Genomic DNA, 72,089 nt, shown 5'->3' on the forward strand with positions numbered 1-72,089 from the left:
GTCTTGAAAGTGGTAGGGTTTGGTTCTGGTTTTCTCTGTTTTGTTCTGCTGTTTGTTTGATAACGAGCTGGTATGAAATGCTGAATGTGAAATGCTGAAAAAGTTCATTGGAATTTAGGAGATAAAGTAACAGAGGCCAAGACATTGGAAAAGTCATTGATATAGATTTTTGAAGTCATCAAAAATAACCACATAAAAGATAAATATATAAGCATACTGTGTACTTCAAGTGTTGTGGGGATGAGTGTTTAAAAAGAGAAACAAAGATTGGGGAAGGTTGTGGAACAAATAATTAAAAGAGTGAGGGATGATAGCAAAACAAAACAAAACACCTTGCAGGGAAGCAAGAATTCCACCGACTTCTTGCAGTCAGGATTTTGCAGGTAGTATCTCTACCCCTACTAGGATGGTTTTGAAGAAAAAGGAGTCAGCTGGTTTGTTTATTTTAATAAAGACTGTAATGGCTAAAGTTGTATTTGGAGAATTTCTATTGCCATCTCATTAGACATTTTTCTGAACTGTTTATTTCTAGGTTTCAAAGGTGAGTTTTAATGAATTTTTACGTTGCACATTCAATTTAGACAGGAAAGCCGTATGTTGATAAACTTACTGACACTCAATCTGCTTATCATGGTTTCCCTTCAGACCTCAAATTGCATATAAACAGAAAAAACTAATCAACTGAAGCAGAAACACAGTATCAATTAGGTTGATGCCTGGGAACTGAAAAAAGAGCAAACAAAATTAATTCCAATCAGTTTGGTAATAAAAAATAAAAAATGTGTAATAACTTGAGATGACTATACCAGAAAGTAGCTGTGATTTGGCAAAGAATTTTCATATAAATGCTTAGAATCCTTCAAAATAGTATTCAAACATATATCTATTTCTTTTTTGTGGCTGCAACACATGTTATTTCAAAACAATAAACATTTATTGAGCACTATTCTGTACTTTATGAACTTCACATACTTAAAAAAATTCACTGTGGTACTCATTCACAGCATGATGGACTTTACTGTATTAAAGAACCTACAGGTAAGAGAATCTAGTGATGGAGGTTTCTCCAAATTGCCTTCAAAAGTGAAGAAAGTATATTTAAACACCAAGCAAGGCAAGAGAATACCAACCCTTGACCACCTTGATAGAATGAGTCAAATTAGATTCAGGAGACATTACATACCCCCTGGTAAGGGAGAGAGGAGAAACAGAAGCACAGAATCTAGGTGGGGAAAATAAGGAAATAATGATCATGCTTCCCTTTTCCTTTCCTCAGTCTTGCAACAAGGCCAAGCTGCAGTGTGGGAAAGCCTGGAATGAAATTGGAAATTTTGTTTACAACCTGGAACTCAACATATTAATTACTGAATTGGTACTCTTTTCCAAAATTTATTATTCAAGACTATCCAGAAAATGTGTTGTGATTTTTCTTAAATTGCATCCCACGGATATAGTGGTGCCAACAAAGTGGACTTGCAAAGACATTAATTAAATAAACAATCTAGCTGTTTTCTGATTTTAACCTATGAGCCTCTTTAGTTCAATTTAACAGTTATAGCTACATGATAAGTACAGTTACTTAGCATAGCACTCAAGGCCTATAAAAACTGGGCCCTGCTTGCCTCCCCTGCTTCATGCACTTCCTAAACTTCTCTTCTCTCCTGTATTTTAAATGTATGTACAACTCTTAGATTCCAGTCAATTTTATGAGTCTGTTCTATTTTCAAGGTGGTTGTTCTAATGAAAGTTCCCATGCCAATTGCTAAACTATAACTTTCAAAAAGTTAAAAATATGACTCTCATGTGAATATAAACACCTGAGAAAAGATTTTATTAAACTCACTATTTAATGAGAGAACTAGTAAAATGTCAATACCATCAAAAGGAAATAGGAAGAAAAGATATACAGATATATAGATATACTTACATATCTATATCTATTTACTATCTATCTACCTATCTCATGGGCACTGGGCCTACACACACACACACACATACTCACAATATTTAGTTAGGAAAGCTGAAATAAGCTTGCATATATTCAGACCAGTTAGTATCCCATATCCCTTAGGGTGATGAAATGCAATGTTTAGGTTACTATTTGTACTGGATAGAAATCAATTCTATCTTTACTGAAAAAAATATTTTTATTCCTATGAATATGAATGATTTGTGTGACTCTCAGTTTCCTAAAAGTTAACTCCTACCCCTTCAGATTTGAAAATAACCTAGTCAATAGAAAGTTAACCAAAGGTACACAGTCCTGACCGCTAAATATCACTTAGCACTCCCCTGAAAGGACAACTAATAATATCTTTTGCCCATTTCCATGCCTTGGACAATTTTTCTGAAACCATCGATTTACTGGTAAACACACATTTGTCAAGACTAACCCCAATTGCCATCTCCTGGGTGAAAATGTTTTGAATGCCTCCATGAAAACTCTCTGAGATCCCTCTGTTACATCACCTACATCGTACTTTAGATCGAGAGGGTAGTAGTTCTGTATGTCTTGTCTCTCTGTTCAATGACTAATAGTATTCTCAACATACAGAACCTTATTCAAGCTGCATTGCAATTAGAAGGTTTGAAGCCTGGCTCCATCAATTAGTAGCTGTATAACCTCATGCAAATTATTTACCAGTCGAAGTTTTATTGATCTCATCTTCTGAATGAGAATAATGTCTAGCACAAATTTTACTGTTAGGAGTAAATGAGGAAAAAAGCTTAAAACATTTATTACAATATAGACTCTCAATAAATAATAGTAGAAATGGTAGTAAAGATATCAAGAACATAGAAAATGGTAGAAGGAAGTGAAATTTAGATATACAAGGTTAAACTCATGAGCTCTGAGAATTTCTCAGAATGTATATTTTATGTACCACTTGGTATATTCCACTAGACCATAGGAAGATCCTTAAATCAGACTCAAAAATGTCAGTTTCAAGTCCTACTGAAAGTGGATTGTGAAAAAGTACAAATCATTTACTTTATCAAATTATGTAAATCAGAGTAATTCACAAAGCAATTCAAGTTTCTTAAAAATTTATCTCCAAAAAAATTTTATACATGTTTCTTTCTTTGTTCTTTTAGTTTATAAGCTATATAAAATACATTTCTTGGAATTGTATAATCTTCAGACCCTCCTACCCAGATGTTATTAACATTTTTCCAAAGGAAAAAACTAATAAAAATATAATGGTTATCTTTAGGAAAACATGGCTTAATCAGTGAGAACGTTTTATTTTAATGGTTGTATAAAAACACAGTTCTAGGCAAAAGGAATGATGCAGGAGAAATTAGAGACGTTGTGGTTCCCAGCATAATATTTACACTCATCTAAGTATTCACACAGAGGGGACTATAACACTATAGTCCTATAAGGGGACTTTGAGCCAGAAAACCTGCTCTATTAATTTTCTTCCAAACCATCAGACATCTCATTTTAGAGGGAGAATGAACAACAAATTAATTCCATTTTAAAGACAGACAAAATGGGAGCCTGAAATATGACAACAAATCACTTGAATTCTTCATGGAGGTTTACCCAAAACCTGGCAGAACAATCACCATCAAAACAAGTAAAAAAATAACATCAATACATTCTCAAAAGAGGTATACCACTTCCACACAAAAGTTCAATTCCAGAAGTTTTTTTCTAAGCTGGATTTTTGTAAATTGAGTCATATTTTAAAAACATTGGAAGGACTAATGATTCAAAGGAATCCTTAGTTTAACCTGTTTTTATAATGCAAAAATTCAATGGCTTTTCCCTTTTTTCTATTTTATGAACTTGTATCTCCATAGAACAGAACAAGAAGTTAGCTAATTAGGATATTTGTTGTGAATATTGTACATTCTGATACCAGATTTGGAATGCCAGTGTATGACCATGAATTATGTTATCATGAATAATAAATATGTCTAACATATTGAGTGCTTGCTTTGTGCCAGACAGTGTACCAAGTGCTTTATATAGACTATCTCATTTAATCCTCATAATACACAAGTGAGGTTTTTTTTTTTTAACAGAAGAGGAACAGAGATGAGGTAGTTTGCCCAGATGAAATGATGGAGCCTGGATCAGACACAGTTTGATGCCAAAGCCAAAGTCCTTAACAGCTCCACCATCCAGCTTTCCTGTCTTAAAGAGGTTGAGAGAGTAGTCACTTTAATAAATGAAAAAAATGATTTGTTCATTAAATTTCCAAAGATAAAATGCCTCATTTTCAGTGGCCCAGTATGAATAAGCTTAAGAAAAAAGAACTATTTATTTCTCCTATAATCTTAAGAGGCATTTTAAATGCCCTTTTTTGGGAGTGTGGAAGAAGTAATACTTACTTTATTTTTAGCTTTTCATTAAAGGATTTGGGTTGCTTTGACTCAATTTGTGTAAATGCAAACTGCATTTAGAAAATTGTTATATCTATTAAATTTACCTGCTACTAGTGGATCCAATTTTCAGATATAATGAAATATGCCAAAGAGAATATAATGAAATGAATGTGTACTTTCTTGAATAAGACTAACAAGGCTCATAAAGGGGACAACTTGGTAGAACTGTAGGAAGCCTCATCAGGATGGCCATGGTTTCTAACTCATATATATCTCTCATTAGAAATACTGCATAATTATACATTATCTATTCAAAGAAATACATTAGAAATCCTAAAGGGAACAGACTTCTTTCTTTTCAAATAATGACTAATTAACATAATAATCATCTTAGTATTTCAATTAATAATCAAGAAATTTTGTTGAAACCCGAAGGGGTTACAAAAATGAGGTAGGATACCAAAAGAGGTGTGGGTGGGTAGGTAGCTTTCAGTAATTGTCATCAAATCCCTCCCAGCCATTTAATTTTTCCCTTTCCAAGTTCGTCTATGAAATTGTAAGCTGGAGGCATATGACTGTTTGCATTGCTTTGACAACAGGAATATAATCTAAAAGAAAACATGCAGTGAGAAATTGTCCAAAGGTAGGTTGCAGTTATAGGAAAGATCAGTTTGTTGTCTTAGAGAAAATCAATGAAACTTAATCTTCCAGAATCCAAATTTTAGGTGCCTTTTTAGAGCTTAAAGGTGAAAAGACTCAGTTTAAAAAGACTCACTTTGGGGTCCTAAGCATATAGCTTATAACCTCTGTTATTCTAAACTTTGCAAAAAGAGTGAAAAGAAAAATGAGGCTAATAAGAGGACTCAATAGAATGGAAAAATGGATATTATGAAGAATTTAAAAGCTTGCCAGAGACCTTCAAGATAGTGGAGGAGTAAGACGTGGAGATCACTTTCCTCCCCACAAATACATCAAAAATACACCTACATGTGGAGCAACTCCTACAGAACACCTATTGAATGCTGGCAGAAGACCTCAGACTTCCCCAAAGGCCAGAAAATCCCCACGTACCTGGGTAGGGCAAAAGAAAAAAGAAAAAACAGAGACAAAAGATTAGGGATGGGACCCGCACCTCTGGGATGGAGCTGTGAAGGAGGAAGAGTTTCCACACACTAGGAAGTCCCTTCATGGGTGGAGATGAGGGGTGTGCGGGGTGGGGAAGCTTCAGAGCCACGGAGAAGAGCGCAGCAACAGGGGTGCAGAGGCAAAGCTGAGAGATTCCCACACAGAGGATTGGTGCCCACCAGCACTCACCAACCCGAGAGGCTTGTCTGCTCACCTGCTGGGGCAGGTGGGGTCTGGGAGCTGAGGCTCGGGCTTTGAAGATCAGATCCCAGGGAGAGGACTGGAGTTGGCTGAGTGAAGACAGCCTGAAGGGGGCTAGTGCGCCACAGCTAGCTGGGAGGGAGTCAGGGAAAAAGTCTGGACCTGCCTAAGTGTCAAGAGACCACTGTTTCGGGGAGCGAGAGGAGAGGGAATTCCTGCTCCGTGTGCCCACAGAAGGCACAGCAGCACCTAAGTGAGCTCCAGAGACAGGCGAGAGCTGTGGCTAACAGCTCAGACCCCAGACACGGGCATGAAATGCTAATGCTGCTGCCGCTGCCACCAAGAATCCTGTGTGCAAGTGCAGGTCACTACCCACACCCCCCGGGAGCCTGTGCAGCCCTCCACTGCCAGGGTCCCGAGATCCAGGGACATCTTCCCTGGGGGAACACACGGCACACCTCAGGCTGTAGCAATGACATGCCAGACTCTGCTGCCACAGGTTCACTCCGCATTCCAATTAATACTACCATACTCTTCCATCTCCCCGGCCTGAGTGAGCAAGAGATCCCTAATCAGCCGCTGCTTTAACCCCCTCTTGTCTGGGTGGGGAACACATGCCTGAGGGTAGCCTACACACAGAGGTGGGGCCAAAACCAAAGCTGAACCCCAGGAGCTGTGCAAACAAAGAAGAGAAAGATAAATTTCTCCCAGCAGCCTCAGGAGCAGTGGATTAACTCCCCACAATCAACTTGATGAACGCTGCATATGTGGAATACCTGAATAGACAACAAATGTTCTCAAAATTGAGATGGTGGACTTTGGGAGCAACTGTAGACTTGGGGTTTGCTTTCTGCATCTGATTTGTGTCGGGTTTTTATGTTTATCTTAGTTTAGTTTTTAGTGCTACATAACACACTGAACCAGTCTCACTCACTGAGGGCAACACCAAAAACAGTGGGAATTACAAACCTGCAGCCTGGGAAAAGGAGACCCCAAACACAGTAAGTTAAGCAAAATGAGAAGACAGAGAAATACGGAGGAGATGAAGGAGCAAGGTAAAAATCCACCAGACCAAACAAATGAAGAGGAAATAGGCAGTCTACCTGAAAAAGAATTCAGAGTAATGATAGTAAAAATGATCCAAAATCTTGAAAATAGAATGGAGAAAATACAAGAAACGTTTAAAAAGGACCTAGAAAAACAACAAAGATGGACAACACAATAAATGAAATTAAAATTTCTCTAGAAAGAATCAATAGCAGAATAACTGAGGCAGAAGAACGGATAAGGGACCTGGAAGATAAAATACTGGAAATAACTGCTGCAGAGCAGAATAAAGACAAAAGAATGAAAAGAATTGAGGACAGTCTCAGAGACCTCTGGGACAACTTTAAATGCTACAACATTTGAATAATAGTGGTCTCAGAAGAAGAAGAGAAAAAGAAAATTTCTGAGAAAATATTTGAAGTGATTACAGTTGACAACTTCCCTAACATGAAAAAGGAAATTATCAACCAAGTCCAGGAAGCGCAAAGAGTCCCATACAGGATAAATCCAAGGAGAAACACGCCAAGACACATATTAATCTAACTATCAAAAATTAAATACAAAGAAAAAATATTAAAAGCAGCAAGGGAAAACAATGTACAAGGGAATCCCCATAAGGTTAACAACTGATCTTTCAGTAGAAACTCTGCAAACCAGAAGGGAGTAGCAGGACATATTTAAAGTGATGAAAGGGAAAAACCTACAACCAAGATTACTCTATCCAGCAAGGATCTCATTCAGATTCGATGGAGAAATTAAAACCTTGACAGACAAACAAAAGCTAAGAGAATTCAGCACCACCAAACAAGCTTTACAACAAATGCTAAAGGAACTTCTCTAGGCAGGAAACACAAGAGAAGGAAAAGACCTACAATAACAAACCCAAAACAGTTAAGAAAATGGTAATAGGAACATACATATCGATAATTACCTTAAATATAAATGGATTAAATGCTCCCACCAAAAGACATAGACTGGCTGAATGGATACAAAAACAAGACCCATATATATGTGGTCTACAAGAGACCCACTTCAGACCTAGGGACATATACAGACTGAAAGTGAGGGAATGGAAAAAGATATTCCATGAAAATGGAAATCAAAAGAAAGCTAGAGTAGCAATTCTCATATCAGACAAAATAGACTTTAAAATAAAGACTAGTACAAGAGACAAAGAAGCACACTACATAATAATCAAGGGATCAATCCAAGAAGAAGATATAACAATTGTAAATATTTATGCACCCAACATAGGAGCACCTAAATACATAAGGCAAATGGTAACAGCCATAAAAGTGGAAATCAACAGAAACACAATCATAGTAGGGGACTTTTAACACCCCACTTTCACCTATGGGCAGATCATCCAAAATGAAAAAAAATAAACACAAGCTTTAAATGATACATTAAACAAGATGGACTTAATTGATATTTATGGGAGATTCCATCCAAAAACAACAGAATACACTTTCTTCTCAAGTGTTCATGGAACATTCTCCAGGATAGATCATATCTTGGGTCACAAATCAAGCCTTGGTAAATTTGAGAAAATTGAAATTGTATCAAATATCTTTTGTGACCACAATGCTATGAAACTAGATATCAGTTACAGGAAATAATGTATCAAAAATACAAACACATGGAGTCTAAACAATACACTACTAAATAACCAAGAGATCACTGAAGAAATCAAAGGGGAAATCAAAAACATACCTAGAAACAAATGACAATGAAAACACGATGACCCAAGCTCTCCAGAAAGTAGGCATAGAGGGAACTTACCTCAACATAATAAAGACCATATTATGACAAACCCACAGCCAACATCATTCTCAATGGTGAAAATCTGAAACCATATCCTCTAAGATCAGGAAGAAGACAAGGTTGCCCACTCTCACCACTATTATTCAACATAGTTTTGAAAGTTTTAGCCATGGTGATTAGAGAAGAAAAGGAAATAAAAGGAATCCAAATTGGCAAAGAAGTAAAGCTGTCACTGTTTGCAGATGACATGATACTATACATAGAGAATCCTAAAGATGCTACCAGAAAATTACTAGAGCTAATCAATGAATTTGGTAAATTAGCAGGATATAAAATTAACGCACAGAAATCTCTTGCATTCCTATACATTAACAATGAAAAATCTGAAAGAGAAATTAAGGAAACACTGCCATATACCATTGCAACAAAAAGAATAAAATACCTAGGAATAAATCTACCTAAGGAGACAAAAGACCTGTAGGCAGAAAACTATAACACACTGATGAAATACGATACAAACAGAGGGAGAGATATACCATGTTCTTGGATTGGAAGAATCAAAATTGTGAAAACGACTATACTACCCAAAGCAATCTACAGATTCAATGCAATCCCTTTCAAACTACCAATGGCATTTTTCACAGAACTAGAACAAAAAATTTCACAATTTGTATGGAAACACAAAACACCCCAAATAGCCAAAGCAATCTTGAGAAAGAAAAACGGAGCTGGAAGTTACAGTACTCAAGACAGTATGGTACTGGCATAAAAACATAAACATAGATCAATGGAACAGGGTAGAAAGCCCAGAGACAAACCCACGAACATATGGTGACCTTATCTTTGCTAAGGGAGGCAAGAATATACAATGGAGAAAAGATAGTCTTTTCAATAAGTGATGCTGGGAAAACTGGACAGTTACATGTAAAAGAATGAATTAGAACACTCCCTAACACCATACACAAAAATAAACTCAAAATGAATTAAAGACCTAAATGTAAGCCTGGACACTATAAAACTCTTAGAGGAAAACATTAGCAGAACACTCCATGACATAAATCACAGCAAGATCCTTTTTGACCCACCTCCTAGAGAAAGGGAAATAAAAACAAAAATTAACAAATGGGACCTAATGAAACAAAACTTTTTGCACAGCAAACGAAATCATAAACAAGATGAAAAGACAACCCTCAGAATGGGAGAAAATATTTGCCAACAAAGTAACTGATGATGGATTAATCTCCAAAATATACAAGCAGCTCATGTATCTTAATATCAAAAAAACAAACAACCCAATGCAAAAATGGGTGGAAGACCTAAATAGACATTTCTCCAAAGAAGATATACAGATTGCCAACAAATACATGAAAGGATGCTCAACATCACTAATCATTAGAGAAATGCAAATCAAAACCACAATGAGGTATCACTTCATACAGGTCAGAATGGCCATCATCCAAAAATCTATAAACAATAAATGCTGGAGAGGGTGTAGTGAAAAGGGAACCCTCCTGCACTCTTTGTGGGAATGTAAATTGATAGAGCCACTATGGAGAACAGTATGGAGACTCCTTAAAAAACTAAAAATAGAACTACCGTATAACCCAGCAATCCCACTACTGGGCATATACCCTGAGAAAGCCATAATTCAAAAAGGGTCATGTACCACAATGTTCATTGCAGCACTATTTACAATAGCCAGGACATGGAAGCAACCTAAGTGCCCATCGACAGATGAATGGATAAAGAAGATGTGGCACATATATACAATGGAGTATTACTCATCCATTAAAAGAAACGATATTGAGTTATTTGTAGTGAGGTGGATGGAGATAGAGTCTGTCATACAGAGTGAAGTAAGTCAGAAAGAGAAAAACAAATACCATATGCTAACACATATATATGGAATCTAAAAAAAGAAATTGGTTCTGATGAACCTAGGGACAGGACAAGAATAAAGATGCAGATGTAGAGAATGGACTTGAGGACACGGGGTGGGGTGAAGGGTAAACTGGTATGAAGTGAGAGAGTAGCATTGACATATATACACTACCAAATGTAAAATAGATACCTAGTGGGAAGCAGCCGCATAGCACAGCGAGATCAGTTTGGTGCTTTGTGACCACCTAGAGGGGTGGGATATGAGGGTGGGAGGGAGGCTCAAGAGGGAGGGGATGTGGGGATATATGTATACATATAGCTGATTCACTTTGTTATACCGCAGAAATGAACTCAACATTGTAAAGCAATTATACTCCAAGAAAGATGTTAAAAATAAATAGAAAAATAAAAGCTTGCTAAAATAACAGCAATTAATGGCATTAGTATCTGACAGAGTCTATCATGTGTGATGATCAAAGCATTTTAAACTTTGGAGGATTAACAGTTTAAAATAAGATAGTTTAGCTGTTTTAATTGCCTAGTCAATTACCAATTATTTAAACTGGATAATTTATAAATCAGATTTATATCTAAACCTTTTTTCAGAGTTAAGCCAGGGATCTAGGATTTGCCACTTAAATCAAACAGTTCTATTTGGCTGCTCTTGTAAATGTGGAATCTTCCAAACCACAAGCTGCTTTTGGTGTTTAATAATTCTACAGGTAAAAAACCTGTGGCTATGTAACTATGTGAGAAACCATTGTATTCCTCATTTCTGCAAAATAGATGAAAGCTAAACAATTCCATATCCTTTTTTTGTCATATTAATTTACTCATTGGCAGTAAGTACATTTTCTGCCTTCTTGCTAAGTGTAATTCTCAAGGCTTAGAAACTAACTTCTTTTTTCATGGCACAAAAGGCCATGTCTTTTAGAAACCAATCACTAGGAGCAGATTGGTTGTCGCCTCCCCCCACAAGACTGATGAATCACAGTGAAGACAGCTTCACTGTAATCCATTACCTCCAACATAGCTCATAACATAATAAAAGCAAAAAGGAAAAATTAATGTCCTTTTCATGGATAAAATATTGCTAGGTGCATCATCATTTTTTTTTTCTTACATTACACATTCCAAAGAGAAAAATGAAGTTGGAGTGGCATTGTATTCCAAAGTAATGCTAATGTATCTGCAATCAAGAAAGAAAAAAAGAGCCAAGATTTTTAAATTATAATTACAACCAACGCAGGTTGGGATTCTCACATTGAAATGTGTCTTGTGGAATAATAAAATAAAAAGTATTTCCTTTCATCACCATCAAAGTACTTACAGCTAAGGAATTTGCCATTAGATAAAAATTAGCAGTGAGACTGATTTCACTGTTTACATGATTAAGTGCCCTTGTGTGGTCTAATGTATGTTGGGAGATGCCTTAATCTCTGAAGGTCAGATGTTGAAAATACAAAGTAACAGTGAGGAAGAAGATAAAAGCTTTCTTGTGGCAAAAACATTTCAGAGGAAAAAAATACCTGGTAGTGACTATCATATTTATGGGACTAGAATCTATCCCTTAGTACCTTGTGAAGACTCAGAGACAAAATGCAGTTATTAAAATGAAGAATGTCTTCAAATCTTTACTGAGGATATATTCTCCACATGACATGAAACAATTGTCAGTTGATTCAATAACGTAGAAGTATATGTTATTGATCAGAAAGAGCAAGAAAAATACAACAGTGTATAGGTCTCTTCTTGCTTCTGTAACGAATTACCACAAACCGAGTGGGAAAAAACAATAGAAATGTATTCTATTACAGTACTGAAGGTCCAGAGTCTAAAATCAGTGGGTCATCTGGGCTGTGTTCCTTCTGGAGTGTTCAGAGAGAAATCTTTTTCTTTGCCTATTTTAGTTTCTAGAGGCTGCCTGCATTTCTTGGCCTGTGGCCCCTTCCTCACGTTACTCCAACTTCTTCCTTCTCTCATCACATCTCCTACTTCCCATTGTCTCCTTCTTATAAGGACCATTCTGGTTATATTTAGGACCCACCCAGATAATCCAAGATAATCTTCCCATCTCAGGATCCTTAATCACATCTCCAAATACACGTTTGCTGTACTAAGTAACATATTTGTAGGTTCTAGAGATTAGGCAGTAGATATCTTTTGGGGGACATTATTTAGCCTACCATTAAACCACCAATGATAAATGCTAAGTGGTAAAATTATTTATGATTTATGTTCATTCATTCATTCATAAATTACTCATTCATCATTCTCAGTTCCTTCTACATGGAAAATATTGTGCCAGGTGGTAGAGATACAGAGAAAAAGTACAATTCCTACCCTAAGGAATGTAGTGTCTTATTTGAAGAAAAACAAACAGACAAAAAACTGAAATGTGATGGGTGAATGAGAAAACATGTAACTCAGACTGAGGGAAAGGAATATGTCAAGGAAGTCTTCTAGGAAGTATCAGGACTGACACGTGAAGAAAAAGTTGGAATCAGTCAGCAAAGTGATGGGGCACAGGCTGAGTTCAGGCAAAGACAATGGCATGAGAAAAAAAGTCTTCTTCATATTTTTAGTCACATGTTTTAATATTTCAGAGAAAACTATGAATAAAAGTTATAATAAATGTTAAGCAGCCATTTCCTTTTCCTCTACTGATCTGTAATGTTTAGTCTTACAGAAAAATGTATATCAGTTCCTGTCACCACCCATTGCTGATTAGACCATGACTGGACTTGAGGACAAGCAAACCTTTGCTGGCTAATAACTACTCAGGTTTTCTCTCTCATACGTTGAAACTAAGAGGGACATAGACTGAGGTTAGTTGATGGTAGGCTCTAAAGCTAAAACACTATGATTTAAAGCAGTGGTATACAAGAATCACCTGTAGAACTGTTTACAAATGTAAATTTAGAATATCATGGTATAGTTTTGTACCTTGAATTCCCACATAAAAATGGACAAAGTAACTAAACTGCAAAATCAAAACCACACAGAGAACATTTACAACAAAACTATGTGGTGAGATATCCCTACAAACCCCGATATGTCCACAGGTGGGGACAAATTACCAACAACCACAGGAATTTGTGTATTACTGACATGAGGTCTGACAGAAGCAAAGTGATGTTTGACCTGAAAATGAGAGAACACCAAATGGCCAAAAGATAGTCCCTGGAATATGCAGCAGGCCAATTTGAGAAAAACAGCTAAAACTGAGGGGTTTTCCCCAACATTAGCAGGTGAGTGAATTCAGGGGGTGCCTGGCAAGATCATCAGAGGGGCGGAAGCAGTTTGTCCCATATGAGCTCGAACCTGACCCACTAGAGTTCCCTTCTAGAATAAGAATCCACATTAAGGAGAAGCAAAGAAAGGAAAAACATAAATAAAATAAATATAAACACACAAATAGAAGAAAAAGCTCTGTGAAGTTAGCTAGCTTGCTCTGTGAAGACAAGCTAACTAAACCACGACATTTTCTATAAGTTCAGGAAAAATTACTTAACAACAAAATGAGCAAAATATAAATATCAGACTCAAATTCCATACAAACCTCCACAGTTTACAAAAGAATTACAAGGAGAGTTTGTTAAAAATACAGATATCTGGCTCCTTTCCCAGGAGGTCTCAGCCATCAGTGATTCACCCGTAACATCTCCCCCCCGCCCACAAATATCCAAATTATTTCCTTTTTTATGTAAATATTCAAGTACTCCCTACCTTAATATCAACAATAAGTCTCTAACCACACTCTTTATGTGTACCTTACTGGTTTAATTCTCAAAAGGTAGCATTGTTTTCTACTTTTTTTTCTGTAAATTCATTGCATCCTACTACATTTATATGGACTATATTTATCCTCTTAAAAAAATGGTTTACTCCTCCAAATATGCCTTGGTCTATCTTAATGAAAAAATGTGAAAACAAAGGCATCAAGATTAACTCTAGTCTAGATTACGTTGTGAATGAAATGTATTTTTAAGCATATTGGAAGAAGTTAACAGTGACCCTAAATATATGTATATTAGCGGAGATGGAGTGAAAAATATTAAGTAACAGATGTAAGAAAACACATGACAACACTGATTAACCTGACATATTTTGACTGTAAAGAACATAATAAAACATAAATGGAGTAAAGATAATTTCAGTTCCTAGGGTTTCAAACTTTCTATGACAAATAGCCTGTCACACTTACCTCCTAGGTGATGACTAAAAGCATATCATCACTTGAAAAATATTTTATTAAATTTTTTAGCTTATATTTTGGGATTTTATAGTTCAGCATGGCTTAGGTAGAGTGACATGAATTGTATATAATCTGAACATATTAAAACAAAGCACTGGAGAAATGGCAGGTTAATATGTAACCAAACAAAAAATTTTATCTGTAATAGTGTCAAATACATTTGTTACCTGGGAAATAGGCTAGATGTTAAAACCAAACAATGATATGAAGTGATGTTTCCAATACCTAAATTATGCACTGAGCTTGATGAAACTGAGCATGACAAACATTCAAAAAAGTATTCAAGAACTTGATGCATAAAACTGATTTCTTACTATTGTATTTCTTATTATATTCATTTTCATGAAAACTCCTAGAATTTCTGCAATTGCCACAAACAAAGGAAAATACAGCTTTCAGAAGACTCTACTTCATGTCAGATTTCTTATGTTCAAAATAAAGTTATAAAATAAATATAATAACATGAAATGTATAGAATCTTGTTAGAATAAACCTTATGCTGGTAATTTTCATTCATAGCAAATATGAGCGTCATCAGTCTTCTATGAAGGTCTTATCTACTATATTAATAAGTTTAAATGTACTAAGCATTATATCACAATCAGTACCTTTGACTCACGTCATACATTTAACCTACTGTGCCACTAAAATCCCCTGATTTACACACCCAATATGTAATCTGGAAGTCTAAATAAGAATGAACCCCAACATTGTCCAATGTTATCACATTTATACTTTACAACGTGGTGTAAAGGCGATTAGTCAGGTACTTTGATCAATATTTACAGGCAAATTTGTCCACTTTGGCTAATATCCTGAAAATAGCTGTTGACAATTTGTTTCTTTTTATGTTTATCCTTACTTTTCTATGATTTTAAGTGGAATGTTTAGGTTTTTCATTTCATATTTCTTTCACTCTTAATTTATAAACTCAAGGTAGAAAGTTGTGTTTAGTTTAATATTCCCTGAATTTAAATTGAGCTACAACCAGGTTTAAAAAGTTATTTTATTTTCCTCCAATCTGAGAAATGTTGATACAATCTCTACATTTGGGGTAAAAAAGACTATAAAGATAAAATATAGATCCTGAGTACATTTTTTACCTGTAGCCCATAGGTTTATTTTTTCCCCAGGTTTAAAGTGAATATTTACTCGTCAAGATTCCTAAACAATTTATTAAATATCTTTCCTCCACAAATAGAATTAACACCAGGATTTGTCAGGAAATCTAAATGAATTAAATGCATTACATAGGAACTGAACTAAATACACTGTGTCTGAAATCTGTTCATCATAAAATTTGAGTCTGGTACATAATTCCTTTCTGTCCTCCATTGCTGTACGTCCTTCCTTTAAGACTGGAACTGAGACCATAAATTGGCTAATACAACATAGCAGTCACTGTAATCCTCCAAAAGAAAAATAATTTATTTGATGACATACTTATTTGGATGATTACTTACTGGTAATTAGCATTTCTACATTATTTAAAAGGCAATCATTTTAAGTGGCAATACATATTAGGCTAGTAGAAAAAAGTTGAAGCAAAGCCCTCTATTTTGATCTCACAAAGTCATATCCAATACGACAAGAGAAGACATATCTGATTTGTCCCAATCAGACTTCATGGAATTATTTTTAAAAGTTTTCTGGTAAAGATGAACTTGGCTTATCATAGAAAGAAAGTTCTTTGAAATCTCTGCTAAACTCATTTTCTTTTGGGAAAAGTAAATTTCAAGGCATAATAGTGCAAGGAGTAAATTTTTCATTTATAGATTAATTATAGAACATTTATAGATTACTTGTGCTTAGTCTCTAATTTCTAATTTATTTTAAAGAACAAAAATTATGTTCATAATTTTACTTTGCCTAAATTTAACTGTACACCCTTGAATCACACCAGAATTAGGCAATTTGATTATCTTAATGGTTGTGTCTTAAAACCTGCACACTGGGACCAAAGGTGAGGATCTGCATATGTGAAGCTCCAACAAGTTCTGTGCACAAGGACTCTCCTCTTGGGAGTCCAGGGATCTGAGAAAGCAATTCTCCCTCAGAACAAGTTTTCAAATATTGTCTCAATAAGTAATTAAGAAAAACGGTGCTAAGTGGAGAGTGCATCTTCTTGAATTAATTCTGGGAGGTCTGAGTGTTCCTGGAGCCCTCTTGGGTATATGTCAGTGGTGGCAAATTCCTCAAACGTGAGTATTCCCTAATGTTATGGGAGCGGGGGTCAATCAAAGTTTCATCCTGCTTCACTTCCAGGATATTTCAGTCTGACACCAATGGAAGCATAATCGGAAGAGCCCATGGCTTGAGATCAAGGCATACATACTCTACTTTCCATGTGAGAAAGGCTCGAAGTGGTTTCTTGACTGTGTGGGTTAAAATCAGAGTAAGAGGGAGGAGGATCTGAAGGCTTTGCATCTCCCAGTGTACTTCTACCTCAGCTACAGACGCATGGCATCGGAGGACCAAACATGGGTTCCAAACTTTCAAACGGCATCTGTTTGCTTACCATTGCCTGCTGCAATCTTCTTTCTTGTTCTTTTCTTTTGTTTGTTTTTCATCTGAGTGATTTGTCTTTTTAATTTGTTCACTTCTGCCTGACAAGATTCAACAACTCACTCACTCTTTTCCACAGCTGCACACACAGCCTGCGTGAAGTGCGATATAAACCTGTGAATAGCCCGGATGTCTTTCATTACTCTGTCCTTGTTAAAAAAATAAATAAATAAAGTCATTACCATGCACTTTAATAACTGGCATAACTCTTAATATTTGGCACTGAAGGCACTTCGTACTCATGCTGGCTAATCTTGCCTACGTTGGGAATAGCGAAGGATTTCCTTTGATTCCATCTTCAATTTAGTCTAAAGAGAACTTTTACTAAAGCATGAGTGGAGTTGTTGGCTGTGGAGATGAAACTGCAGAGAAGGAAAAGGAGGTCAGGCTTGGGGAGAAAGCTGGTGAGCTGCTTGTGGAAAACCTCTCTGCGTGTTTCTGCTGTGTGTTTTGCCAGAATCTGTACCCACCGATAACTTTCTCTGATCTATAAGAATACTATGCAAACTGTCTTTACTAACTTTGCTTGCCTAGTTATAAAAACTAAAAAGTGTTGAAGAAGGCTAATGGTTTCAATTACTTGCAAAAATTCTGCGTTGTTGATTTGTGAGTCACCAATGCTAAAGGTTTCACCTTGTCTTACCTGTTCCAGCAAAAATCCTTCCTCAAATTTGTCACTTAAAAAGAGCAGTCCCCAAGTATAATCATGCTTAGGCTGGTGCTTCCATGAAGGGGGTCAATCTGGTTCTGGCAAAGAGGGCAAGGGGAAGCAAGTGAGATTCTGCCTGGCGTACATCTGTGCTTAGGACCCCCAATTTATGATGAAGGCGGACCTCAGAGAAGCGCTAACCCGGGGAACTAGGTGTGGGCCTTGGAGCACTCCCCATAGGTTTTAACATGTAGAGTCTAAAAAATGTATTCTATATTTTTAATATGTTTTATCAATTCAATATAAGATCCTTCAGATTTTTATAGAGATTTTAAAGCATTAAAAATTTATTGTTCTAATTGTTATATAGATGTCATCTTCTATAATCTTATTTTATGCTCTTATTTTACTGTTTCCTTTTTTTTTAAAACATCTTTATTGGAGTATAATTGCTTTATAATGGTGTGTTAGTTTCTGCTTTATAACAAAGTGTATCAGTTATACATATACATATGTCCCCATATCTCTTCCCTCTTGCATCTCCCTCCCTCCTACCCTCCCTATCCCACCCCTCTAGGTGGTCACAAAGCACGTGCTGATCTCCCTGTGCTATGCAGCTGCTTCCCACTAGCTATCTATTTTACGTTTGGTAGTGTATATATGTCCATGCCACTCTCTTTGTCCCAGCTTACCCTTAACCCTCCCCGTATGCTCAAGTCCATTCTCTAGAAGGTCTGTGTCTCTATTCCCGTCTTGCCCCTAGTTTCTTCATGACCATTTTTTTCTAGATTCCATATATATGTGTTAGCATATGGTATTTATTTTTCTTTTTCTGACTTACTTCACTCTATATGACAGTCGCTAGGTACATCCACCTCACTACAAATAACTCAGTTTCGTTTCTTTTTATGGCTGAGTAATATTCCATTGTATATATGTGCCACATCTTCTTTCTCCATTCATCTGTCGATGGACACTTAGGTTGCTTCCATGTCCTGGCTATTGTAAATAGAGCTGCAATGAACATTTTGGTACATGACTCTTTTTGAATTATGGTTTTCTCAGAGTATATGCCCAGTAGTGGGACTGTGGGTTTGTATGGTAGTTCTATTTTTAGTTTTTTAAAGAACTTCCATACTGTTCTCCATAGTGGCTGTATCAATTTACATTCCCACGAACAGTGCAAGAGGGTTCCCTTTTCTCCACACCCTCTCCAGCATTTATTGTTTGTGGATTTTTTGATGATGGCCATTCTGACCGGTGTGAGATGATATCTCATTGTAGTTTTGATTTGCATTTCTCTAATGATTAATGATGTTGAGCATTTTTTTCATGTGTCTGTTGGCAATCTGTATACCTTCTTTGGAGAAATGTCTATTTAGATCTTCTGCCCATTTTTGGATTGGGTTGTTTGTTTATTTGATATTGAGCTGCATGAGCTGCTTGGAAATTTTGGAGATTAATCCTTTGTCAGTTGCTTCATTTGCAAATATTTTCTCCCATTCTGAGGGTTGTCTTTTTGTCTTGTTTATGGTTTCCTTTGCTGTGCAAAAGCTTTTAAGTTTCATTAGGTTCCATTTGTTTATTTGTATTTTTATTTCCCTTTCTCTAGGAGGTGGGTCAAAAAGGATCTTGCTGTGATTTATGTCATAGAGTGTTCTGCCTAAGTTTTCCTCTAAGGGTTTGATAGTGTCTGGCCTTACATTTAGATATCTAATCCATTTTGAGTTTATTTTTGTGTATGGTGTTAGGGAGTGTTCTAATTTCATTCTTTTACATGTAGCTGTCCAGTTTTCCCAGCACCACTTATTGAAGAAGCTGTCTTTCCTCCACTGTATATTCTGGCCTCCTTTATCAAAGATAAGGTGACCATATGTGCGTGGGTTTATCTCTGGGCTTTCTATCCTGATCCATTGATCTATATTTCCGTTTTTATGCCAGTACCATACTGTCTTGATTACTGTTGCTTTGTAGTATAGTCTGAAGTCAGGGAGCTTGATTCCTCCACCTCCGTTTTTCTTTCTCAAGATTGCTTTGTCTATTCGGGATCTTTTGTGTCTCCATACAAATTGTGAAATTTTTTGTTCTAGTTCTGTGAAAAATGCCAGTGGTAGTTTGATAGGGATTGCATTGGATCTGTAGATTGCTTTGGGTAGTAGAGTCATTTTCACAATGTTGATTCTTCCAATACAAAAATATGGTATATCTCTCCATCTGTTTGTATCATCTTTAATTTCTTTCATCAGTGTCTTATAGTTTTCTGCATACAGGTATTTTGTCTCCTTAGGTAGGTTTATTCCTAGGTATTTTATTCTTTTTGTTGCAATGGTAAATGGGAGTGTTTTCTTAATTTCACTTTCAGATTTTTTATCATTAGTGTATAGGAATGCAAGAGATATCTGTGCATTAATTTTGTATCCTGCTACTTACCAAATTCATTGATTAGCTCTAGTAGTTTTCTGGTGGCATCTTTAGGATTCTTTATGTATAGTATCATGTCATCTGCAAATAGTGACAGCTTTACTTCTTCTTTTCCGATTTGGATTCCTTTTATTTCTTTTTCTTCTCTAATTGCTGTGGCTAAAACTTCCAAAACTATGTTGAATAATACTGGTGAGACTGGGCAACCTTGTCTTGTTCCTCATATTAGTGGAAATGGTTTCAGTATTTCATCATGGAGGATGATGTTGGCTGTGGGTTTGTCATATATGGCCTTTATTATGTTGAGGAAATTTCCCTCTATGCCTACTTTCTGGAGGGTTTTTATCATAAATTGGTGTTGAATTTTGTCAAAAGCTTTCTCTGCATCTATTGATATGATCATATGGTTTTTATCCTTCTATTTGTTAATATGGTGTATCACATTGATTGATTTGCATATATTGAAGAATCCTTTCATTCCTGAGATAAACCCCACTTGATCATGGTGTATGATCCTTTTAATGTGCTGTTGGATTCTGTTTGCTAGTATTTTGTTGAGGATTTTTGCATCTATATTCATCAGTGATATTGGCCTGTAGCTTTCTTTCTTTGTGACATCTTTGATTTTGGTATCAGGGTGATGGTAGTCTCATAGAATGAGTTTGGGAGTGTTCCTCCCTCTGCTATATTTTGGAAGAGTTTGAGAAGGATAGGTGTTAGCTCTTCTCTAACGGTTTGATAGAATTCACCTGTGAAGCCATCTGGTCCTGGGCTTTTGTTTGTTAGAAGATATTTAATCACAGTTTCAATTTCATTACTTGTGATTGGTCTGTTCATATTTTCTGTTTCTTCCTGGTTCAGTCTCGGAAGGTTATACCTTTCTAAGAATTTGTCCATTTCTTCCAGGCTGTCCAATTTAATGGCACAGAGTTGCTTGTAGTAGTCTCTTAGGGTGCTTTGTATTTCTGTGGTGTCTGTTGTAACTTCTCCTTTTTCATTTCTAACTTTATTGATTTGAGTCCTCTCCCTCCTTTTCTTGATGAGTCTGGCTAATGGTTTATAAATTTTGTTTATCTTCTCAAAGAACCAGCTTTTAGTTTTATTGATCTTTGCTATTGTTTTCTTTGTTTCTATTTCATTTATTTCTGCTCTGATCTTTATGATTTTTTTCCTTCTGCTAACTTTTGGTTTTGTTTGTTCTTCTTTCTCTAGTTCCTTTAGGTGTAAGGTTAGATTGTTTACTTGAGATTTTTCTTGTTTCTTAAGGTTGGCTTGTATAGTTATAAACTTCCCTCTTAGAACTGCTTTTGCTGTTTCCCATAGGTTTTGGATCATCGTGTTTTCATTGTCATTTGTTTCTAGGTATTTTTTGATTTCCTCTTTGATTTCTTCAGTGATCTTTTGGTTATTTAGTAACGTATTGTTTAGCCTCCATGTGTTTGTGTTTTTTGTATTTTTTCCCCTGTAATTGATTTCTAATTTCATAGTGTTGTGGTCAGAAAAGATGCTTGATATGATTTCAATTTTCTTAAATTTACTGAGGCTTGATTTGTGACCCAAGATGTGATCTATCCTGGAGAATGTTCCATGCGCACTTGAGAAGAAAGTGTAATCTGCTGTTTTTGGATAGAACGTCCTATAAATATCAATTAAATCTATCTGGTCTATTGTGTCATTTAAAGCTTCTGTTTCATTATTTATTTTCATTTTTGATGATTTGTCCATTGGTGTAAGTGAGGTGTTAATGTCCCCCACTATTATTGTGTTACTGTTGATTTCCTCTTTTATAGCTGTTAGCAGTTGCCTTATGTATTGAGGTGCTCCTATGTTGGGTGCATATATATTTATAATTTTTATATCTTCTTCTTGGATTGATCCCTTGATCATTATGTAGTGTCCTTCCTTGTCTCTTGTAACATTCTTTATTTTAAAGTCTACTTTATCTGATATGAGTATAGCTACTCCAGCCTTCTTTTGATTTCCATTTGCATGGAATATGTTTTTCCATCCCCTCACTTTCAGTCTGTATGTGTCTCTAGGTCTGAAGTGGGTCTCTTGTAGTATATATATGGGTCTTGTTTTTGTATCCATTCAGCAAGCCTGTGTCTTTTGGTTGGAGCATTTAATCCATTCACGTTTAAGGTAATTATCGATATGTATGTTCCTATGACCATTTTCTAAATTGTTTTGTGTTTGTTTTTGTAGGTCCTTTTCTTCTCTTGTGTTTCCCACTTAGAGAAGTTCCATTCGTGTTTGTTGTAGAGCTGGTTTGGGGGTGCTGAATTCTCTTAGCTTTTGCTTGTCTGTAAAGCTTTTGATTTCTCCATAGAATCTGAATGAGATCCTTGCCGGGTAGAGTAGTCTTGGTTGTAGGTTCTTCCCTTTCATCACTTTAAGTATATCATGGCAGTCCCTTTTGGCTTGTAGAGTTTCTGCTGAGAAATCAGCTGTTATCCCTATGGGAGTTCCCTTGTATGTTATTTGTCGTTTTTCCCTTGCTGCTTTCAATAATTTTTCTTTGTCTTTAATTTTTGCCAATTGATTACAATGTGTCTTGGCATGTTTCTCCTTGGATTTATCCTGTATGGGACTCTCTGTACTTCTTGGACTTGATTAACTATTTCCTTTCCCACATTAGGGAAGTTTTCAACTATAATCTCTTCAAATATTTTCTCAGTCCTTTTCTTTTTCTCTTCTTCTTCTGGGACCCCTATAATTCGAATGTTGGTGCATTTAATGTTGTCCCAGAGGTCTCTGAGACTGTCCTCAATTCTTTTCATTGTTTTTTCTTTATTCTGCTCCGCAGTAGTTATTTCCACTGTTTTATCCTCCAGGTCACTTATCCGTTTTTCTGCCTCAGTTATTCTGCTATTGATCCCTTCTAGAGAAGTTTTAATTTCATTTATTGTGTTGTTCATCACTGTTTGTTTGCTCTTTAGTTCTTCTAGGTCCTTGTTAAACACTTCTTGTATTTTCTCCATTCTATTTCCAAGATTTTGGATCATCTTTACTATCATTATTCTGAATCCTTTTCCGGTAGACTGCCTATTTCTTCTTCATTTGTTAGGTCTGGTGGGTTTTTGCCTTGCTCCTTCATCTGCTGTGTGTTTCTCTGTCTTCTCATTTTGCTTAACTTACTGTGTTTGGGGTCTCCTTTTCACAGGCTGCAGGTTCATAGTTCCCACTGTTTTTGGTGTCTGTCCCAGTGGCTAAGGTTGGTTCAGTGGATTGTGTAGGCTTCCTGGTGGAGGGGGCTAGTGCCTGTGTTCTGGTGGATGAGGCTGGATCTTGTCTTTCTCGTGGGCAGGTCCACGTCTGGTGGTGTGTTTTGGGGTGTCTGTGGCCTTATTATGATTCTAGGCAGCCTCTCTGCTAATGGATGGACTTGTGTTTATGTCTTGCATGTTGGATGGCACAGGGTATGCAGCACTGTAGCTTGCTGGTCTTTGAGTGGAGCTGGGTCTTGGTGTTGAGATGGAGATCTCTGGATGAGTTTCACCATTTGATATTATGTGGAGCTGGGAGGTATCTTGTGGACCAGTGTTCTGAACTTGGCTATCCCACCTCAGAGGCACAGCCCTGATTCCTGGCTGGAGCACCAAGAGCCTGTCATCTACACGGCTCAGAATAAAAGGCAGAAAAAAAAAGAAAGAAAGAAAGAAGATAAAATAAAATAAAGTAAAATAAAATACCTATTAAAATACAAAATAAAAATAATTATTAAAAAAATGTTTTAAAAAGTAATTAAAAAAAAAAGAAAGAAAGAAAGAAAGAAGAAATCAACCAAACCAAAAAACAAATCCACCAATGATAACAAGTGCTAAAAACTATATAAAAATAATAATAATAAAAAAACGGACAGAACTCTAGGACAAATGGTAAAAGCAAAACTATACAGACAAAATCACACACAGAAGCATACACGTACACACTCACAAAAAGAGAAAAAGGGGAAAATACATATATATCGTTGCTTTCAAAGTCCGCCTCCTCAATTTGGGTTGATTCGTTGTTTATTCAGATATTCCACAGATGCAGGGTACATCAGGTTGATTGTGGAGATTTAATCCGCTGCTCCTGAGGCTGCTGGGAGAGATTTCCCTTTCTCTTCTTTGTTCGCACAGCTCCCAGGGTTCAGCTTTGGATTTGGCCCCGCCTCTGAGTGTAGGTCTCCTGCGGGAGTCTGTTCTTTGCTCAGACAGGACGGGGTAAAAGGAGCCGCTGATTCGGGGGCTCTGGCTCACTCAGGCCGGGGGGAGGGAGGGGTACGGTTGCGGGGCGAGTCTGTGGAAGCAGAGGCCAGCGTGACATTGCAACAGCCTGAGGCGCACCGTGCGTTCTCCCAGGAAAGTTGTCCCTGGATCACGGGACCCTGGCAGTGGCGGGCTGCACAGGCTTCCGGGAGGGCAGGTGTGGATAGTGACCTGTGCTTGCTCACAGGCTTCTTGGTGGCGGCAGCAGCAGCCTTAGCGCCTCATGCCCGTCTCTGGGGTCCGCGCTGATAACCACGGCTCATGCCCGTCTCTGGAGCTCCTTTAAGTGGTGCTCTTAATCCCCTCTCCTCGTGCACCAGGAAACAAAGAGGCAAGAAAAAGTCTCTTCCCTCTTTGGCAGCTCCAGACTTTTTCCCGGACTCCCTCCTGGCTAGCTGTGGTGCGCTAACCCCTTCAGGCTGTGTTCACGCAGCCAACCCCAGTCCTCTCTCTGGGATCCGACCAAAGCCCGAGCCTCAGCTCCCATCCCCTGCCCGCCCCGGCGGGTGAGCAGACAAGCCTCTCGGGCTGGTGAGTGCTGGTCGGCACCGATCCTCTGTGTGGGAATCTCTCCGCTTTGCCCTCCGCACCCCTGTGGCTGTGCTCTCCTCTGTGGCTCTGAAGCTTCCCCCCTCTGCCACCTGCAGTCTCTGCCCACGAAGGACCTTCCTAGTGTGTGGAAACTTTTCCTCCTTCACATCTCCCTCCCAGAGGTGCAGGTCCCGTCCCTATTCTTTTGTCTCTGTTTTTTCTTTTTTCTTTTGCCCTACCCAGGTACATGGGGAGTTTCTTGCCTTTTGGGAGGTCTGAGGTCTTCTGCCAGCATTCAGTAGGTGTTCTGTAGCCATTGTTCCACATGTAGATGTGTTTCTGATGTATTTGTGGTGAGGAAGTTGATCTCCACATCTTACTTTTCCGCCATCTTGAAGCTCCTCTACTGTTTCCTTCTTAATTGCATAATTACTCATTTTGTAATGTATTACAAGTTTTGAAATACTACAGTAGTCTTTTTCCATACTGCCTTCAAAGAAAGAAGAGTTGAACACTTTTATAGCTTCTCTCTTACCTTCTGACTCTTCCCATATATCTGTATTTTATCTTGAAGGTAGAGTCCATTAATTGTCCCCATTTTTTTTTCTTTTGTATCCTACTTTGCTCCAGCAGTTATACCAGTTAAGATTTTTCAGTACTAGCTCTCCTTCAATTTTGGTGTTCTGTATTCTAATTTATTTTTATTAGTCTTTCCCCTGTCTTAATGATGTTGTTTAATTAAACCTAATTGTTTCTTTTCAAAAACAACAGCCACATTTAGTGGATATTCCATTATTGGTACAGAATTGTACCTATACTTTGAGAAATCAATTATTTAACTCTTCGTGTTCATCAGTGATCCCATGAGTCTTTTTGAATGTCTGGGGATATACTAAGATATAACCTGCACAATATATATTTATATAAGACTAAAGGATGATCAATTTAGATAAAATAGGAAGATGTACTAAGTGAACAAAATGCTAGAAAATGCAAAAAGAAAAAAGACATTGTTGTTGAGCTCAAAGTGTGGAATTCCATGTTTAAGATGTTATATTACATATGCCAGTGTTTTATTCAGGGAAAGATATTTGAATAAATTATTGGGTTGGCTAAAAATTTCGTTTGGGTTTCCCTTAAGATGTTATGAAAAATGCCCGAACGAACTTTTTGGCCAACCCAATATTTAATCAGTATTTGTTTGATACGTTATTTCATTGAGTTTTGGCATTGAAAATTAAAGTTAAAATTGTTAATGTCTTTCAGTAGTAGTTTATATTTGTACATTTTACTTGGAACATAGTAGGCCTTTTTAATTTCTCTTAGTTCTCAATCTTGAGAATTTATTTACTTTAGTTCTAGATTTTTAATTTTATTTTATTATGTCCTTGCTTATTTAGTCATCCATCTTTGTTCTGTGCTCTTTTTGGGAGACTCCTATTACTTACATAGTATATTTTCATTCTCATTCTCCTCTTGGAATGAAATTGCTCCAATCTGTCTTCTATTTCACTTATCTGATTTTCTTCAAGGACAATTCAACTACACTATATTAAATGTTTTCAATACTGATTTTACTTTTTACACTTTAGAAATTATTTCAGTCTTTCTGTGTTCATTTTTAAGATCCAGTTTCAGTTTACTAACCATTGGTATGAGTTGTTTTTATAAAACTTTCTAGGAATTCATGTGAAAGTTCCTCTTTAGGAATTCATATTACCTTTAAATTTTGTGATTTCTCCTTTTTCTTTGATGTTACAGAATATTTGGTTTGCTTATTTGTTTTAAACTGAGAACGGATTTTTTTAAATTAATAGTCTCTATTAATTTGCTTGCTTACTTCTGGGAAATAGAACTTGAAACAGACTTAAGAGTCTTAATGTTTGGAATTGGAAAGTGGACCAGCTTAAGAAGTTCCCTTTACTTGCCTTCAAAACTCAAATATTTTCAGAAACACATTCCTGTATTTAAAACAAAATAGAATGCAATTCTTGATTTCATGTTGGCAATTTAATATCCCAAGAGAAGGATAAATGAATGAACAGAAATGTATGTATATGAATGTCTACTGAAAGCTATATGTTAGAATATAGATAACAGCACTCTTTCTAATAGCCCCAAACTAGTAAACCAAACAAGTGAGCAAAAGTAGAATGAATAGATAAATTGTAGTATATCCACAAAATGGAATACTAAACAGCAGTATTAATGAATAAACTACTAACAATGCCAGTACTTACACACCTAATATTGAGCAAAAGAATCCAGACACAAAAACTAAAACTCATCTATGGTGATGAGAGGTGAGCTGGTGTTACCTTTGGTGAGGAGAGTTGTGATTGGGAGGGAGCAGAGGCCCCCACTTGGGAACTTGGTAATGTTTCATTTATTGCTCTTGAAAGGGGTTATATGAACATGTTCAATTTGTGAAAATTTATTGAGAAACATATACATGATCTGTGCACTTCTTTGTGTGTTTGTAATTCTCAACAGTTTATCTTAAAAATGCATGGGATGTAGGGGTAGCCACACTGCATCTGTATCTGCCACACATCTGTAACTAATCATCTTCAGTATCTGTAATGAATATGTTGTCTAATGATAACATATATCATATGTCATTAAACAAGAATAAGCGTTATGCCATAAATGAATGAAGAGAGGGTGAAATAATTCTGATGAGGAATCAGAAATGGCTTCATAAAGGAATTCTCAGTGTAGAGGATTGATCTGGGTGTACAGAGAGACAAAATGAAAGGAAATCAGTTAAGAAGCTATTGCAATACTCTAGGATTGCATCTTAGTGTTTAAGGGCTGAGCATTGTGACTTGGGCAGTTAGGTGACTTCTAAGTATTTGTTAAACATGAACAACATTGGACTGAATGCTATCTTTGACAATAAACTGAATTACCACATGGGGGGAATAAAAGCACAAGCTTTTCTCATCATTTATACTAATTATATTTTGGGGAAATTCTGGACATGAGCATGGGTTTTGGGATTTTGATTCTCATTAAACAAAGATACATTGAACCAAATTTTGTTTATATAGTCATTAGTGTGTTGGAAATATGGAGACTAATAAACATCACAAAAGTGACAAAATAATTGCAAGTTACATGTTGTGAAGATTTCCAATTCACTGAACTCCTTATTGATTTATCTTTGCACTTATTCTTTGATTTAAAAAGTACATAGCAATATTTTAGAAATGCAGATGTAAGACAATATAAGAAGAAGAAAGAATTATATGTACCCAACTCTAAGGTGACCTCCTTACCATGGATTAAATCTATCCACTCATCCACTGAGACATCACTTACTATAGAGGGTCTAATTTCACTTTCAGCAGCATTATTCAAAGAACGAACAGAAAAACTTAGCAAGTCCACTAAATGTGGACTTCATCAATCAGCTAGCAAACACAACCAAGTCTAAAACAAGTCAATGATTATTTCTATTGGGTCAGAAAGCAGAAAGTGAAATATAAGGCAACTCTGGATTTCTCCAAGAATAGCAAGTTGTCTGAGGTCAACAAAACTTTCTGCAAGTGTTCCTTCTCCCTGAAAAAGATATTATCAGTATCACAATTGTAGACAACCCTGTCATTTTACAGGAATTTGGAAAATGATGTCACTTACAACACTAAACTGTGAAATATAAATGAGGGAGGATGTATTAGAATCAAAAGAAGAAAAAATCTTAAAAAAAAAAAAAGCTTCAAATTAATTCTAACCTCATGTAGAGGTGACAAATGAGAAACCATAGAAGGGAGATAGAGAAGGAGACCAGTGGGGCGAGACTGAATGCAGAGAGACAGGACCAGCGTCAGAAAGCCATGCCTCCCGCCCCCGCCCTCCCGCCATTCTTACTCTCTCCTCATACTTCCTAGTTTGGTGCTTTATGCAAATATGTACCTGCTTGGAGATCTCCTGGAAGACAAATGGTGAGGAAAAACCTCTGTTCACTTGCCCACAGTGGGCAACCTGGTTAGATAAACTTATTTTACTTCAGTCTTCAATTGCAAGTAAACAAAATCAAATGAGGAGTATATGAAAAAATAAGATGTATAAATGCGGGAAGGAAAGATCACTACATGCATATTTAGTAAAAAATTTCTAAAGTCTCATCATATGTGCAGACTATAACAAAATTGATCATTTCTAGATATTTCAAGTCAAATCTGTACCAAATCACTGGCATTCCATGAACCAGAACAGACCTCTGATTTGGTGGCATTAATCATCCAACTAGGTCATGCAGAGCAGCTTAAAGACCACGAAGCTTCATTTTGTAGCTCACAGTGTAATTCCCACTGTAGCCTTCCTATCCATACAAAGCAGAGACTTCAGAGCAGAAAGCCTCCAGGTCAATAAGGTAGTTTTTTTTTTCTTTTTTTTTTTTTTTGGATTGGTTCATTCTTAGGTTCCTGTACTCAGCTGGATTTAAAAAAAAAAAGCCTCATGAGGAAAGACAGAGAAATGCCCAAATGCTCAGATTTTTTGTTTTGTTTTGTTTTGGGTTAGAGAATATATCTTGTCTCCACTCTCAGTACCCAGAAAAGGCAAAGGACGTCCTCAGTATATATGCTATGGAAGGAAATGCCTTATTCTATGCACTTGGTATGGGACCTTAGGCCAGTCGTTGCCCCTCCTCTCAACTTTAGTGCATCCCTGGTAAAGTGTGGTTGGTAGTAATACCTCTTCCTGGGATTGTTTCAAAAACATAATTAGATAATGCCTGTGAAAGCACATTGTGAATTCTAAAGTGCTCTGCAAATATAAGGGATAAAAGATTGGAAAGTGCCTCTGGGTGGCTCCTTCTCAAATATACCCAGATATTAACATTTTAGTGAAAAAATAGTGCTAATATTTCTCATTGGCACTTTACTACAGCAGAAGTAAGTAATCTAAGTAGAGGAATATATTTTTCCTTAAGACTCAATAAAGCTATTTTCATTTCAATTGGGAAATTGTGGCACATAAATATTTTTATTTTCCCTGAATTGACCTTGTGGAGAAAAAAAATTAAAATGTTATTCACCACTTGTCTAATGGAAAAATCTGAAAGTCAGAGGAACCGTGTTCTCATCTTGCCATCAAGACCTTGTGTGTGACCTTGGACAAGTTACTGTTCTTCCCATCAATCAGTTCTGTCCAACAAATATTTATACAGTCCGAATGTATGCCAAGTTCTGTGCTAAGCTCGGCCTGAAGAACAAAGAAAACAGCAAAAGGCATAGTCCTTGACATCTAAGAACTTTACAACTTAATAAATTTTTTCACCTTCCAAACAGAAGGGGTACCCATCTCTCAGGTTTGTTATGAGAATAAAATATAGGATGGGAGAGTGCTTGGCAGAATTGGAATGTGTTACATATGCAAAGTGGTATTATTACTAGACATAAAACCATCAGAAGCATGTAAATGGTTAAAGAATACTTAACAGAGAGAAGTGGAGAAGGGATTAATGTTTATAGAACTTCTGCTCCAGACAGAGAGATCTACATATATTATTTCATCCACACAACAAACTGGTTAGACGGATATTAATCGCTGCTTTTGACCAGTGGGGAAATTGAGAATCTTATCAGTTAAAACGACTTAGCTAACAAATCAGAGCCCCTATGCAAACCAAGGTCAGTCTGACTGCAACGACTACAGAAACAGTTGATGTATATTGTGCATTGCTTCAGAAATCCACACATATTTTCACAGGGAAAGGAGTCGCCAAAACTTAACAAGCAGCAATAATCAGCTGTAGAAATAGCTAAGAACATATTTTTTCAACTTATCTTTTTTAACAAAGGCATTTGAAGGAAAGGACAAATTGAACTAATTTAACTAACTTAATTAAGATATCAACATAAAGGAATCAAAAACCGGTATCACTGTTCTCTTAATCCCCGAACACAACTCATGCCTAGTATAATTTTTGTTTAAAAGCAAAACTAATGTTGTTTTGTGGGTCCTTAGGTAGTTAGAATGGAAGGAAAAACTGCACATTTTGGCACTCACATGGTTAAAGGAATCATTTAGAGAGGACTTCATGAAATGATTTCTGTAATGCTTTCTGTGTGGATTAGCATACCAAGCAAAATACAAAAGGTAGCTTAATGCCTAGATATATTGAAATCAAGAGCTTAACTTCTAATATCCTCTCTCCAATCAGGTATGGATTTACAAAACATTTTACTATGGTTGTTATTTTTCCTAGCTAAAACTCACAACTAAATCCACTAGCTTGAAAGACTGTTGAGTTATACTGGTATGATTTTCAAAATTTATTTTCAACCTACATAGAAGAATGAGATAAACTCTTGGGGTATGCAAAAGCTGGAAACTGCTTAGAAGCAGCTACGAAGAGTACATATAAATCAAGCAGCCTGGAATTATAAATATGTAATGACTATTTAGAAAAAATTTTTTTAATGATTGATTCTCTTGCTGACCTAAATGGCTATGAATTAACACATTTCCCTCATAGCAGGAAGAGAGCTACTAATATTTATCTAGTGTCTACTAAATGCTAGACCCTGTGGCACATACTTTTTATACATTATTTCATTTACCTCCCACAAAAACCCTATGAAGCAAGTAATATTGTCTTTATGTTCCAGCCAGATGATGGAAATTCTAGATGATAGGATTGAGATTTAGAATTCAAATAATGGTCCAAAACACAAAACTAATAAATATCAGAGCCAAGATTCATCTCTGAGTCTGTCTATTCCCTTCAATATCCTGCATCCCTCTTCATGTTAGGTACCTTAGAAGGTGCCATCTCTGTACGCCATTTGCAAATATAAAAGGCTTGAAAGGCAATGAAAAGAATTCCCAGTATAGGTTAATTCATTCATTCACTTAACATGTAATTATTAAGTACCTACTCTTTGCCAAGCCCATGATGGGCAACACATTGGTGAAGGAAACATACATGGGCTTTGTTGTCATGGGGTTTACAGTATGAATTATTTTAGGCTTTGAACCAGCGGAGTCTCAAAATAACTCAGAACTGAAAATAAACTAGACTACACATTGTGAACCAGATGTATCTACTCTCTCCCTCACTGTCTGGTGACTCAGGCTAAACAGTAAGCACACTGAGTGCAGTTGTGTCATCAATAAAATTGAGATAACAAAAATTGTACTATTTCCCTCAAGGTGGTATTATGAGGAATAAATAACACAATGCATATGAAATTACCATCAGCATTCAAAGACAGATGCACACATACATAAAAGGATTATTGTTTTGCTTATTAAGGAAAAGATAATACATTTTTAGCTTATGAAAAAAGCAATTATGTGACAGTATAGCAACAGTTTCTACCAGATTGCAAAATTTTGAGGCTCCTGCTCATGTAGACATATAGATAATAAATTGGGAAAGGAATTGCAGAAAAGAATAATTCATTTATTATTTTAATTATTTGATATATAGTATCAAGGCAATCTGGTAAAGCATAAAGCATAACTTTGGAATCTTTATCTTGTGGATTTAGATTTAACTGATCAACCCAAATGCTTGTGCACACACTGAGTGGTGAAAGTGTACCAGGTTAACAGAAAGATTTAACACAAAGAGATGCTCATTGTCCAGTGTGCCAGGCACCGTGATGGGCCCAAGAGATGGGCCATATTCCCAGGGAACTTGTAGTCTACTGGGAGATACAGAAAACAGCCAGATGCTATTCACTGATGCTAAGTGTTAAATCAGGAAGATTCAGGGCATTACAAGAACACAGTCTAAAGTCACTTAAATCCATCCTAGTATCTACGAAACCCCTAAACTGAGGGTTTCGGGATGAAGAGGCAATTCCAGGTAAAGGTTAGTGTTTGGTGGTAGAATATTTCAAGCAGAAAGAAGACCTAATGCAAACACATGGAAACAAGAGCAAGCAGGAAACATTGAAGACAGAAGCCTAGTCTGTGGTGGCTGGAGGAATGGAGCATGCAGAGAGCAAAGCAGGGGAAGTAGTTTGCCGCAAATTATGAGCTTGGAGAAGTTAAGGGAGAGGTACCCTGGGCATAAAGACTTCTGAGGATGTATTGAGAAATGTGGAATTTCTCCTCACAGTAAGGTAACTGATACTAAGAGGCTTTGATTTTGAGTTGGATTTTGGCTTGGGGATAAGCAAGAAGGTCACAATCAGACTTGCTCTTAAGAGATATCCCACTTGTGTCTGGGTGAAGAATGGGTTGGTAAGGTTAAGCCAGGAGGCTGATTAGGAGGATGCTGAAATCGCTAAGCTAGAACTTTTCCTGAGTTACCATGACCCATGACTGAAAATAAATGAGTATCATAAATATAAATCATAAGCAGAGAGAATCGTTTGCCAAAGAAGTGAAACGCTAATTGAAAAGCCAGAAGAGTACTGAGCAAGGTGTGGAAGATCATGGAGGTGATTAAAATTGTTTCCTTTGGCTTAGATTTGTAGGACTTCCAGGATTAACTGGAACAATCTCCCTGCTCTCACCCCCCAAGGCCTCCCAATTATCCTTTTTGTTCTGACTGGGGGATAAGTGTGATTGCTGCCCTTTCTGTAAGTGAAATGCAGGCCTCATCTGTGGGATCCTGAAGGCCAACCTGGTACAGCATTACTTAGTAGGGGCCAGGGGTCTTATCTGACTAAGAATTCATTTGTGGCTTTCAGCCCTGTCTTTGTCATCACATCCAAAGCACTCAGACTATTTCCTCTCTGCACACATTGCTGCTGTAGAGCATGGTACTCTTTGTTTCACATAGGAAGATAGAGTTATTCATTTCAGTGGTATCATAATATTGAACAGCTGGTCATTGTATCTCACTGTCTCACTTCTCACACACTCTGCTTTTTCAGCCACAGTCCCATGACCAAACACTGTGAAAACCAAAGGAAACGTGTTATAAAAGCAACTATGCTGATGAACAAAACATATAGACCCTCTGGGTATAAGTGAAAAATCCAACAATTCATATTTCTGTCCTTTTCACAATTAACTCTTAAAAAATGTTATGCTGATATAAAACCTCATATTTGAACAATCTATCTCTTATTTTTATAGTTATAATAACAATTGATCTAATTTAATTAGTGATTTTAGAAAGATATTATTAGGGAGATCAGTTATATAATCAGAACATGGAAATTAAATAAACTATTCAAAATTCACAGGCAAATTTAATAATTGCTGGTACTTAACAGCAGGTCACTTGACTCCAGGATGAATTGCCAACTCCCAAACCAGGTCTAAAGGCTCTGTGTATCTGAACTGGCCCTTTGATCAAACCATACGGCAGGCTCAAAGACAATCTTTGTTCAAAGTCAAAACCCCATATGCAAGTCTTCCCATTACTATCTTTGTATCATTTGTGGACTTTTGACTGGTATTGGGATGATAATAATAACATAGTAGTAATAACAAAAACAATGATAACTGAGCAGCTGTCGCATAATGGTTAATAATATTAAAACAACAACAACAATAATAGAGCAGCTGTAACAAGGTAATTAAACATGCAGGCTCTGGGCCACATTGTCTAGGTTTAGTGTACTGGCTCCAACACTCTTTGACTAAATGTATGAGCTTAAGCAAGTTATCTATCCTCTCTGTTCCTCTGTCTCTTTATTTTTTAAATAAATATCATTCAGGTATAAGAAAAAAATTGATTATAATAACACCATCTAACAGAGATGTAGTTTAAGGATTAAAAGAAGTAGTACCTATTAGGTGCTTAAAAAATTATCTGGCACATAGTAAACATTCAATAAGTATTGCCTACAATCATTATTTTTTAAATATGTGTATGTATCTATAGTATTATATTGTTAAAATATTATTAGTATTATTGTTGTCATTATTGTTACTACTGTCATTACTACTTTCTGGCTCACAAAAGCCCCATGAGGTAGGTGGTAAACAGTTACTCAGTTAGCTATTAAGGGATTGAGTAAGGGTTTGAACCAGACATGCCCAATATCAAAATCCATAAAGCCTTGCTTAATTTCTTATTGCTCCTGTAAAAAATTACCACAAACTTATTTTTTGTATGGTATTATAGGTCAGAAGTCTAGCATGGCTCTCCCTGGGCTAAAGTTAAAGTTTGGCAAGGCTGTGTTCCTTTCAGTGTCTAGGGGAGAACCCATTTCCTTTCTCATTCAGGTTGTTGGCAGAACTCAGGTCCTTGTGGTTGTCAGACTGAGGTATTCATTTCCTTGCTGGCTGTCAGCTGAGAACTCTTCCCAACTTCTAAAGGTCAACAACTCTCTGCCTCATGGCTTCCTTCCTTCACTGTCAAATTGAGCTACAGAGTGCCAAGTCTCTCTCATACCTTGAATGTCTCCTGCCTATTCTTCCATCACATTTCTCTGACTGACTCTTCTGCCTTCCTCTTCCACTTTTAAGGGCCATCTGATTACACTGGGCCCACACAGATAATTCAAGGTAGTCTCCCTATTTTAAGGGCTGTGACCTTAATTCCATCTTCCAAGTTCTTTTTGCCATCTGAAACATGTGTACCTATTCACATGTTTCAGAGCTGAGGGCAAGGGCATCTTTTGTGGGCCATTGTTCAGCCTATCACATTGTGGCACCTCTGAGTTGTGCTGGAGGCCAGGTGGAGTCAGAGCAGTAAAGCTGCTAGTGACAAAGAAAGAGGAAAATGAGCATTATAAGCAAGAGGATATATTAATCAAATGTTCTAAAAGGCAATTCTAATGGCATACTAAGCATGAGGCCAATGGTGAAAGCAAGAGTGTGGGTACAGTAGATCAGTTTTGTGAGAAACAAAACAAATTATAAATGTATTAAAGTGGTAAATAGGGGAAAGTGAAAAAAATAAAAAAGGGTAAATATTAATTTGACAGTACTAAATAAGTTATTGGTTGAAAAGAATAGAAAGGAATTATAAAGAAAACATTAATAGAGCTGAACAAATAAAATATGTATATAAGAAGAATATTTCAAGGGGTTAATACCACAAATGTATTAATATCTCTTGCCAATCAATAAGATAAAAACTCCAATAGACTTGTGGACAAAGGAAATTCATAAACAGGCAATTCATAATTGAAGAAACATCAATGGTCAATAAATACATGCAAACACTTAATTCCATATATATATTATTCTAATATCAAATTTGAGCAAAGATAAAAATTTGTCTAAATAAGAATGTTTTCCTGTGATACAACTTCTAAATGTTTATTTCAGGGAAATAAGTGGAAATATACACCAAAAATATGTATAAGGATATTCATCACAGCATTATTTACTTATAATAGAAAAAAAAATTAAAAGGGTACATGTGACTAAAATGATCCCTTGTGTTTGCAATGAATGTCTTACAAAATCATTGTTTAATTTTTTGGCCAAACGTATGAACATGATTTGGTGTAGAAAACAAACAAATGAAAAATCTGTTCAAAGTGTTTTGAAAAGAAAATAAAAATGAAGCTATTGAGATTTTCCTAAGAATACAGATTTGAAAAGTAATCTGAGACCCCCAAGCCACAGTGAACCCAATAGGAAGTGGCTTTAAAACCTTTTGGAAGATTTCAAGGCACAAATATAGAACTATTTGGGAAAGAATAAACTAGGATAAAGGCTAAAATACAAATGTGAAGCAAGCATATAAATACATCTGGTTTCATGGAGATTGGGGCAAACATGGAATTTAGAAAGATACTATCGTGAATTGAGTTAGATTTAGTCATAAGTTTACATTTAATGATTCAGAACTAATCATGATTTTTCATTTAATGAGTAAGATTTATGAAATTCTACAAGATTGAAAATATTAGTAATTAATTCAAAAGGCTTGGTAAAGAAATATGATCGCTCACTCAAAGACAATTCAGTATTGGAAATGAGGCATGATTACATCTGGCAGAAATTTATAATACTAACTTGATAGTAACATTTAACTATAGGAAGAGAATGTAAATTTCACTCAGATTTCACACTATGAGTAATGAAAAATCAATTGAGGAATAATTGCAGTCATAAAACATCATTATTCATATACTTCACCTCACAGGGCATCTTTGCACAATACAGAATATGATAATACTTGATCAGAAATGGAGAAATGATCATTCCCATTGGCATCTGGAAAGGTCTAATAGTCAATACCAAAATACACAATATCATAAATGATCAGTTAACAAAGTACAAGAGATATAAATTAAAGAGTATATGTTTCCCTTACTTCAGGATATTTACCTGGAAAGAATGGGGCTATACTTTTCAGAGAGATTAAACATGAAGGTATTTTCCATGTGCAAAAACACAAATACTTTGATCATTACCATCTTCCTCCAAAGAACATTTAATTTTCTCCATTATTCCCCTTTTCAAAATCCATTCTTTAGAAAAACCTTTCAATTCTGTCCAAAAAATTATTTCCAGTAATCTTGCCATTTGAATATTGCTCACATGCTACGCTTTATATGTGGTGTGTGAATCCCTGTATCCTGTGTTAAATTTACATTTTTCAATCCTTGAAGCAAGAGTTCTACTGTCTAATGGAAATAGTACACTACTGAGAGGAAGAGAAATTCATTAGAAAACTTCTGAAATTTCTTGGTGTTTCCTTTTTCCTAGAAGTAGTAGTCGAGTGAGGTCAAGATCCCTACCTGGATCTGCCCTTAGTCAGGTACTATGTGAAGAGGCTTAGGAAAGTCCTGTGAATGGAAAAGACAGGTTATCCCCAAAGTTGAAGAATACAATCTTTTGATATTTGGGATCTTCTGAAGAGACATAATAAGAACATTTGTTAATCAGTATTTAATTATAAGCTGGAGAGTTCATGTGAGTCACCTAACAGGGAACTCTGTTAAGAGACTTGAGACGTTCTCCAATTAAAATCCTACAGTAAAATAGAGCCCTGGGTATAGTGTCATCATGGAATAGATATATTACCAAAAGGCCAAAGGACCAAAATGAAGAAGTGACAATGCAAAAACATATAAAAATACATTTTTTTAAACTCCATTTAAGCCACAGGGATGAGAAGAAGGAAGAGACAGCTGTTTCAATGACTAAAAATGTTAATAGATTTCTATTCACTCTTTAACATCAGCACCTGTGTTTGTCTATTTGCTGTAGTGTAGCCATTCATACTCAGCCTCCAAAGACTTCAGGGCTGGGAGATTTGTCACATTTTCTGCATATTCCAAATGGTTAGGTACGGCTAGGAGGCAGCACTAATAATAAAGTACACTGTCATGAATTCACACTAATAACTAGAAAACCAACACAAATTGCAGAGTTGGAGAGATTAATGGGAATGCAGAGACATACAATAAGCAAATCAGCCCTACTTCATCAAGCAAATATTCTTTGCTGTACAATAACAAAGATAATTGAAGACTATACTGGAAGGGAGCCTAACAGTCTAATAAGTACATGGCTGTGATTTGCTTGCCAATCAGAAACTGAGACATGACTAGTTCTGAAGCAGATGATGCCTGATTTGAGCACTGGCCTTATTGTTTATGATTTCAAATTTGGCTTAGAGGGTTACATTAGAGTTAAAAAATAAATAAATAAAAAAAGATTTCAAGGGAGAGACCGATCAGTCAAAGTGAATTTAACTTAAAGTTTTATCATGTCTTCAATTCACTTTTTTTCATTTCTCTGTAATCAAGATATTACTTTTGTGTATATATATATATATATATATATATATATACATATATATGTATGTATGTATATATATATATATATATATATATATATATATATACACACATATATATATAAAGGAATGCAAATCAAAGCAATCAAACTGCTGTAGTTTCCCACACACGAAATAGGCTGCCAACATTTTCGAGTAAAGGAATCTCACTAGTTGTGTACCCTTGAGCTAGTTTTCTTTAAACTTTAGTACACTCTGCTGTAAAACATAAATAATATCGCCTGCCCTGTAGGGTTGCTGTGAGGATTAATTAAGATCTACTGTGGATTTATTCGGTAGGTAGCAACTGAAGATTGGACATGTAGGACCAATGATAGCTCCCAGCATTTCTTTGCATAAATCTATATGAATGAGAAATTTTGTTTTTGGTTCCAAGAGGAAGAAAGAGGATGGAGCATGGTGACCAGAGGCAGAGGAAACCAAGCTGAGAAAATAGAAAATGAAGTCAGTTGTCCAGCCACCTCAAGTTCTAAAAAAGAGGTGCAAAGCAGAAGATGAGGGGTCATTTTGACAAAAGATAGTGAGAAACTAGGCATGCAGTCAGCCATACGTCAGGGCTTAGGGAACAGAGATTTAGGAATAGCAAAATTCTTCCCATTTTCCTACCAAAGTGGCAGCATCAAGCCAGAGTGTAGAGCAGACAAGAAGTACCGGTAGTGCCAGCTATGCCTGACAGAGAGGCAAAAATTTCAATACCACTGACAGCAGTGGTCATGGTGAAATATCTCTCTCAAAACATTTTTGGGCAATAAACACCCAAGAGAATGCTAACACAAAAGAATATGAGTAGACTTTTCTTAAGAAAAGTCTTAGAAATTGCAGAGTAATGGGAGGGCTTGTCAGGGAAGTGAAGAGGGCTGCTAGAAGGAACTAAACAGACATTAAAATCTGGAGCTTAATGTATTTTGTACCTGCAGCTAATAGCACCCGGGTCATTTGAGTTACATGTTCTCCATTTTTTTGTTTGTTTTTGCTTTTTACCCCAATGAAAGACAAGCTCCTAGAGAACAGATGCGCATCTCAAATGTTTTGTATTTCTCACATTACCCAGCACTATGCTGGGCACAGGTTATCTGTTTAATACATTCATATTGACTTTCATAGTGCATAGGCCAGAGGAATTGATTAATAAATAAATAAGTTGAGAGGATGCTTTAGAAAAAAAATTGACAAACAAGACATAAATAAATCACCAAGAACAGATGGCATGCAACCAAATGTTTTTAAAGCAGTCAGAGGACACTGGAATTGCTAGCTAAAATGTTTAATCTTTCATTAGGATTGGACACTGTACCAATCCATTGGCACATTGCCATCTTGTTTTTTTAAAAGACTTGGAAAGTGACCTTGGAATTGGTTTGCTGCTACAGAGTTGAAAATTAGTAAATTCTGTGGTAAATATTAAATAAGCAGTTTTTAGTTGTTTTATAGAAAGGTAAAACAGGCCAAAAAAATGGAATTAAATTTAACTAAGTGGTATTTATATTTTGAAGAATAGGGGACCAAGGGGAACCAATGGGAATCATTTCTTTCAACCTTTAGAAAGTCTTGGGAAGGTTCCAGACTAACAAATTCACCAGATGATTAGAGAAAATGCTAACTCATGAAGAGAAAACTGACTTCAATAGAGGAAACAAAGGCAGGACTAAATTGTTTATCTTTATATAAATGGTGACATTGAGGGATGGTGAGGCATGGTGACAGGACAGATATATATATAATATCTACATAACCGATTTCAAAGAGGAAGCAAACAATTTTAAAGAATGAGTGAGCTTTTGCCAAATAGAGAAGAGAGAGAAGGACAGTTCAGGTGGAGGAGACAAGGTATGCCAATGATACAGAGATTTAATGCTTGCGTTATTTAAGAGAACAGCCTTAGCTCAGATGAGGAAGGAATGGCAAGAGTGGAGTCTGATCCAGAACATGTTAAGCCCCCACTTAAAAGGATGGCTCTATCCTTTAGTCAACAGGGAAGGACAGTATTTCCAAGCACAGAATAGAGGTGATGCTATTAGACTTTTTTTTAAGAAAATAATTTTGGAAATAGAATTTGAAGGAAGTCAGAAGAGATGAAGAGCTGACAGAGATTAGCAGCAATTAGAAGGTAAAAGGGACAGGTTTTTGGTGTGTTCTCAAGTGGTGAGAAGGAGAACTCAAAAATGAAGCTGATATGTTAGAGCTTGAGAGATTGACTCATGAGATAGGTAAATTATAGAGGCAGAGAGTAGTCAGAGCAAGCTATAATGAGTTTGGTACATGCCATGTTTAATTACAGATAGAAATGTTCAATTGGCAGAAATATAGGTTAACAAAAATTAAAAATATAGACATATAGACTTGTATAAGTGATAGTTAAAATCTGAACGATGTCTATTTTATAGCAAATTTTTGGGAACACTTCTTATATACCACAGCATTGAGGCTTTCTTTCCTTATCTATTATTCTGCCACATTTAAGGCAGGGTATTATTATCTCCCTTCTGGGCTCTTTGGATAACCCTTTTACCATTCCCTCTGCTTCCAGTCTGTTTACCCTCAAAACCATTTGCATTCTGCAGTGTGTTCTCAGATCACTAATTCCTCAAGTTGAAGAAGCACTGTCTACTCTCCCCGTCTGGGATATTTATGTGGAATATCAGCCATCTCTGAAGGCTCTGGAAGTCCTGTAGCTTGGATATATGCTTCACTTTGTTTAACTCAACATTTCCCAAATTTATGTGACTATGGACATGCTTTATTATTTATTCATTTTTACCTTTCGAAGTAAGGTTTTTAATACGCAAGAAACTAAATACAGTCCACTAAATACAGCAATTAAAATGCCACCTTATTCCCATTACTCTTGGATTGAAAGGAAAATTTTCTAGTTTCCTATGTCGTACAAAATCAAGACCAAATGCACAAGTTGTCCATTCAACCCTCCAGAATCTAACATGAATGTACCTTTGAAATCTAAGCCTGATCCTTTATGAAACTTTCCCAGCACTTCCTCTGGGAACATAGCATTTTTGAGAGTTTACTTTGTTACAGGTATTTATTCATACCAAAGTTATTCCAACGAGACCATTTTAACTGAGTGTTTTTGATGGGGGTTATTTTGAAATAAACAAGTGAAAACACCAACTTTCACCTATTTCAGTTCTAGAGGACATATATTTTTACCTTATTTTTCAGCCTCACTCCATCTCACCACTTCATGGTCAACCCAAGGTGGAGAATGGAATAACGCAGAGGCCAGGGGTGGGTGAGGCAGGAAATGGGCTGAAGGATGAAATGGTTTGTGAGAAACACCTAGCAGACAAACAACATATAATCAGGAGTCATGTCACTATACCTGCTTTTCTCAGGAAAAGCCATTAATCAAAATAAGCTAAGTGTTTGCTTATTCTCTCCGTATTAACATATACCTTATATGAACTGTCTCTCATCCTTTGATTTCTCACCTAAAAATAGCATTTCATAATGGAAATAGACTAAATAGTCAGTCTAATAATGGTACTTTTCCTATATATATAGGAAATTGTTTTTGGTAAGCTTCCTGATTTGGCCTGTGAAAAATATTGCCTGCCATATCAGTAAACAAAGGATGTTGTAGCCATCCAGCCATCACATTACAGCTGCCCCCTATGGTGGGCCCTGAGGGAACTCAGGATGGAGGAAGGATTCCCCCTCCATCTAGCAGTGAGCTGCTGCAGTCACCCTGAGGGTATACCCTGAGGGCTCAGGATGAGAAAACAGAATATGGCCCCAGAGAGCTGAGGTGCATATCAAAGGAATGATTTCAGTGACCCCAGACTCTTGCATCTTCCAATACATAGGAGAGCACTAAATTCATTAACTTGAGATATCTGGTTTTCCTTAATTAACAATAATCTTTTGATGTTCCGACTACTTGGTTTTTCTTGCAAAAACTCCTGTGTAGTCTGGGCTCCCCACTTGCCTCTTTGGAGTACCCTCTCAGGGTTATTTGAGATGCTGTGTCCCAGGTTTAAGTCCTCAGTTTTGTCCACTGAATAAAACATAACTCTCAATTTTTAGGTCATGCATTTTTTTGGTCAGTCGACAGGCCAATGTTGTTTCATTGAGAATATTTATTTGAGAAAGGTGATTTATGGGGAAATATAGCAGAGAGTTGGGTCGTAATATGATTACTTTTCTCTGCATCAAATTGCACAGAAAATTCTCAATGATATTTCTATTATTATTTCTCTTAATAATAATGGCATTCACATATTGTGTTTTACTTTGTTAAATATTTTTATAATAATGAGAAAGCATCAGGTGTTAAACTCCTAAACTGCTATCCTGGTATTGGTTGTTTTCTTGTTGTAAAAAAGAATGCTCATTGAGGGTCAGAAAGGGAGGTTAGAAAAGAAGTCAGGATCAGAGATATGTTGCAGCTTGACTTACTAATAAAACTAAACAACACATGTAGCCCAAATGAATCTGTGTTTTAAAACAGATTAGAAGCTCATCTTGGCCTTGTCACATCCAGAAGAAACAAATCCAACTCCAGTAGTCTTGAAAAAAATCATACAGTTCTCTACCAAAGTACCTTGATGAGGTGGTGAAGTAGGTGAGGAATATCACACAAAACCCTCCAAAGTCCTAATCAGTCCCGTTTACCCATCTAACGCCTCAAAAATCCTCTTTGCCAGACAGCTGCTACTCCTTAAATCTCCTTTCTCTATCTAATCATCAGCCCTCTTTCCATGACTCCTTGCCCTCAGGATAAATTCTCTTGTTTCTTAAGTAAATCAATCACACCTTTCCTTTCCTCCAGTTCTTCTTTACTGGAGACAGAGATGTTGATGATATCTCTCTAGTGGGAGATAATTATCATTATGTGATCAGCACAGCAAGATGGAGAAAGGGAGAAAATTCAGGCACTTCCTTTGCAGCCATATGAGAAGAAAAGCCTCTGAGTACTTCTCATGTGATACATTTGTCACCGTTCCTTCTATTTTGCCAGAAACATTTTGATGCAAACACATAAAAAAAACTAGAGCATCAAAATGGCCCTATCAAAATGTCCTGCTTTACATCCTGCTATCCTTAATGCACTTTGTACTCTAGCCAACTACTTTCAAATATTTATTCTGTTACATCTGAGTTTAAGTTCAATTATTGTGGGCCCTGCCAATACATAGTCACTTCAAGCTACTTACTGTACTCTCACTCATTCATTCAAAAGTTATCTACTGAGGGCTGGTGATTGCAAGAGATCTGGGGAGGGTAGATACAACCAACAACAAGACAGACTTGAGCCTAGCTTTTAGGATATTTTATATTCCAATGAAATGAACGGGGAAAATAAAAGACAAACACATTCAAGTAAACTCACAAGAAAATGTCAAATAGTGCAAAGTGTTAAAATTTAAAATTAGAATAGGTTTATATGATGGAAGTGAATAGGAAGCTGCTTTTGATGTGTGGTCTCTCTGAAATCAGAATGACAGAAAGGAACCAGTCATGAGAAGACCAGGACAGTGTATCAGAGAAAGAAAAACTAGTGTGAGTAGGCAGGAATAAGTTGCGAGGGGGTAGGAATAGAAAGGAGGCTCTAGAACAGCTGAAGATGAGGTCTGAGAAAAGCCTAAAGTAGGAGGCAAGTGACAGGTCATGAAAGGCTTTTTAAGACAGAGTCAGAAGTTTGGATTTTGTTCCAAGCATAAGGAGAACCTAGTGGAGAGTTTTGGAATAGGAGTCTGAATGAGCTCACTTATGTATTTTAAACATCTTCCTAATACTTTTCTAGATATAGAAATTCCATTCCTCAAAGTTCAATTCAAGCATTTCCCTTCTATCATTAGGCCATTTCTATACATTCTGATCAAAATGTTCCTCCTTATTAGGAACTCTGTTAGAACATCAGGTATGGGGACTAGATAGACTTGAAGTCCAAGTTTTGAAACTACATAGCTTGGGTCCAAATCCCAATTCTACCACTTAAAAACTATATGGCATTTAGAAATCTACAAAAACTTCCTGAGTCATGACTCAAGTATCTCTGAAAGAAAGATAATAATGCTTGCCTTACAAAGACATTACAGGGATTAAGTGACATAATTTATGGAAAGGCTTTAGCACATTGTGTAGAACATAGTAAGAGATTTTAAAAGATTAGTTTCCTTAATTTCACCCATTTCCATTCATGTCTACTTAGTTTCCAGTGGAATGGGATGGAAACTGTGAGAGGTTACAAAGATTGATCACATACAGACCTTACCTTCAAGGAGTCTGCATTCCTTCATGTAACCACAGAGAGAAGACATGCAGGCGAAGTCCATATACGATGGTTTAAAGTGACAAATACTTACTGTAAGTGAGGAAGAGATAAATTCCGTTTAAACCACAAAGAGATAGTATTTTCTTTCTTTTCCTCCCTCCCTCTTGCCCTTCCTCTCTCTCTCTCAGCTTTCCCACTGCCAAACTTGTGCTTCTTTTTGCAAGCTGCCTTCATTGTATTGGAACGTAAATGGCTTCCTCAGTGTGATTGGGTATAGTGGCCTCAACCAACTCCTGCTTACATAAGGCTAATAATAAATCACTATGGCAGAAACGTCCCAAAACTCCAGGAAAGACTTGATTACCAACCCATTCTAAACCTATTACTGAGATTTAAAACATGAAAGACTTTAAATAATCCAGGTGTAAAAATACCTATTGAGTGACTGTTGTCCTTACCAGAGATAGGAGAGGGAGATTTGAGACCCAGAGACCCAGGGAAGAAGGCCAGGTAGAGGTAGAGGCAGACATTGAAGTTGCACTGGCACAAGCCAAGGAACACCAAGAACCAACAGAAACCAGAAAAGGCAAGGAAGGGGCATGGCCTGCTGGCACCTTAATTTGGGATTTCTAGCATTCAGTACTGTAAGAAAATAAATATCTATTGTTTAATGTACCCAGTCTGTGGTACATCTTTATCACAGCCCAAGCAAACTAATACAACTTCTATTACTGTTTCTACAACTACTTCCAATAACTGACAACTTTTTTCTTATATAGTACCAGGAGCTGATCTAAGGGAATTATGTTTATTAACCCATTTAATTCCAACACAATCCCCATAAGGTAAGTACTATTATTAGCCTCGTTTTATAGACAAAGCAAACTAAGTAACGAACAAGTAACTAACCACAAGTAACAAGTAAGTAACTTGTTCACATGAATAGATTTAAGGATATAGGTTTGGATCCAGATTCTAGAGCTCTCAGTATCTACACACCATAGTCTACCTCCCTGTAGCTACATACCTATGAGATGTTCTTTTCCCTACAGATCAGGATCCTTGGGAAGGTAAGGCTATTTTCCCAGTTAACTTGCCTCTCAAAATTTTTATTTCCTTTTGCACATCCCAGAACGTAAAAGTTACCATTTCCCCCATTAAAAGGGGGCTTTGGCCATTGCTTCTGTGAAATAACCAACTAAAACCCTGTCTGATTTAGAAATAGTTTTGCATGTGCGGATTTTTACTGTTCCTCTTTTCTTTTCCCACACATCATGTTCTTGCTAACTTCAAAGTGTAGAGATCAATTTAAATTCTGTTTCAGGTGGAGGCTGCACCCATTCTTCACCAGGCACTGTTTCTATATTTCTTTTTCTTTTTGCTTCTTTTCAGGACTGAAAATGCTGAAAACACATGTATTATTAAGCTCCTACTTGTACTTAAAACTGTGCTGAGTCCTGGACTAACCAAAGAGACACAATCTCTGCCCTACAGGAACTGTAAATGTATGTGAGAGTCATATCCGTATCTATAATCTAAAAGATATACCTGTCTAAACAAGAGCAAACAGATTCATCTATGTACTAAAAGGTCAAACGGGCAGTCTATCAAAACTATTGCATTGTTAGTAGAATCATTTTAAATGGAAGCTAAACTCTATTGGTGCACATATTGTTTTGAAATGAGAATGTGCCCTTTCCTGTTTATTCCGGAGGCAGCAGTTTTATGATTTCTGCTGTAACACTATATTTTTGCAGGGGACAATTATGACCATAAAGGGAATTGTGTGGTAAAAACTACAGAATTTGCCATTAGGCAAGAAGATGACTTTTTTACTCAGCTGGCTTACCAAATCTGAGCAGGTTCTTAGCATTTGGGAGAGATTTATGGCCGCTAAAGGAAGCATGACTGCCAACCATAAGACTGAAAGTCCTTCTTTAAAAAAAAAAAAAAAAAAAAATCTATGAGCAAATAGTAACAACTCGATGCATCTTGGTTCAAGAACGCTCTATTCACTAACGCTTTTGCCCTGCCTCTCTACTCAAGGCTATTTCCTCCCCTAAGTCCCTCAAGAGTACACCCATTTAGTGATTGTCTACATACACACTTGGAAAAGTTAAATTTGCAAGAGCTGAATTTCCCAGGAGGAACCTCTGATTCAGACCAGAAGGAATAGGCTGGAAATTTCCAAGTCTACTTACCCAGAAGCTCTTGGGAATATATCATAAATAACTTAGTTCATCCTGATAACCAGAAGGAAAAAACATTAGGGGACCAGTCCAGGTGATGGAAGGGCCTGTATATGCATCTTTCTGGCCTGAGGCAGGCATTGATTATGTGGGCAATAAACACAGGTTGACCTCTTTGCTAATGGAAGAGGTTAAAGGGCATGAAGGAAGACAATGTAATTAAGATCCCAATCAAATTCTGAAATAATAACAAATCAATTCTTTAAATATTAAAAAAGATAATTGATTAAAATGGGTACATTGAAAGATAATCTTGGAATGATAAACATTTTTATAAGTAACACACTGCTATAAATTTTAGAAAGAAAGAGTGTTATTTATTAAAAATTAAAGGTTTCCAGTGGCTATTTTTTCTTAAATAAAGTAAAAAGACTATCTTAAAAAGTGTTTGTAGCACATGTAAATTTTTAAAGAATTTATAAAACAATAGTAGGAAAGATAAATAGTCCAGTAAAAATAATAAACAGAGGATATGATGAAGTAGTATGTGTTGAACTGGACCCTAATCCAATATCTAGTGTTTTTGTAAGGCAAGGAACCCTAGGACTCACAGATACACAGATTAGCTGGCCATTAAAGAAGAAGGCGGAGATTACAGTTAATGCTGTCAAAAACCAAGGAATACCTGGAGATACCAGAAGCTGAAAGAGGCAGGAATGGCTCCTATCCTAGAGGCTCCAGAGGGGGCATGACCCTGCCAACACTTGATTTCAGACTCTGGCCTCCAGAACTGTGAGAGAATAAATTTCTGTTGTTTTAAACTACTCAGTTTTGGTAAGTTGTTACAGCAGCCTTAAAAAAGTAACACACCAAGCGAATGGCATAAAAAACAACACAGTCAATAAATATTAAAAGTCAGTTTGAGCATCATTTTATGAATTATTGGCCATTTGTAATTTTGCCTCTGTCTTTGCTGTCATGTAGCCTATTCTCCACAGAGCAGCCAGGATGTTCTTTTTACAAAGTATATTAGATTAAATCAGACTCCAGCGAAAAATTAACCGATATCTGCTATATTAGGATAAATTTGGTTACAAGTAACAACAAACCCAAATATCAGAGGCTTAAACAAATACCATCACTTAACAGGGGACTAGAGGCAGGTAGGTCAGGGACTCAACACTGTCAGGAAGGACTCAGCTGCTTTAAATCCATGAATCTATTGCTCCATTCCCAGATTAATATGATATTATTTCCCACCTCTTCCCTACTTATCCTAGCACTCTGTTTTTTGCAATACAAAATCATCAAATCATAATCATCAAAATCCCCTAATTACTTCATACTTCTCAAAATGTTTCCTTCCCTTTGTTGTTTGCATGGTTACCTGCTCTCTTTGGAAGACTCCACTTCCTTTGCAAAGTCACTCATTAGTACTGATAGTATTTCTCCCATGCTCCTCACACCCTGAACCTGAGAGTTTCAGGTGCCCTCCCTGATGCACATTAGTACTTCATGACCATTTTCCTTCCTTCTCCTTTAAATCTCCCAGCTTTAAATTTTATGTCATTAAACTATGTCACTAGCATCCTCTCCAGATTGTCATCATCTACAGGCCCTCACTGTAATTCTTTGAAAACTTTAGCTCCTGAATCACGATCACTCTCTCCAATGTCATTCCCTCATAATTCTTCATAATTAATTATCCATTTATATGATTCTTCCAATTCCCTGGCATCTCAGTTCCTTGACCTCCTATCCTCCAAAAGTTTCACTTCTATCCTATTTCAGCCACCTGATCCCATGTTCATTCCTTAGCCTTCCACATTAATAATAATTACATCCGTAATTATGAATAATTACATTCGTAAACTCAGTTTCAGGCATTCACTCATTAAAGACAATCTCCTATTATTCCATCTTAGTGTCTCACTTCCATGGGGCTTTAATTTTCACTGTCCCTCAATTTTCCTCAGTTCCTGACTTCCATCTTCATCAACCTTAAATTCCATGGTCATTCATGATAATCACACTCACGTAAATTCATGACCCCCAAGATCAAATGGCTCTTAGTGTTTTCGAATAATCCTGAAACTCCCCAGTCTCCTCAGTTTCCTTTATTCCTAGATAACTATTTATTTCTTACTTTTTACATTCTTCTCAAATGAACATCTCTTTCACCATCCCCTTCTCTCCTGAACTCAAGTCTAATATTTCCAGCTGCTTCACTAGACATCTCTGGATGACCATCTAGTAAGTATCACAAATTTAGAATGTCTAAAACTGAACTCTTCACCTACCACTGAAAATATGTTTATCTACAGAATTCCCATCACAATGACTGGTAACTCAATTCTCCCCTTTTCCATAGACCAAATATTTATTGAATTAATAAATTAATTTTCAAAAATTTGGGGGTTCCTTGTCAGCTCATGTCTTCAAGATAGCTCCCACAGTGTTAGACATCATTAGAATATTCAAAGCCAGGAAACAATGGTGAAAACACTTATGGTTCAAATCTTGCATTCTATTGGGGAGCAAAACATTTACTAAAGTGAACAACTCACTTCCTCTTATGTATTATTGGCTAAAATTAGTTTACATTTCCAAGCCTAGATGCAAGGAAGACTTGGAAATTGAGTTTCTATGATTTAGTTCGACCTATCACAATTCATCCCTTGGTCCTGGGCTCCTTTCCTATCATATTTTAATCCTTACTTGGACTTTTATATGCTAGTTACAAAATACCCAGCACCCAAAAAGATAAAATTCAAAATGTGTGGCATCTAATAAAAAATTATCAGGCACACAAGCAGGAAAACATGATGCACAGTGATGAAACAAATTAATTAATAGAAATGACACTAAAATGATATCAATGATAGAATGAATAGACAAGGATATTTTTCAATAGTTGAATTATATTTGATGTGTTTGAGAAAGTAGAGGAAGCATGAACACATTAAGTAGAGTCATGAAAGATATATTCTTAAAAACTGAACTTTAAGAGAGATAAAAAATGTCTAAGATGGAAAATATATGCGATGTGATTAATAGCAGATTAAACGCTATAGAAGAAAACAATGGGAAACATGAAAACAAAGCAATAGAAACTATCAAAAAGGAAACACTGAGAAAAAAAAAGCCTGAAAAAGTGGACAAAACACCAGTGAGATGTGGGACAATTTTCATGTCTAATATAGTTGTAATTGGAGTCCTGATATTGGCAGCTGGGGAACAGATAAAAACATATATATGAAGGCATAATGGCCAAAATTTTTCCAAACTTGATGAAAACTACAAACTCACAAATTCAAGAAGCTCAAAGAAACCAAATCATGAGGAAACTACACTAAGGCACATCACAGTAAAATTGATTAAAACCAGTGACAAAGAAAAAGATATTAAAGTCAGCCAGATACCTACCATAAAAGGGAATAAAATAACAGAAGACTTCTCCAAAGAGGAACTGCAAGCTAGAAGATAATGCACGATATCTTTAACAATAACAACAAAAACAAGCTTTCAAATTGGAATTCTATACCCAGAAAAAAAATTTGTATTCTTTTATACATACTTGAGTTGTGTTCTAAGATATAGTTATTTTGAAACAGGTTGATCCTTTCAAAGCTTGCTTTCAAGATTTGTTAGGTTGGATTAAAGTAGTCTTTTGTCTTGTCCCACTAATGAATCAGTACCCTCCTAAGTACTCTTCAGGCCCATGTATTACAAAGTTTGCCACTGACTGTTGGGTCATGTGCTGTATCTAGTCTTGTGTTAACCCTAAGAATTCTGTCTCCAGTTCTTTCTCTGTGACTCATTTCTCACCCTTGTGCTCATAAGTACTCAGTTGAGGACTCATGGGGAAAACTCTGAAGTTTTCCCTGGAAAGTTTTCTTCTCCCTATTACTCTTCCCTGCATATTTTGCCTGCCTTTCCCTTCCTGAATTCTCAGCAATGTCTCCTCAATTCAGGGTGACCACCAGGCTCTGTTTATGGGCCCCTTCCCAGGCTGTGGCCTGGAAATGCTCTATTCACTCCACTAGGACAGTTGACTCATCTCATTTGCTTCCCTTCTTCAATGATCACTGACCTATGATGTCTATTATTGAAAGTTTGAACACTTGATTATATGTGAGTGTGTGTGTGTATGTGTGTGTGTATATATATATAAACACATGCATATATGTTGTTTTGTTTTTTGTTAAACATTCTTAATTTCTATAAGTATTCCACTGAAGAGTAGTTTTGAGAAGAGGCTACTTTTCAACTTCATAAAGTTTTCTACCATATATTTTAAATTATAGGTATTATTTTTATAATAAAAACACTAAATATTTTTTAAAAACATAATTTTCAATGAATTTGAAAGGGAACAAAATCCAGTTTTAACAGACCAAGGAGTATGAGTTGGATTGTGATAAAATATTAAAAGGAATTGTGTGGAATATTACTCAGCCATTAAAAGAATGAAATAATGCCATATGCAGCAACATGGATGGACCTAGAGTTTGTCATACTATGCAAAGTAAGTCAGAAACAGAAAGACAAATATATGATATCACTAATACGTGGAATCTAAAATATGACACAAATGAACATATCTACGAAACAGAAACAGACTCACAGACATAGAGAACAGACTTGTGGTTGCCAAGGGGGTGGGGTAAGTGGGGGAGGGAAGGATTGGGAGTTTGGGATTAGCAGATGCAAACTATTATGTATAGGATGGATAAAAAACAAGGTCCGGGATTCCCTGGTGGCGCAGTGGTTGGGGATCTGCCTGCCAATGCACGGGACACGGGTTCGAGCCCTGGTCTGGGAAGATCCCACATGCCGTGGAGCAACTAGGCCCATGAGCCACAATTACTGAGCCTGCGTGTCTGGAGCCTGTGCCCCGCAACAAGAGAGGCCACGATAGTGAGAGGCCCGCGCACCGCGATGAAGAGTGGCCCCCTCTTGCCGCAACTGGAGAAAGCCCTCACACAGAAACGAGGACCCAACACAGCCAAATATAAATAAATGAATAAATAAATATATTTTTTAAAAGTTCATTTTTAAAAAAAAACAAAAAAAATAAAAACAAGGTCCTACTGTATAGCACAGGGAACTATATTCAATATCCTGTGATAAACCATAATGGAAAAGAATATATATGTATAACTGAGTTACTTTGCTGTACAGTAGAAATTAACACAACATTGTAAATCAACTATACTGCAATAAAATTTTTAAAAAAGGAATTGTGCACCTTTTCAAGTTAAAACAAGTGCTGGGTGACATTGCTCAAGAGAGAAGAATTCAGATCCTCTCATCTAGAAAGGGAAACTCATGTTTGCACCAATAACTGGAAGAAAGGACATAATGATTGGAGCCATCTACTGAGAGAGAGGCAAAATGCTTCTATTTAGAGCTGCTGGCATAAGCAGAAGGTACACACTCTTCCTGGAATATGAAATTGAAATGTGACTGAGACCTTAGTAAGATTCAATAATGTAGAAGCCACTAAAAAAATGGATTTGACTTCTATGTCACATTTGCCAACAACATCATGGGTCCTAAATGAGGTGAAATGTATTTGATAAATTGTCAGTGACCAATCAAAAAATTTAATTGCAATTTGAAAGGAAGGAAGAAAATCATCCATTTTTTCACCTAAAAGCAAATTAAATACTACAGAAGAAAACTGATGAGACAGAAAATCAGAATAAAGAATGTTTCCAGCGTTTTTAGGATAAAAAAAATGCAGAGATGTTCTGAAGCAAAATAGGAATTACTTAACTTAGTTCTTTTTCCCACTTGCCTGTAGTTCCATAGAGCAGAAAACATGACTGTCTTTATTGTCCTATCCTTATCACCTAGCACAATGCCTGGTACATAGTAAGTACACAATTCTGAATCAATAAATTAACTCTAACTAAGGCCTAAACCGTGTTTAGATCATTGCACAAAGAGTGAGTACAAATTGGGGGGCTTAACTTTTTAACACAAGTATGCACAAGTTTTTTACATAATAACATAGTTTGTTGCTATGGAGCTGACAACTAACATCTCAATAGAAGGAGATACCTCAAGTAAATACGTTTTATAGAAAGGGAAATGGCAATACTTAACAAGAAGTTTGTGTGTGTGTGTGTGTGTGTGTGTGTGTGTGTATCACAAATCTAAGGATAAATCCTGGTGGTTGGAGGATTGTTAGGATAGGACACCAGTGATTCCTTAAAGAGAAGCCAGAGAGAAGTTACATTTTCTTAAACTATACTAGAAAAGGAGCAAAGAGGAAGAAATTGAGTATTTGTGGAAACAAAAAACTTCTAAAAGACTCATTTGACTGAAAGCAGAATATTAGAACAAGTTTTGATGTATCTCTGACAATATCCACACTCATAAGGACAATACAAGCTCTACACAAACTCTTCTAGAAAATAGAGGAGGAAAGAACACTTCCAACTCATTTTTGAGTTTCCAACTCATCAGTTTATACTAATATGAAAACTGGACAAAGATATTACAAGAAAAGGAAACTACAGATCAATATACTTCATAACCATAAATTCAAAAGTACCCCAAAAATATTGGCAAATTGAATTCATCAAATCCAACATGATCAAGTGGGGCTTATCCCAAGAATGCAAGTTTGGATCAACAGGTGAAAATCAATTTAATTCACCATATTAACAGACTAAAGAAGAAAAATCATATGATCATTTTAGTAGATGCAGAAAAGCACTTAATGAAATTCAGCATTCATTAATGATATGGAAAAGATCTCAGCAATCTAAGAATTAAAGAGAATTTCCTTAACCTGATTAACAGCATCTACAAAAGAAACTTACAACTAATGCCACAATTACCAGTAAAGTAAAAAACGTTTCTCCCTAAGACCAGGGACAAGTCAAGGATTTCTTCTTTGATCTCTTGTCTTCAACATATAAAAATTGGGCAAAACATTCATACAAACACTTCACCAAAGAGGATGTATGGATGAAAAATAAGCCCATGAAAGTATGTCAATGTCACGTCCGTCATTAGAGAATGCAAATTAAAGTCACAGTGAAGTACCACTACACATATATTAAAATGGCTAAAACAAAAAAATAAATCTGCTAATACTAAGTCTTGCTGAGGTTGCAGAGCAGCTGGAACTCTCACCACATTAATGCTAGGCATGTAAAATGCAGACACTTTTCAAAACAGTTTAGTAGTTTCTTATACAGTTAAACCTACAACTTACCATGAAACCATATAAACCCCATCCTTTGGTATTTAACCAAAAATGGAAAAATATATACCCACAAAAAATGTTTACAAGCATTTATAGTGGCTTTATTATAATCATCCAAATCTGGAAATATCCCAAATGCTCATCTTCTGATAATAGATAAATAACAGTGGTAAATACATGGAATGGAATACTGCCCAGCAATAAAAAGGAATTAACTACTGCTACATTCAACAACTTGGATGAATCTCAAATACATTATATGAAGTGGAAGAAAACAGATGCAAAAGGCTACATACTACGATTCCATTTATGATATTCTGGAAAAGACAAAATCAGAGGGACAGGAAATAGATCAGTGTTTTCCAGGGGCTAGGGGAGGGCAGGGAGAGAAAGCTTAGAATGTATCAAGAGAGAACTTTTGGGGGTGAGGTTGATAGAAATGATCTATATTTTGGTTGTGGTGATGGGTACAAAGCTGTATGCATTTACCAAAACTCAAAGAACTGTATACCTTAAAAGGTGAATTATATTGTATGAAAATTATACTAGTTACCTATTGCTGTCTAACAAAGTATCCCAAAACTTAGTGGCTTACAACAATAAACATTTATTATCTCACAATTTCTGTGGATCAGAAATGCAGGCTCAGGTACCTCTGGCTCAGAGTCTTTCTCACAAGGCTGCACCTCAAGTTCTGGGCTGGTACAGTCATCTCAAGGTTCAGTGGGGGTAGGATCCACTTCCAAGCCCATTCAGGTGGCTGTTGGCAGTACGCAGTTCCTCACTGCGTATTGACTAGGGGCCTTCCTCACTTTCTTATAAGGTGGATTTCTCCATAGGGTAGCTCACAGCATGAAAGCCTGCTTCCCATAAAATGAATAAACAAGAGATGGAGAGGTCAGCCCAAGACAGAAGCCACAGTGTTTTTCAACCTAACCTTGGAAGTGACATCCATTACTCTTGCCTTATTCTACACATTAGAAGCAAGTCGCCACATCCAGCTTACACGTGAGGGGAGATTATGCAAAGACATGAATACCAAGGGTTAGATCACTGGGGACCATGTTACAGCCTGTCCACTGCACAAATTATACCCCAGTAAGCTTGCCTTTTAAAAAAATAGAAGGATTATAAATAGGACTAAAGTGAAGGGCATACTTAAGGGCAACTAAGGTAAGGAGACTAAAGTAAACCAGCATGTGTTAACGTGAGCCCAAGATGCATGCTTACATGTCAAGAGTGACATCTCTCTAGGGAAGATCAGATAGCTGAGGAGGCAGTGGGAGAATGGGAAGAGATAGGACTTTATTGATTAGGCACAAATTGGGGTTTAAGAGCAAGACCTGAGACAAGGAATGAAGACAGAGGTCTCAGGACCTGGAGAGACAAGAGATGATGCCAACTGTCAATACTGATCCCTCTGGGAAAAACTTCAATCCAAAGAGCAAAGCAAAAACAAACAATCAAATGACAGCAACAAAAAACTAGTTACAAAATCAGGCAACAAAAACATGGGTTAACAAATGCTAAGTTGCCAAGCCCCAAATATAGAATTTTTAAAGTTAACTATTGGCTCTCACTCAGTTCCTCAGGATTGGCATGTAACGGGGACAGAAGCCAGGCAGGTCATTACAGAGACCTGATTTGACAGCAATGCATGTGAAGAAACCCTGAAAGGCTTTAGCTTACAGCAAGTTCAATATGTGTCAATAGTGAAATTAATTTGCTTGAAAGGTCAATTCAATATTAGCCTGTGCTCGAAGACTATCATGTTCAATCAAGGGATATTCCCATCCACCTTTATGATAAGATCATACCAGAATCAAATGATCTGGCAGATGTTTTCTCTGTCACTGAGATCAATCTTTAATATCTGAATGATACAACAGAAATGTTAATAGGGAGTTGCAACCTAAAATGTAAGATGGGTAAAGAGATTTTTAATGGAATATGTAGCATGCACACAGAGCATGAAAACATATAAATTTATTTTTATATAGTATATAATATTAGTTATACTTAATATATATGTTATAATAATATAATATAAATTTTAGTTATATATAACTATAAAGCATTTCAAATATTCTGCCCCATTGCCAAAAAACAGAGATTCTTCCCTGGGGTGTGGATAATCTTCAGAAGTAAGAATTCTAGTTCAGTCATTTTGCAGATTGAGACGTGCTAAAGACTTCAGTGGAAAGCAATTACAGTGGCAGTGCTGTTCCTACAAGCCTATTCCTTTAAAGTCTGGAATATACATATAAAGTTGAAGGAGAAGCTTGTGATTTATTTCTCACATGTAGATAATGGGCAAGAATAACTATTTACTATCAGATTTCCCTTTGTGTGAGTGTGTTTAAATATGCCATTAATTTGAATGCTTTCTAATTGATGAGTAGAAGAATTTAATTTTCATATATGGCTTCAATGAGAAACGGAGCCATTTGGTTCTGGAAAGTTTTTCAGTTATTCTTGTTATCCCTTTTCTTAGAATGTAAGATCCAGAGGATTAGGGGCCAAATGTATTTTGTTTACCAGCCCCTAGAAGAAACCCTGCTACATGGTAGGTAGTCAACATTTGCCTCAGAGCTAGGTGATAGCCTCCTTACTTTTTCTACTCTCTAAGTGTAATAATATGAATTCTTGTTGGTATAAATATTCTTGTTGGTCTCAAGGGTTACCTTTTTTTTCCAAAAAAAAAAGGAAACTATTTTCACATAATCATCCACAAAATGCGTCATTATTTACAAAATTAATCCCGCCCTCTTAAGTAATTTGGAGAAGCCTGGATGGGTGGGGGAAACAATTATAAAAATTTTTCTGAAGATACAAAATCCCCATTTAAAAAATGCTGAGCAAATATGCATAAGGTCAGTTACCATAAAGGAGAGCTTACTCTTAGAAAAATTAAAGATAAAATTCAATCGAATTATAAATTAGACCCAAAAAACTATAGCCTGAAGAATGAGGTAATTGACTAGATGTTTTAGTTCAGATGCCAATAAAATAATAATTAAAAATCTTTGATATTTATAATGATAACATATCAATAAAAAGAGCAAGAATTTATTTTTGGCCAGAGTTTACACATATGACCACACAAGTGTGCACTGTACAACTGAAGTGTGCAACTTGTATACCTGAGTGTGAATGATGAATCACTATTTGCCAAGCACAGAGTGATTTGCATACAACATTTCATTTAACAACAATCCCACAAGTAAGATGTTACAACTTCCATTTTGTGTAAATGGAAATCGAGATACACAGAGTTTAGATGGTATCCCCAAGTTCATAAAGCTAGTAAACAGTGGAGTTGAAATTCATGCCACGTCTGTTCAACTCCTAAGCTCAATTCTCTTTTCATTTAGCGTCTCTATCTGAAATATCACTACTGAATTAATTTAATTATTTAAAGCAATATTTATTTGATAAATAGAATTTCTTGGTCTGATTTCATTTCTACAAAATTCTACTACGCTGTTAGTCATAAATGTAAACAAAGATTTAATTAAATTGATATTTGTTATAATAGTGCTTAAAAAGTAAAACAACAATAACCAACAGAAAAATAAGCAGCCTAAAATTCCAAAATAGGCAAGTAGTTTAGAATATTATGAAATACAGGGTATTCTCAAATTTTAATGACATGAGAAGTGTTCACAAAGTATATAATCTTAAGCGTTTACAAGTACTAAGAAGCTTACAAAGTAGTACCACAGTAAATGCATAACCTTAATGTCTTTTTCCTTGTAAACCACATTCATGAGATTTCATTCAACATCTGGATTTTTAAAAAGTCACTGTCTGACTGTAAAATTCACCTGACTCCAGTTCAATATAACAAATATGTTCCTCTTCTCTCCCCAAAGATTATTTTAATAACAGAAGAAATATAAATATAACATAATCCACAATTTCAATGGAGAATCATGAAGGGGACATCTACTGAGCAGCACTGAGGAATAATGTGAAACGTAAAGGAGATTGCACTGGATTAATAACAAAACCTTAGAGAAAAGAAAGGAAGAAAGAAAGAAAGAAAGAAAGAAAGAAAGAAAGAAAGAAAGAAAGAAAGAAAGAAAGAAAGAAAGAAAGAAAGAAAAAGAAAGAGGCAGGGAAGGAGGGAGGGAGGGAGGAAGGAAGAAATCCCATTAGACAAATATAATAACTTCTTAATAAAATAAAATTGCCTCTAGAAAACCTGGACCCAAGGTCTAGATCCATCAGTACAGGATGGAGTGAGAGTAAGCCAAGAAGCAGGCAGCAGGTTGTTCATCCAAGTCAAGCCCAGTCTTCCATATGCTTGGCTGTGATGTTTGTTCTCAGCAAATGATATGAAATTAACTCTTGAAATAATGTAAAACATGTTTCTTGATAAAGCTCAAGAATAGACTTTACGGCCAAAGAGAAAATTAAGGGAGTTCTTTGGATAATTTTACCAAGGAATCAGCAAGAGCTACAAAACTAGCTCTTTGTACTTTTTGTACTTTCAGAGAGCTGGTTGTTAAACATTTACCAGAACACCACATAGCTGCAAGGGAAACTGGAAAATAAACGTTTTTCTTTGTTATTGTTTTAAGCTGAGCATATTGCCATCCCATATTTTGTTGGGAAAGGAGGAGGAAATGGTAGAAAACTAGCAGTAACTAATACATGGAAAGATGTGATTTTTAGTTCTCAGAAATTAAAAATTTCATCATTAAAATAATTTCAAATCTCTACATAAAGAATGACTTGAAGAACAAATAATACTTAAAATGGAATTAGTAATCTAGAAGATATACTTATTTTTTCCACAGTGTAGTACAAAATAAACAATAATATAAACTACAAAGGAAATTTAAAGACATAGAGGGTGGATCTGAAAGGTCTATTTCTATTTTATCCGTACATTAGAAATTTCACAAGCAGTGTAAGTATTCTACAAATAAAGAACAGAAATAATGGAAGAATAGAAAACATCAAATACTTAACACAGAAAAATTTCCCTTAGAGACACATGTCTAGGACAGACCTTCATGTAATCTGGGATGTCAAAGGATAAAGAGAAATTCCTATCATATTCAGTAAAAAAAAATAAGTTACTTATGTTAGATCAGGAATCAGACTGGAAATACCCAACATTTGCTTAAGAGTGAAAAATGAACTTGTTTTCATTCAAATAGGGGGCAATTTGACAGATTTTACAAAACTGTTAAAGGTGCATATCCTTTGAGTAATCAGATGATTATTCTGGTAGCTATCTTCCATAAATATTGGCACAAATGTGCAAGGACATATATAAAAAAATGTGGCACCATGTAGCAAAAACTAGAGTCAGCCTAGAGGCTTCTCACCTAAGAATAATTAAATACATTTTAATATTTTCATATTATGGAAGTCTATACAGGCAATTAAAAGAAAAAGTGATATCTCAATGTGCTATGTGAAAGGATCCTATATATTGTTAAGTGAGGAGCAAGTTGCAGAACAATGGATAGAATTTGCATATCCAGGTAAGTGCAGAGGATACACAAAAAATTGTTAATAGCAATTAGTCTTAGACTGGATAAAGGGAGATGAGAACTTCTGCTCTTTATTTTTTACATTTGTTTAATCTTTGATTTTTTCCACAAACAGCAAACCCTTCTCTAGTAATTTTTTTAAAGTTATACTAGAATTTTTCATGAATAAAGGCTAGATTTCCAAGAGTAAGAATAGTCCAAAAATGCTGGGAAAATATAATAATAAAAAGCCTATACCTTTATGAGCTATAATTTGCATATTTAGGCAGAAATCATGACGTTTATAAATTCGAATACAGAAAAATTAAAACAAAACTACAAAAAGAGCTCCCCCCACTAAAGAAAAAGAAAAGAAAAAGTAAAGTGTAGGGAAAACAAATACCATAAATTAAGATAAAAGACAAAACAAATTGAAGGGACAAAATCATGTAACATGCATAGTAATATTTAAAAATACAAAGTAGAAGAAAGGGAGTTCAAACAGCTTGTCCGAAATTATTTAGCTAAGAAAGCAAAGATATGACAAGACTGGAATTTTGTTCAGGCAGCATCAGTGAAGGGCTCAGGGCCTGACCACCCTGGTGCCCACCTGTAACTGTTAAGTTCTGGCTGTAGGAGCAGCACAGGGACAAGGGGCAGGACACAACAAGACCCCTCATGTCCTACTGGTGCATGTTTAAGTCAGTTCAGAATTTCTGGACAGAAATCTGTGAAATTATTAAAATACCTTTGAAATGTGCCTATACGTTAATTCAGCAATCTCACATGTAGAAACTTACTCTAATAATCAGATACGTATTCAAAACGGTCTTATGAGTGACTACAATTGTGAAACTGTGAAGACAACTTAAGTATCCAACAATAATGGACTGGTTAAAATAATTACAATGTATGGATAGATACAGATTAGACATACAGAGAGATATCCACACAGAGGCATGGAAATTTCTTCACTTTTTATGTATTTTAAGAGGTGAGAATACAGGCTATTTCATATGCTTCCATTAATGAAAGAAATTACGTGTATATAGAAATGTGTCTGGAAGTATATTAAATTCACTCCAGAAATATTAGTGAGCATCTAGTACAGAAGGGCAGCACTGTACAGTGGTTGCAAGCACCCACCCTGCAGCCAGATAGCCTAAGTGAATCCCAAGTCTGCTGCTTCCTAGCCATGGACTTGGGCAAATCATGTATGCTCTCTCAGTGGAAAAGGACGCTATGAAGAAAAGTGCAGCCCGGTAAGGAGAATAGAGAGTGATGGGGTTGGACCTGGCGTATGAGTGAGAGTGGTTATGGGAGGCCTTTCTAAGGTCTGAAGAAGAAAACTGTAAGAAGTGAGGGAGCAGAGGGCAAGCACCCCAAATATCCAGGGAACAGAATCCCAAACGGAAGGAATCGCAAATGCAAAAGCCTGAGGTAGGGAGTTTGTGGAGTGTTCTGGGAAGAGCAGGAGGCGAGGGTGGCCATAGTAGAATAAATCATACCCAACTGTTCATAGTGGAATGCATGGAGCTAGTTTTCTCTTCATACTTGTTTGGATTTTTGCAATTAGCATGAAGTACTTTTACAATGGAAAACAGCAAAAATATTCGCATTTGGAAAAAGAAAATAGCGAGTTACTCTCTTTCTGATTACTCTCTCCGATGAGTATGATCAGTGTTCCGTTTCTTGAAAATACATGTTCATACTTTCTAAGCAAAATTCAAAGCCATCTGCTTATTCAGGCTCTCACGAGAGGGTTTAGCAGTGAGGAGTGTATGTTCATGATTCTGTTTGGGACAGTGCTGTTTTAATGCTTTGCTCTTTACCTTGCTTCCACCCTCCAACCGTGTTTGATTAGAAACCAATTTTAACTTTAAATGACTTTTTAAAAATTGGCATTTCCCTCATGTGCCAAAAGTAAGGAGCATATCTTTTAAAAGAAGAAAATGAATTTGATAAAACATTTTGCTTGGCTAGAAATGTTTTCAGTAGTTTATTAACTGCAAAATAATTCCCTACTGAATGCCAGAGATCTTGGGCAGGATGTTGCCTGGGGCTAAATAATATGTGTTCACCTTTTAATCACACTGACTTTTAATCACACTGAGCCGGCCTCTGGGGGGAAATGGAAAGTAAGTCCACCAGCATTCAACATATAGTCTTTATTTTAATGGAGAGGAGCTTTGAGCATGAATAGCACAAAATATCAGATAATTCAAAAAATGTTTATGATTTTGCTGGGTTATAGTATAGATTTACCATATAGGTATTTCCAACAATCTTGGAATTCACTCCCATTCAAATGATGAAACCACCTTGTGAAAACCTGAGGTAAGTTGAAAGTCCCAGTCTTATTCTTATTGCCTGTTTCTGCCTGATCTTAAAGCAGACTATATATTCATCATTTTCAAGAGCCATAGCTTGAAAAAAAATTATAGATTTCTTTGGTTCATCTTTGCAGGCAGGTTAATTCACTATGTTACCAATGCGACAGGGACGCTGACCATTGTTTATTCAGCTGTTGTACAGGTGCTTGACATTACAGCTGTATTGTAAGCAGTGAGGGTGGGAAATAGTGTCGTATTTACATTTTAATCCTGAGAAAATATCACAGTGTTTGGCAGATAACATATGTATAATATTTGTTTGTTGAAATTAAAAGACAGTTCTGGACCACAGTAACTTTATATTTCATATTGTAATAAAAGAGAAATTTGCAGCTTTGTTTCAATAGCAATTCTCTTCCTACCCTATTTCTAATTCTCCAGCAGGCCTGATAAGAAGGTCAGCAAGGAGGCAGCATAACTGCAGAAATTTGTTTCTTTATTACTGAGAACCACTCCAGTCTGAATTTATATTTTCAGCTTTATACCCTAATGTTTAAAATTTTGTGTTTTTTTCAAAGATGAGGCCAAAAGTAGTTATAGTGAAAAATCATTAATTATTCGGAACCAAAATGGGTCTTGTTCATTGTTTGGCTTTGGACACTATTATGGAAATCTGAAGTATTTGGGTTTTTTAAAATTTATTTTTATTTACTTGTTTTTCCTCCGTACATATATTTTTATACAATTTTTAAAGCTTACACTCCATTCACAGTTTTTACAAAATATTGGCCATATTCCCCGTGTTGTACAATACATCCCTGTAGCCTATCTTACACCCAATAGTTTGTACTTCTTACTCTCCTACCCCTGTATTGCCCTTCTCCCCTCCCCACTGGTAACCACTAATTTGTTCTCTATATCTGTCTGTTTCATTTTGTTATATTTACTAGTTTGTTGTATTTTTTAGATTCCACATATAAGTGATATCATACAGTATTTGTTTTCTCTGACTTATTTCACTTAGAATAATGCCCTCCAAGACCATCCATGTTGCTGCAAATGGCAAAATTTTGTTCTTTTTTATGGTTGAGTAGTATTCCATTGTATATATATACCACATCTTCTTTAATCTGAAGAATTTGGTTTTGTTTTGCTTGGGGAAAAAACACACAGAGTACCAGAGATTTAACAGAATTAAGTAGATTAGCCATTCTGAATGCACTTTCCACCCTCAAACTCACCCCTAATTCTATGGTGATGATTAATCCTCCTATGAAAGCAACAAAAACAGAGAGGGGAGCATTTAAAGCAAATTATCAGCCTGTCATTAACAATATACCTCTCAAAGCATTGCAGAGATGTTTCTGCTTGCCAGTCTCTTCTTTTTTCTTACCTATAGGCCATTAAAATGCCTTAGTGCAGTCTTCAGGTACACTCCAATGGCTACCTTCAGTTACCTCTGTGTATTTCTTTTTATTCCTTGAAATCCCCACTTCTGCAAATTATTACAAGGTAGAGGTATAGACAGTAATTGGCAACCTTTGGCTGCATTATTGAGGAGATTTGTCTTCTTCCAATACATTTTGCAAAACTCCAGCTACTAGTCACTATTAGTAAATGGCCTCTCTCTCTTTTCACACGGTGGTATACTTTTCTGACTTTCCTCAATGGGTGTTTGTTTTCAACATAGCTCAAACAGCAATTTCTGAGTTTCGTTGCAGTGATTAGAAGATTTTACAGTTCCTGTCCTTTTATCAGGAACTTCCATTTTGTATATGAACAAAATATTATCTCCCTCTAGGCTGAAGCCATGAGTTTCCTAACACTTCCCATCTTACACTGCTGTGGGCGGCAGCTCCGGACTTCTGAAACAGTGCATTCCCTGTCAGACAGTCTACACACTGACATCCAACAAAACAGCAGCTGAAATCTTTTTTTTAAGAGCTAGAACCTCATTCATCACCTGCTAGCAATTTAAAGTTTTCAAATTATACTGTATCATAGTCTTTAGGAATGTTCTATTTATGACACATTGCTCTCATTTCAGTATAGTTTTGTGGGTGGGCACGTCATAGTAGGAGCTAAAGCAGAAGACAAAGTTCATTAAATAATCATTACACACTTTATAATATATGCACCTAATAAATGCATTGAAAGATTTAAAATATTCCAGGGAGGATGTATTCACAGAGGCAGTTTGAAATATGATTTGAGAAATTATAAAAATATATTTATCAAATACAGACAACCAATCTGTGTATTTCAAGGGAAAATATTTAAACTCTGACTTCACTTCCTATCCATCATTAAGGCCAATTTCTAATGCTCTAATATTTTATTTCTGCTACAAACTTACCACCATTTACTTTGTCTCTACTATATTCTGCTTAAGGAAAAAATAATATATGGGTGTGTGTGTGTGTATGTATTTATATATATATATATATATATATATATATGCATATATATATATCAAGATATACATCAAGTTTATAGCAAACATTGGGTGAAAATTAAACTGAAAATGTAGTAAATAATGAAAAAGATAAATGAAACAAGTTATTAGTCTGGATTATTGCTTTGAATGGATTAATTTGACAGCATAACATAATAATGATTAATCTACCTTTGAACACATATCTATTTTGTCTTTCCTTTCTCACTGATAAAGTTAATATATATGTTAAAGAATGTCTGCTAAGGTGGTCATTAAATAGTTTGTTATTATTAGCAAAAGCCTGGTATTTAAAGATATCAGACCCTCTAGATCTAACACAGAGACAGAAGTGTCCTCGGTATTACCGTTTTTGCTTTGGGAAGAATAGTTCATGTGGCCACTTAAATAACAGACACAAGACCGTGAGCGCTCACTGCTTTGGATAAAACTTTCGCAGATTTTATTTGTTTTTGTTTTTGTTTTTAACAGAGGTCGATTAACCCCAAATTACTTTGTATATATAATTTAATTTTCTGGGCATAATATAAGAAAATTCGCATAAGGCATGAAGAGCCATCTGAGAAGAAAATGATTCAGATCCCAACCTCTTCCTTTTTAGAGAAAGTAGCCTGGACAGATGATCTGGTCCAGTTCCAAACTCACCTTGGGCCCTCAGACAATTCCACAGAGAGCTCAAGAGCTGAGATGGCACTTCAGTTTTCCCAAATTGAGGCACCGGGACCAGGACTTGTTCTCCCCATAACAACCAGACATTGGATGCAGGCCGCTTCAGAGGAAGGGGTACACCTTTAACTGGGGCAATTGAAGGAATGCAACTGTGAGCGTCCTGGCAGCCCTAGCTTTAAGTGCCTTCACCTTGGAGGGAATATTCTAGGTGAAACTAGCATGTGTTACACCAGGTTCTTTCAACCATCAAAATTAAATCGAAAGATAATAAAAATATCCAGATAAAATTCTGGAATAAATATTACATTGCATGTTTTCTAAACAAAGAAAAAGAAGAGAGCAAAGAGGAGAGAGAAAGAGAAGGATGAGGTAATATCTTTAAATACCTATTCTCACAAAACATGATGCCTTACACATAATATGTATGCTGAGTAAATAAATTAATGAAAAACAAAGCTATTCTTTTCATTCTGTACAAATATCACATGCATTTATTGCTTATATTACAAACATCTTCAAGAAATCCTGCCTCACTCATTATCATTCATGAAGACTGAAGCTTTGATTGCTTCCTTATAGACTTTTCTGAATATTATCTTATAGCAAGAGTTAATTTGTGTAGATATATTTAACATTTGGCAGGAAATTTACTCTCCTTAACCAATACAATGCAGACAATTGGGTTTATTTTTTTGAAAAGAAAAGTGAAGCAAATGAAATATATTTAGTAAACTCATTATTTTGTAGCCTTCATTGGTCTGTACCCAGTAATGTTAATGGTACTTTAACTTATCTACAAAACGGAAATAGAGTTACAGATGTAGAAAACAAACCCATGGTTACAAGGGGTGGGGGGATTGACATATACACACTACTATATATAAAATGGATAACTAATAAGGACCTATTGTATAGAACCGGGAACTCTACTCAATACTGTGTAATGGCCTATGTGGGAAAAGAATCTAAAAAAGAGTGGATAAATATATATGTATAACTAATTCACTTTGCTGAACACCTGAAACTAACGCAATACTGTAAATCAACTATATTCCAATAAAAATTTTAAAAATCTCAGTAATTAAATGTGCTTTGAAATAACTCTTTAAATATTCAACCATTACCATAATTTATATTAACAATATCTACTCACTTCTAACCAAAAGGACTATTTTTTTCTTAATTTTCTTTATATTCATTTCAGATTACACTATTTTTTCTGGTTTCAGGTATATTAAAACTTTGAAGAATGATAAATGTTCACCAAGTATATTTAGATTTTATAATTATCCTTAGAAGCATTTTACATTTGAGCTATTATTCCATATAATTCCATATTTCTTCTTTACAGAAAGTTGCTGCCATAATAAATCATAATCTTTAATTAAAAGGAGCTATCCAACTCAAAACGTCAAATACCTACCTACAAGCTATATCAAGTAGTCCTAAATGTAAAGGCTTCCAAAATTTTTTCACATTCTTTGTAATAGAAAGATTATTTTAACAAGAAACACCATTTATATACTAGTAAAATATTAAAGTTTTATTCTTCAAACCTTTGAACGGTGTTATCTGGTCAAACAAAGTATTGTGCTAGATGCTATGGAAATAAAGCAACAAATAAGCTCTTTTATCTGTCTTCATAAATGTTATAACATTGAACTAAGAGATTATGAAAATAATGTATCATAATAAAAAATAAATTAAAATAAGTAAAATAAAGTTAGTATAAGCAAAGAGAAATGCTCAAATTATTTCAATCATAAGGATGAGGGAAGATTTTATATTAACCTCTAATAAAATATTTATCTCAGAGTACTGTAACTGTTTCCTTCTCTTCCTCTCCCACTGAACTGTGAATTTATAAGTGGGATTAGGTGTATATCACAGTATTTCCTATGCGTGTCACAGAACTCTGAGCTAACAGATGATCTTCTAGATTTTAGGTGAGTTAATATGTAAACATCTTTCACCTTGAAGGATGAGTACCAGTTCCATAGAGAGCTTTCCAAGATGAGAGTGAGCTGTTGGCTTGTTCACTCAAGTCAGTTGAACATATAATCATCTTGAGGAATGCAGAGGCAAATGTTTCTGAAGTAATAGGTTGATAGCATATTATAGAATACCTTGAATGCCATACAGCAGAATTTGATATTTACTCCTCTTGTAGGTAAAGGGTTGAGAATTTGCTTCATAATAACATAACATAATCTGAGTGTTCTTTAGGATATTGGGTTACTTAAGTCACATCCTTTATTTCATTTGGATTCCCATTACTAACTTTTTTAACCCAATCCTAGAAGGGAAGTCAAAGGAAACAAAAGAGATGGACTAGACTAGTTTTGCTCCTAATTTAGATAAGCCAGTTCCAGAAACGAGGGATTTAGGAAACTGGAATATATTTTTTAAAACATATCTCTATTAAATATCTGCTATATTTCAGATAAAAATTACATTCTTTGAATATGTTTCTAATTTAAAGAAATCCCTGTGTATTGTTTCAATTATCAATTCTTTGTAAATACTACTTCTATGGTTAATTGCATCCCACAAATCTAATCTTACTGAAAAAGGATTGCATTAGCTAAAGTGAATTCAAATCTGTTCAGCATATATTTAATATACACCTAACTCAGAACTCAAAATTGGAACTCAGAATTGTTGAAGGGAACATCTCAGTTGTTGAAGGTAACTCCTGAGTATGAAATTTCTCTCTTCATCCAGAAAGAGTTAACAATTTCTTCCAAACTTAGTCCAACGTGAGAATTTGTCACAAATTTGAAACTGGAGGCCTTTACCAGACTATAGATTTTACCACATATATGGGCAATTGAGAAGAAAAATGAGAAATTTTATACAATTAAACTGCGTTAAAAACATATCAGAGACTTCATGCTTCAGCACAAACATTTTAAAAACTTGAAAGGAAAAAGAAAAACCTTGACACAATAAAAAATAAATGACTTTTCTTGGATTTGTCAAAAAATATTTTGTGGGGCAAATAGTCACCATAAAATCTGGAAAGGAAAGTGAATTCAGAGAGTCAAAGTTGAGATCTGCTTACCTGGAGCAAAAGCCACTGGGGCTATAAAATTGTAAGAACATGAGCTAATTTTGATAAATTGCTGGAGACTGAATTTGAACTACCATGAGTGTGAGAAGGTCTTAAGAGGACCTCATACTTTCATGGGACTTTCTGCCTGGAATCCCACCAAATTCTCCAGTGAAAATCTGAGAAAGATCCCCTCTGGTTGTAGCAGGACGAGGATAGGAGTAATTATTGTGAAATATACCAAGAGTCTTCTCTCTAACAAAGCCAACTTTCCAGGAGGAAAGAACTTACCAGAGCCTTGTCTCAGAACCACTGGGGAAAAGGCATTCCTCTTACTCTAGTCATGTCTGGCATTCCTGTCTCAACTGGAGTTGGGGAGTGAGAGAAGGAAGCTATTTAAGAAGTAACATGTATAAAAGTCACAGCCAAAATATAGGTCTTCTGAAAGAGTGAGATTTCATTGGAAGGTTATAGTGATTTTAAAGTGTATATGGAAAGACAAAAGGCATAGAATAGCCCAGACAACACTGAAAAAGAAGACAGAATTGGAGGACTCAATTTTAAAATTTCACATAAGGCCATAGTAGTCAAGAAACCATGGTATTGGCAAAAACAAAGACACCACAGATAAAGGAACAGAATAGAGAGCCCAGAAATAGACCCACAAATATAATCAACTGATTTTGACAAAGGTACAATAGTAATTCAGTGAAGAAAATAGAACCTTTTCAACAAACATCTCTGGAACAATTGTATATCCACATGCAAAAAATAGAAAAAAGAACCTAGACACAAACTCATCACTTATATTAAAAAAATGACTGAAAATGGATCAATGATCTAAAAAGCTTCTAGAAGAAAACATAAGAGAAAATTTGAGTTACCTTGGGTTTTGTGGTGAGGTTTCAGATACAACACTAAAAATATGATCCATAAAAGAAAAAACTGAGAAGTTGGGTTTTATCAAAAATAATTGCTCTGTGAAAGACAAATGGAGAAAATATTTGCAAATCATATGTTTGGTAAAGAACTGTATCCAAAATATACAAAGGTCATTTGAAATTTAACAACAAAACCCAAAACCTCAATGAAAAAAATGGGCAAAAGATCTCAACAAACAGCTCATCAAAGAATATATATATACATATATATATAACAAATAAGACTATGAAAAGATCTTCAACATCATTTGTCAGTAGGAAAGTGCAAATTAAATCAACAATAAGATATTATTACACACCTATTAGAATGACTAGAATTCACAGATTTGACAATACCAATTGCTGGCAAAAATATGGAGCAACTGAATCTCTCATTCATTGCTGGTGAGAATGCAAAATTGAAAGGCAATTTGGAAGCTGCTAATAAAGCTAAACATTGTCTTAGCCTACAATCCAACAATTATGCTGCTATATATTTATCCAACTGATTTGAAAAATGATATGTACACAAAATCTGCTCACAGATGTTTACAGCAATTTTATCCATAATTGTGAAAAAGCTGAAAACAAACAAGATGTCTTTCAATAGGTGAATGGGTAAAAAAAAGCTGTGTAAATCCATATGATGGAATATTATTCAGTGATAAAAGGAAATGAGCTATCAAGCCACAAGTAGACATGGCTGAATCTGAAATTCATATTGCTGAATGAAAGAAGATAGTCTGAAAAATTTACATACTACATGACTCCAGTTATAGGACACTTGGTAAAGAAAAAAACACCCAAACAAACAAAGATAAGAAAAAGATAAGTGGTTCCTAGGAGTTTGGGGTTGGAAAGAGTTGAATGGTTGAAGCACAGAACTTTTTCAGGCAGTGAGTGTTCAGTATGATAGTGGAATGGTGAATACATGACATTTTGCATTTGGTAAAACCACTGTAACTTTACAGCAGAAAGAGTGAACATTAATGTATGCAAATTTAAAAGTTTTTCCAAAGTTGAGGGATCCAAAGATGGAATGTAGAAGGTGAAAAAAGAAGTTTTATAACTGTATGAAACAACCTCAGTGAAGGGATGACCAACAAAGATGCTAATGTAATAACTTTGGAAATGAATGGAATCTATAAGAATAAAGACAAAAGTGTGCATAGCACTATTCTGTTCTTTTTTGATGAAGCTGTTCCCACTGGCATGTGGGTTAGCAATTCTGAAAGCCCTATGTATGGATACTGGAATTAAACAAGTAAATGTATAGCAGATGATGGGAACCAGGTTTCTCACTGTTGAAGTGGGAGTATAAGCAAGGGGAGGAGGTTAGAGTGATCCATGTGGTAAGAGATGAGTCAGAGACTCTAATGAATTCAAGTTTAGTTTAATATAGATGCAGGTAGGTATTTATAGAGAAATATTTGTAGATGTGTATATATAAGTGGGTTAGTATAGGTACATACATCCACTAAGTCTGTCAGTTTAGAGGGTCTAAGAACAACAAGAACTTAGTAGTAATAAACACATCTAGTGCACAGATCTTGGTTTCTTATATACCATTCTCCTATAATAATAACCAGAGATCCAGGAGAAAGGGTTGATTCTAGGAATAGGGTAGGAAGTATACAAGATGAGCCTACAGCATCTTTAGTGCTCGAATACAAGTACTCAAAAGAAAAAAATGATGTGTAAAAGGGGCCCCAGAGCCAACCCCAATGGTCGAAGCTGGAATAATTTGAGTTAAAAAAAAATTACAAAATATGGACTTGACTTAGTAATAATAATAATAATAATGATGATGATGGTATATCAATATTGGTTCACAAATTGTGACAAATGTACCCACTAATCCAAGTTGTTAGTAATAGGGGAAACTATGTATGGTGTATATGAGGACCCTCTTTAGTCTTTTTACAATAATTCTGCAAATCTAAAATTATTCTAAAATAAAAAGGTTATTTTTAAAAACCATACACTCTCCAGAGCTAAGTATATGTTTATGGTTTGAAATATCTATGGATAGATGACAATATCACATCCCAAACATCATTTAAAGGTCTTATGCACAGGTTTCAAGTCCATTAAACTTGCAAGCTGCTCATACTACATAGTCTAAGCCAATTTTATGCCAAAAGACAAGCCCCAAAACATTTCCAAAACAATTTTTAAAACACATTTTTTATCCATAAAGTCAAAACTAATGTTTTGCATTTTCTGTCAGATTAAATTTTACATTCCTTTTAATCTTTATTGCTTGTATATGAGATGCATTTCAGGTTTCAGAACAAAATTCACTTAGACAAGTAAATGACTTCTGTGCTGTATATTTCCACACATTAATAGCATGATTTACATGCTAAAGAAATGAAATCTTTATTCTGCTGCGGCCACCATGGATTAATTTAATGAATTGAATAGTTTGGATTGCCTTCTGAGAGAGAGAAGGTTAAAAGGTACATTTTGCTAAATATTTAAAATCTTTAACCTTTGTGGTATAGATCTCCATGATTAAAAAAAAATACATAAAGTACAGTAGTATCTTGCTTGAAATTTTTTCCTTTGTAAACTCACAGGGAATTTACATGATTCTTTGAATTAATACACAGTATTTTGTAAATGCTATAATTCTGCTATGGAAGAATTTCCAAACGTGTTATCAGATTTTCTATGATTTTGTTTTATCAAACCTGGGTGTATAGAGGAAAAAATTGTACATATGTGCAAGTGTCATGAAGAGTCTCTTCAGCAGTAACACATGGGATCGCCTTAGAATTCACTGATTCCATTCCTAAATGAATG

The 72,089-nt window shown here is 35.8% G+C and overlaps 1 pseudogene; it reads right to left on the reverse strand.

Annotated features, from left to right (window-relative positions):
* Positions 1 to 16,744: 16,744 nt before the first annotated feature.
* LOC132362456 (BRISC complex subunit Abraxas 2-like) lies at positions 16,745 to 48,593 on the reverse strand (annotated as a pseudogene).
* Positions 48,594 to 72,089: the final 23,496 nt, after the last annotated feature.

Source organism: Balaenoptera ricei, chromosome 1 (assembly GCF_028023285.1).
Source record: "Balaenoptera ricei isolate mBalRic1 chromosome 1, mBalRic1.hap2, whole genome shotgun sequence".
NCBI classification, from domain to species: Eukaryota; Metazoa; Chordata; class Mammalia; order Artiodactyla; family Balaenopteridae; genus Balaenoptera; species Balaenoptera ricei.